Genomic DNA, 72,089 nt, shown 5'->3' on the forward strand with positions numbered 1-72,089 from the left:
CACAATGCCGTGTTGTAGCAACATTATCAAAGTTTAAGCAGGCTAGCTTGACTTTAAAATGCTAACGTTATTAAGTTAACTGAGTGCAGGAGGTATTGAAGTGTGGGCTTCGACAGGTAAATTAGCCCGCCATAATTAAAAATGTCCGGTGGATAACCTTGCTACGTTACGTACATTCTGCATCCGGCTTCTCTGCCGACATCTTGATCCGGACCAGTTGAGTGACAATGAAAAAAGGACTTCTGTCCGACTTTTGTGGGGCTTTTGGGTGTTAGGGGAGATAAATAGTAAAACTAAGTAACACGGAATAACGTTCCACAGAGAAAAATATGTAAATATGTATTTCTTTATATTAGGGGTTACTTTATCAATCTTATATCATCTTTTTGATTTCCTGTACTTTGATGGTCATTATGTTTATTATTTTATAAATATTTTATTTATATGACTGTGTTTTATGTGGTAGGGGCCTACTTTTTTCTTAGCAAGGAATGTGGAGCCATTTCCTGGTTAAATAAAGGTATATGATTATAAAATTTAACACAATTTATTCTTTACTCAGAAAATTATTCATACTTTGGATAATGCTATTTTCTCTCATGGACACTACTATGCTTAAGTGTTTTTCTAGACACAGATGTTTGTGCCATACTGTCCTCAGATATTGGGTTAACAATTGTCTGAAAACAGATAACGTAGATGTCTAACGCTGCATATGTTTAGTAGCTTTTGATTCCGTTGTACTGTACATACTATAACTTGTGTCAGAGTAGCTCCTGAGGCTGTTTTACACCCCCGATGTTAGTCATGCTGGTAGAGGTGCAAATTGACCTTGCATATCACTGTACAGGGTGTCGGGTTAGACTGCACACTGTCACTTGAGCGTGTGCAGTACAAACAGACATGCATGGAATATGTGAAGGGAAACATAGGAAGGAAAACTACATGATGAAATCTCAAAAAAGCACAGTGTTGAGAACACAATCTTTTCATCTGTCTATGTAAACATAGTCCATATGTTTGTGCATTATACATTGTATTTTCACGATATATGAGGACATGCTTTGTTTTCTCCCACCAGCTGCTAAAGAGATATCCAAACGACCATGAGTATACATGCATGTTATCATGCCACTGCATGAATATGTGTGCAAGAGTGTGTCTAAGTGTGGACAAGTGCTGTAACTGTAGTAGGGAGTTGATGCAAATTCACAGTTTTTTACCCTCCTATGACCTTTGACTTTTCCATCTGCCCTACAAACTCCAACATGTGTGTTTTGTATGACTTCCATGGCTGTGATCTTCCTGCGTCACAACCATTCCTTTTAGGTTGACATTTGTAGCCTTGTAGCAGTACTGAGTAAAAGAAGATTTGTAGTCTCTACTAAACACCAGAAGTATTGTTACTAGTGTTTAAATTAAAACTTTAAAGTTTCATACAAGCAGCAAGAGAATGAACTACATTAAATACTTTAATATATTATATACTATTTAAAGATTGACGTATAAAGATTGATCGTTAAGGAACCCAAAGCCCCATAAGTAAGCATTGTTGTGATAATAGGTTCTAAATAAACCCAATGCATAGGCAGCTTTTGGTCAATCATACCTTAGAGCTAGAACCATTAGCCATTTGATCAACCGAAAATTTATCAGCAACCTGTTTGATAATCGATTGATCATTTACATCGATTTTTAAGCAAAACCGGCTAGAATTCGCCAGCTTTTAAATGTAAGTATTTTCTGTTTTCTTTGAGTTTGGGTCTATGGCTTGATGGTTGACAATATATTTAAAGACATCACCATGGGAGTTCACTATTTGCTGACGTTTTATACAACAAATGATCACTTAATTTTGTGATTATCATAACTGATTATAATGAAGGGCTTCCTGCCCCTGCCCATTTGTTTTAATTCAAATTCAAGTATACTTTTCTGTATCCTTTTATTTCTCTTAATGTAACTGCTGAGTTAAACCGCACCTGCATTGGTTTATTTGGACACACACACACACACACACACACACACACACACACACACACACACACACAGACACACACAGTGAACAGTTGTCCCAGATAGCAATGTACAACTCATCACAGTTGCACTCCTGTCTGCCAAATTGGTAGCTGCCCCCCCCCCCCCACCACCATCACCTTCTGGTGCAGAGGGTACGTGTGAGGGTTAATACAGCGGCAAGGCAGACCTGCAGTGCCAGCCAACACACACACAGACACAGTCAGTACACTGCGGCTTGTTTCTCTGCCTCAGTCAGCCCACAATGCCAGCTGCAGCCCGCTGCCCACCAACACGTGCTGGCTTGATGTCCCATGAGGGCCATGTTTGGTTTGTAACTTTGTGTGTGTGTGTGTGTGTGTTGTGTGAGGACAGAGGGCTTAGCCTAAAATCCTGTCACCCAGCTGCTTCCACTGTCAGATGGTCCCAAAGACCCACATCAACAGATGTACAGAGCAATGACAGAGAGCAGGAGCACACTCAAAATACCATCTCACAGTCAGTCAGTGTACTGCTGTCTGCAGTGTGTAGGTGCTTGTGTGTATAAAAGAGACTGCAACCTTCAGCCATTTTGAGCTCAGTGTAATAGTACTATGTGTTTACAACTGCAGCGTACCAAGATGTCCTTGGCTTGTTTTAAGGAGCCACTTTTGGAATCTGGTATCGGTTTACTGATGCAGTCTGGGATCAGTGTAGTAGATGGGGGTACTGATGCTGACAGGCACAAAGACGACTTGGCATCACACATCTACCTTGTACCAAGCAGTGGCAATAAATAAAGGGTTTTATGCTTAATTATAAGACATAAAAGAGGGAAAAATATTACAATGTTGATGGGTTAAAATCATATGCTGTACAGATTGAGAAGCCCAATGAGGCTAATAATTAATATCAGAATAATGTTAAAATCTCTTTACAGGGGAAAATGATGCTTGGACTACAGGATCAAACCCTTCTTAAAGGGAATTTACAGTCATCTGCATTTTAGTTTTTCCATAAAAATCATCATCTCTCTTCCTCTCTAACACTGCAACGCCATCACTTCCACAAAGCTGTGTAAGTCGATCCGGCCTTTCCGACAAGGGAAGGTCCTATTAGCGCCAGCCAGGGGCACCCATGGGAGCAGGGAGGAAAAGTGTCCCATCCCACCAACACTCCACACGGCATTATACCATTACTCATGAAACATTCACATCTTTATATGACCAGGATGATCACGCCAGCCTCCCATTGGCGGAGACCGGATCGGCCCAGAACAGGAGATGAGGTTCTATTGGTGTGATGGAAGAGAGAGTGGAGAGTGATGGCAGGATGGCGCGGAGGTTGGTGAGGTTATTGGATTGATCGATCCAGGCCGCCCTCAGCCCTCACAGCTGAGGGCAAGGGCAAGGACTGTAGGGTTTCAGAAGATTGTTATTCTTGTGTGAGTGGCAACAGATGGAGGGTGAGAGATAATCTTGATGTGATTTGATGTGTAAATACACAGACTATTAAGTTAAAAATCAACATTAACAAATCTGCGATTGAGCTATTAAACTGAGCAGAACTGAATTGATGTCTAATTTGTCTCTAACATCTCTTCCTCACTCTATACCAGTACTATGGAGATGATTGCAATTTTATTTTTGTTTATAAATACTGAAAGATGTTTTTTGAAAATCTTACTGGAAGCATCACATCTGGTCTGAATGATCCAAAAACATTACTGTGAACTGCTTCCACTGGAAATACTTTCTACTGAAGAAATATTCATATGAAGTGAGAAAACAGTTTTTTGTGATTGGGGTATGGTGACCTTTTAAAGCATTGGAGAACATTTGCCAAACATACTTATTGTTATTACGTTTTTTTGTGTGTTTTTTTAAATTATTTTACCATTTGAACAGTTATGAAAACTAGGTGAAATGTAGTTGATTGAACTGAGGCATTAAACATGTATATACTGTTAATAAATTGTACTCAGAACAAGCAGAGAGTAGGTAGAATATAATAAAATCTCAGTAGCAGCAGTGATACATGTTAGCAAGAAGTTTCCTATACACACAAGCTGGCAAAGAACTATATTGGCATTCATTTGTAGATTTGTTTCTGTCCCTCTGATTGTTGTTATGTCCAATATCCAGTTGGTTTTTAGCTCTGTTTTTGGTCTCCACCAACTCCTGAGGGAAAAATCTGGCTCTTTAGCTTGCTACATTCTAGGTGCAAATTAAGTTAGCATTAAAGTTGACATACTGACTGCTGTTTTGTTATTGACAGGTAGTGTACAGTGGGTTTATAGAGGCTTACTGTGAAAACATTAACCTGGTGCAACTGCTCAATTATTTGTATAACAATAAGGATAACTGCAGCTTAAATGCATGGTGACATTGTACTTAACTGTCTAACTGTAATCTGATGATAGCATGTTTTCTGTATGTCTCATGGTAGCAGTTACCACTTCAGATTGGTTTAGGAAGCAAAACTAAAATGTTCTTTTTTTATGGTCTGATACCATTTCTTGCTTCCCGATACCAATCCTGATACATGAACATGCGTATCTGCCAATACCAAGTACTGATCTGATACAAGTGTGTCATACATTTTATTATGTTTTAACAATGTGTACTAGTATCACTGTATGTATGTGGTTTGATTTCTATCTTGGCTGTCGGTCTATCTCAGGTTAAACTCTTTGTGAAACATGAACAAACACAAACAATAAATGCCACAGAACCTTCTTTCATTATCCTGTTTGACAGTCAGTCATAACAAAAAAAGAACATAAACTACTTTAAAGTAGATTTTTTTTTGGTATCTGATCTGTGTATAAATTTTCAGTACTTTCAAATACCGATCTTTGCAAATACAATTGATCACTTTCATTCCTGACTAAACTAATCGGTACGTTACTCTGATCTTACCTATTATTCAAAATAATTCATAATTTCTTCTTTTTTGACCTACATATTAGGCATAATTCTATGTAAATGAGGGATATTTACCATGAATTCCAAAAGTACTGTAAAACTAGTGATAGTAAGGTGGTGTTATTGAAAAAAAAAAAAAAAAAGTCTGAAAAAGGGACAAAAATGTCAAGAATTTGTCCGTCGAGGACAACACAAGGGTTAACAGACTGTTTATACCTTTTATGTATATTTATTACATTCCCCTTAAGGTTTTTTGCAATACTGTCTACTGAAATTTGTTACGTTATTCATATTGTAGCCCCATATATCTTTTACTATTTTGTCTTAGATTCAGGTTTTGCTTTTACTTGTGTACTATGTTTTGCTATGCGATATTTCCTTGTTTGTAGTTTTTTAATGAACATTGTTGAAGGGTGCCCAAAGCCTACGATTTTCATTGCTAACGGCGACTTCTCCGTTATTGTTGCAGACATGATAAGAATCAAGAACTTGAACAAAATGGCTTTAATAAATAACTGGGATGATTAATTAGAACAGTGAAACATCCACTAAAAGAATGGAAAACTTTGTATAAAACGAACTGTCACTTGTAGAATAAAATGTATACAATATGCATATTCATCTTTTAACACCAGCAGTGATGCATCTTTAATTCTATATTTTGCTGTGTCCCATTTACAGAAAATACGATGCAGTTTTGAGACAATGACATGATATGAAAAAGGGGTACTTTTGAACTGAGTTGGTAACAAAAAAAAACACATCTGCATGGTAGCAAAACATTTGCAACTGCAAATATTGTTCCCTTCATTAAAGCCTTTAAACCAAACATGAAGCCAATGCATGTCCACATTTGACCGACTGACATCCACATTCATGACACTCAAAAGAGTTGTAGTGGACTTTTTTCTATCTCAAATCCTCCATTAAGTGTTTTATTCCAGAAATCTCCATGACAGCAAAGCAAGACAAGGAGAGCACTTTACTCAGGCGAATAAAACACGCCACTATACAACACACAATGTTTTAAAGTTACTTTCCTTAATAGTGAAAACAAACCAACAACATAAAAAGATGATACAAATATAATGAATTACTCATTACATTAAGGCACCTGAAAGAAAAGGGTTTGTGATGGGTTTAGAAATGTTTTGAGAACTTCTTAAGGCTATAATGTTGGCAGCTTTGCAGCACTGCCTGCAAAAAGCTACTGGTGAATTTTCTTGTTAACCAAATCCTGAATAAACAACCGAAATCAGTGATACCTCTAATAGAGTAACTAAAAACTGACTAAAGTGTAAAGAGCAAATAATGACTGGGTCAAACATTTCCAATTGGCAGATGATTTGTTGGTGCAAATTTGGCCACGCTCATACTTACATTTTCATAACAGGCGTTCTCCATTCGCCATCAAGCAAAACACCTAGTGGTACATCAAGGATTGAGGAGTGGCCATAACGGCAACTGTCAGTCTCTAAATAGCAGTGTGACAGAACCTTTCTGCCCCATTTGATGCATTTTTGACTTCCCCTGTATGACCATATTAAAAACATGTTTTGCGATGCAATTATGAAATAATAAAAAAAACGGATTTATCACTTTAGCTAATACAGGTGTTCCTCAGTTTTCTTTAATAGAGAAAATTAAGTGCTAAAGAATTTGGATTTAATTGCATCCAAAAACTATCCATAATGCTTGCCGTCAAACAACTTTTGACGTAGACTAACTGGTTAATATTGCCATGCTGGTAGAAGAGTTACATTGCAAAGGTAGCTGAAGCCTGAGACCAAATTTAGTAATATTGTACCATATATATAGGCAGAAAAAAAGTTTTTATTATTATATTTTAAATGAAAGTAGCCTTCTATCCTTTAGCCAGTTATTTTATGGTAATTAAAGGCATCACTGATTTGCCACAAGACATAGCCACAACTGCTGATGTGACAGTTAGTCACAAAAAAAAAGAAATGCGTCCTCATTACTAACAATTTATAAACCCATCAGAAATTCCTTCATAGATGGTACCTCATTGTAAAAGTTCCTAACTGTGGGACTTTGGATATGAAGAGTCATAAAACATGCCTAATTCAACTGGCATAAATAAAATGAATGGCGTTGTAAAAAAAAAAATAATAATAATAAAATTAATCATAATAATAATAATAATAATAATAAAATTGTGTGACTTGTCTTTAAGTTACTTATTTCAAATATACACAGCGACTCCTTTAGTATTTACACATATATACAGAGTATTCATTTCTGTTTTGATCAAATACCTTGAATGGTGTTGCTGTGAAATTGAACTCTAGATGTACACTTATATCCCTTTGAGATTTGAGAACACGGAGGTCAAACTGGGCAGCGCGACTTGGAGCCTCGACACGGCTCTTAGAAAGGCACTTGCTACCAACTCAAATACTGCAAAAAATCCTCAAACAGAGCTTTCAGCCAAGACAACTGAGAGACAGGAGAAAAAAAATGGAAGGCCACATAGTAGGCACTGGGGTTTCTGTCCCCTCTCCCCTCCAGGCCAAGTGTTTTGGTAAGGCTGGCACATGACGGCCACAGGTGGATCAGTGGGCAAAACTGGAAAGAGACAGAGCAACTGTGGCTGCAACAGGCCATTTCCCTCAAAATCCTTCCTTTACTGTCCCTTTAATGTGTATCTGCTCCCCTACAGACACTGAACGGGACTCCGTTGACAATTCAACAAAATCATAATCATCTGTAAACAAGTAAATCTTTATACAGTTTTTGTTTTTTCTCCTTTCGATGATTCATTGTTTTTTTAAATGGTACAATTCCATCAACAAAAATTGCAAAGAGCTTCTTTTGCCCCCTGAAAAATTGTTACATTTCAGCTCTTCTGTACATAATTAAAGAAAAAAGTGAACAGAAGCAAAAAAAAAAAAAATAAGGATGTTCACTGTACTTTAGCCTCGGGAATAAAAAATTATTTCAGGTGACAGTGACAAAAAACATGAAAACAAAGAACGGCTTAATAAAACGCAAAGCCTCTTTTTCTTTTCAAAAGTAATCAAAAAATAAGAATAGTCTACTGCCTTGCAGTTTCTATCATTCCACATTGCGAGTACTTTGTTTAAATTTCCTACACACAATGGTCTCTGAGGTCTTTTTGACTAGTCAAGACAGCACTGACATTTTTCCAGCGGTTGTCTTTGGGGCTGTAGCTGGTCCGGTGGGGCGCTTTAAGGGGTGAACTGGAGCTGTGCATGGTACAGATCACTCCCCCACTGGACTGCATTGCAGTTTTAGAGTACTTATAAACCGGCTGCTTTCCTGCCTCTGCTCCACCGCACTCCTCTTCGAGCTCAAGCTCGCCTTCCGTCTCCTCCTCCTCCTCCTCCTCCTCCTCCTCCCCTTCATCACACGTCCGATAGGAGGGCCCCATGAGCTTTTTGCGCTCCTGCTCGGCGTCCCTGTTGCTTTCTTTCAGCTGCTGCTGCTGCTGACGTCCCACGACTGGCCGAAGTGGCTGCCACTGGTTGTTCACGTTGTCGTCGGCGGCTGATCGTGCGTTCCTCTCACGCTCTTTTCTCCGTTTGCGTGTCCACCAAACACATACGATGGTGCAGAAGAGGCAGAGCAAGCAGAAGACCACACAAAGTAGAGGCACCAGGTAATCTGTTTACATCAAGATTTACAAGGGATTAAGAGGAGGACAAGGAATAGTAATCAGTAGAAGTAGTGAGAAGTCACCAATGAGGAACTGAATGGGGTCCACAACAAACCCTTGCAGTACACCTTTGTAAATTATTATTACTCACCCACTGACTGGGGCACGACCTGTGTTTCCACTTTGACCTCAATGACAGCCAGCATTATGGAGCTGTTATGTGGCTTGGACAAGCTGCCCACTATGGCGCTGGCTGCCTCCTGGATTAGACTGTGGTCTGGTAGATCCTCTGGCTGGAAAGACTGAGAACCAAACCAGAGAACGTGGAAGAAACGAGACAAACCAGATGGAATCAAGCATTAAAGTTCATGCACCCAAAACAAAAACAAAAAGGAGGCAAACAAGAGTGTGCAAGTGATAAGTGCAATCAAAAATGTCTAAGCTATTCCTTTGATTTAATTTAGGATTCTGCAGCCTTTAATGAAAACATATGTCCCTCGACTCTTATTTTAGGTGAGAATTTTTTTAATTGAAAACAGGTTGTGAAGCAAGGTTGTGACCAATCACAGGGTTGACTGTCTTGTTGGCCAAGTTGCCAAAGAGCAGAACTAGTTAGTTGAGAATTTGGGTCCCAACCAACTTAAACTGTGCAGGCCAAACTGGGTATAAGACCTAATAGCCTCCAACACTGTGCTACTGAGCCTATAAACTATATATACAAACTATAGTGCAGAGTACAGAGTATAGTGGACAGTGTGCTAAACCAAGAATAGGACAACGTACTAACTTGGAACATTCACTTACTATAGCCACCTCTACAGCATCTTGATTCGAATGAGAGAGGTCACACAGCAGGAGAAGGGCATGTTCTTTTGCCAAGCTTCGGGTGTCAGGAAGATACCTCAGTTCATAGCAGATGTTTTCCACTGTTGTTCCCTGTATATACGGACACACACGCACACTGGATCAGGAACAAAACAAAAACCACTGCTTGAAAATGTGGAAGTGCGACAGCAACGGGAGAGGGTTTCTGTGAAGAGATGACTCACAGGCGGTACTTTGTCTTTGTTGAAAACGAGTGTTATGCGGCCACAGCTGTTGTCCAAATGCCCAGTGTTTGGCTGGCATTTGGTGGTTGCTTTTGGAGGTGAGGGTCTAACCATGGAACAAACCCCCCACTGATGGCAAGGGGGGTTGAAGCAGGTCAGGTAACTGTGCTCAAGACACTCTTGTCCAGTCGGGCAGGACTGCTGTCTCTGGTCATGGCCGTAAGACTGGAGCCGGCAGGGACGACGACCACACAGCACCTGGTGTCACAGAGTTAACAAAATATTTGATAACACGTTACTTTACGTTTTTCACATAGGAGTGACATGACACAGGAACCTTAACCAAAATAACATTTTCATTACTGATTAATCACTTAAGACTCAGCAGCAAGACCATCAAATGTTAGATTAATCCATTATCAAAATAGTCCATACCATTTTCTGCCAATTGTAAGTTATTGTTTCAGCTTTGATCTCATTTACGATCACAGCATAATTGAAAATGTTTCTATTAGAATGATTGTGATGTTGAGTTGTTAGTTGATACTTAAAATATTGCACAATTATTATTTTTAAATGTACACGTAGTAAAATAATACAAAATTAGTACAACAAAGGAATTGAACATATTACAACAACTAACCGAAGCAACATTTCAGACTGTTTTTCACAATCTCAGCCAGTTTGTTTATTTGTTTGAACAGGAAGCTCCTCTGTCTTGGTCAGCTCGGTTACTGGTTGTCTTTTTCCTTGCTGTTTGTAAGTTAGGAGTAATAGATATTTGCTGGCACTGTTTATTAGAAGGGCCATGTTACCTTTGTACAATCCACTTTGCCATTGATGCAATGGCAGCTGTTGCACTCTTCCTCCCAGCGGCTGCCATGGGGAAACGGCAGCCCAGCATAGTGGCAAATCCGTCCAATACCTATAACTACATACAGACAGAGACATGTTAAACTTCTATAACAGGAAGTCCAGAGAAGTGAGTGTATTCTGTACATGGAGTACAAACTTTGTCTACATTAACTACATGTTGGAGTGGATAAATGAGTCAATGACTTAAATGAGCATTAGAGATGTATTTACACTCTTGGCATCGGGCTCCTGATCTTCCAAGTGGACAGATGCAGCGGAAACCATTGATCTCATCAACACAGGTGGCGCCATAGGCACATGGTGAAGACTGGCACTCGTTTATGTCTGTGAAGGGCAGAGGAGCATCACATTTAAAAAGGCCTTGGATCTAAACATTTTTAGCTGATGATCCTTTATAGCCACGTATAGGCTCGGTCTCACTGGTCAGTCAAGGTGGCACAGCAAAAACACTATGGTTAATTGCTCCTCAGATCTGTGCAGGGTAAATCCAGACAGATAGCTACTCTCTCCAATCTGAGTTTCTGTTGCATGACTAAAACAACTTTTTGAACGTACACATTTTCCACCAAAACAAGTTCCTTCATGAGTTCTTGATTTTGGTGCTTAACGCCACCCATGACGATTGTAATTAGTTTAAAGAAATGCCAATAAACAAGGGAACATTTTTTCCCTCCTATCCCGGAATGCTGAGTGGACTAGCCAGACCTTCCTTCACAGCACCGTGGAGGAAGGTCTGGCAATGGGAGACTAGCAAGCTGCTAACATGTTAGCCAGCTGGAACATGCTAGCAATTGTCAGTCAGTAGCTTTCTGGGCCTCTTTCTGTATTTTCTGTTCCGGGCCGTTTACCTCTACAAGCTTGCTAGCTTAAAGTTAGCTTGTTTGCTAACAGGATAATGTGTTACAAAGTTTATGAAAACAACATTCTATACCATTTACTTCGGCCTCAGAAATAACTTTAAACCATTCCTCTTTTGTGAAGCAGTTTACATTTTGACAGATTAGCTTAAACCTTGGAAACTCCCTTAAAAGTTCAGCACTGTCAAGACAGGTTGTTGTTACCAAAATTTAATTTGACATGAAAAATGTTTTTAATCACTAAACCATATTTCATTTAAATACGTAAGTAAATTGTGCACACGTTTGACTAACAATTTCAGCAACTATTTGAGGGACACATATGAATTGTGTCTTCCCACCAAAATCACTAGGAACGCTGGCCATTGTCACCCAAGTTTCACATTCACAGTCTGGATGAGAATTCTCAAATTCAAGCCTGACAGAAAAGGTGAACGCTATCCGGCCGAAACAAAAGAGCAGAAAACAAGAATTTAAGGGTCACTGGGTAATTTGTCTTGTGTGTGTGTTTGTGTGACTGTGTGAGTATGGAGGAGGGATGACCTCTGGCCCCTGTGGCATAAAAGGATAGAGAAAAAGGGAGAGGGCGGCGTCCTGGTCTTGCATTTAGGTGTCAAAGTGTCCATCTCTTTCTTGTCCCCCCTTTTCCTTTTAGTCTTTCCTCACTCCACCTATCCTTCCTTTTAAATCATTATTGGTGTGTTATGGTCTTGTATATCAAGAATCAAGATTTTGATTTTAAATCTTTTAGTTAGGGGTTTTGCATGTTTGCACTGCCTCAAAAAGCATGTAAAGTAACATTGTCATTACTCACTGATTCTGCAGTCGGGTCCGGCGAAACCGGGAGCGCACTCACAGCGAAACCAGTTGACTCCATCGACACAGATACCGCCATTGTAACTGAAGAGAGGGAAGAAATGTAAAACGATAAGATGAGGCTGTACAAGATCCACATCTGTTCCAGCTGCAACAAAGCACATCAATTTTGTGTGTGGGTGTGTGTATATGTGGTGGTGGTTGTGGTGGTCACAAGGCTCAATTCAACTCATCAATACAAGTCTCCACCTTTCAGATGCTAATTGGCATGTCCAGTCCCTCCTCTCCCCTACACTGATCATGCCTCTCCTTCCATTCCTCCTCAAAGCCCAGCTCCCCCCAGGTCGAACGGAAAGAATGGACACGTATGCCCCCCCCACCTGCATTCACAATGGGGTAGGTGGGATTCTTGTCTCCCCCACCTCCAAAAAAACCTCTCTCCCCACCTCTCTCTATCCTATTCAATATCCAATCCCCCTCCTCTAAAAGATGCCCCTTGGAGGCTTGATTTAACGACAACTTCCACTGCTTTTAGCGGCCCATCACCCCTTCAGCCTGCAAGGTCTGTGAGAAGTGTGGAGATGAGGGATAGGGGGGGGATTTGGCTATGCCACAATAATGTGTGAGGCAGGACACTATACATACCATGGATGAGGGTTGCAGTCATTTACATCTGTTGAAGAGAATGACAAAAAGGAGACATTTAGTGCTAAGTTGTTACAGTTCCATATGTGTGTCATTTTTCATTGCCTTCATAAAATGTACAGATATTCAAGATAAAATATTTACTATTCAACTTAGTAAGTTCACGTTTTGTCACTTTGTTTGCTGCTGTTCTAACATCCCACCATGTACTAAATGTATAAGGAGTTATAGGCAGCTATGGTCTGAAACACATATCCTGTGACTCTTTTTACATTGAAGTTATCTTCTAATAAACACACATTCCTATTTTATTATTACTTATTATTATTACTATCTCATAAAATGGTACATTAATGTTGGAATATCACATCCCATGTGAGCTGGTCAGTTTTGGCTATATTAGAGTGTCAGGAGATCATGGCAATTGTCAGTTTAGAACTGATATACTCATGGTTACATTACAAAGAAGTCCTCCCCAACTGTGGGCCTGATACCATTAGCAGCTTTCCGACCGGAGGGATTGTTGCAGTTCCTAGAACATAACATTCCTATAGGCTAAGCCTTTTTTTCTTGTGTTCCGACTGGACCAATTTGGGGAATTTTAATTTCCTTTATGTTAGTTAAATGCAAAGCTACATATAGGAACTAACTTTGGCCACATGTGGGGCCCTCCCAGCCCTCTTTGCAGATACAGGTAAAGGTGTCTCCTCCTCCCACACAGGTTCCACCGTTGGAACAAGGACTGGAGGCGCATGTGCTGTTCTTGGCTGTGGGAACAGAGAAAGCATTAGTCAAAGAGCCAAAAAACAGAAATAGTATAAGCAGCATACTAGCACCATGCATCCAATGTGACAGTACTTTAGCAATACAACATGCAACTACATTATTGCTATTTTCTAACCTGAAAATGTTGCACCAAAACTCTAATTAAAAGTCATTTCAATTGTTGCTTGAGGACCTTGAAATCTGTTTGAATCAATAATATTGTGATATCCAGTCAGTAATATTAGGCTTATAAGGAGTTGCTGGTATTCTCTGAATTTGTTCTTAGGGGTAGTCACCTACTTATGACTAAGATGGATTGTTTGACATATACTTACTCTATACTGTAGAGTGAATGCCGGTAAAAAAACCTTAATCTGATTACATTTAATAGCCAAACTTTAACAGTACAGTATCCTAATTACTGTAACCATTTGTATTAATCTGGCTTTGAACGCAGTTTGAGCATGTACAGCATTAGCTGATATTAGCCTGGTCCCAGACCTCTGAAACACAGCTCAGATCTCTAATAGGTTCAGTGATACACCTCATCCTGAGGCCTCACCTATGTTGCATGTGTTCCCTCCCCAACCGGGGGGACACGCACAGCGGAAGGCATCCCCGTGGTCGGCGCAAGTGCCTCCGTTACTGCAGGTGGTAGCATCACACTGCCTCTCGCCTGGCCAGGATTACAGAGAAACAATGAGGTCACACACTTGCACACGGTCTTCATAAGATTATGCAAAGCATCAGTAAGAAAGGATGATTCTTATGATATGATCTGATATATGATAATATAACAGATAGAGCGAAGAAGTGTAAGCATGGGGACACAACATGAACACAAACGCGCACATTAAACACAGAGGCAACATGTAACTCACGTGAATGGCAGGTCTTGCCCTTCCAGTTGTTGGCGCACTTGCAGTAGAAGTCGTTCACCAGGTCGACGCAGCGTCCGCCATTCTTACACGGATTGTGTGTGCACTCATTGACATCTGGAGGAAGGAAGAAGACTTGCATGATTGGATCTTTACCAAACTTGCTTCCATTTAGTGCAAAGATATCTACAACTGAGTAAGTTATACCGCCGTTATTTATTTAAAAGGCTGCATAGATTGGCTGAAAAAAAATGAATAACTGCAGTAAATAATGTTGGAGGAGAGGGACTCACTGAGGTCACAGAGTCGACCCTCCCAGCCGTCAGCACAGAAGCACTGAAAGGAGTTCACTCCGTCAATGCAGGTCCCTCCGTTTCCACAGGGGTTGTTGATGCAGTCGTTAATATCTGATCAAGTGAGGGGGGAAAAAAGGTAAGAGAGGCAAAACACTTTCAGAAGAACTAAACAAAGTAACACTACTTTTTTTTTTTTAAGATTACTTTTGGGGCATTTTCGGCCATTATTTTTGAGGGAAAGATTAAGACACAAAAGGGAAGAGAGGAGGCATGACAGGCAGCAAAGGGCTGCAGGTCGGAGTCAAACCTGGGCCCGCTGCGTCGAGGAGTAAACCTCTACATAGGGGCGCCCGTTCTACCAACTGAGCGATCTGGGCGCCCAGTAACACTTTATTTTAACCCTAATGGTTATAAACCATTTATTAGTATTGCTTAATTGTGAAGGGAGTTAAAAAGATGGAATAAAATATTACCAGATTGGTAATAAATGTGTTTTCAAGTTATTTGTGTTGTTTTATGGAATACAATATAAACTTAAAGTACTTAAAGTAGACATTTCCATTTAAAAACTAATTTTGCAGGCAAAAGACCACCCTTTCCCCCCCACACTTAAAAAAAAAAAAATTCAGTTGTGGGTATGAAAAAAATCTCAAGGCAACAGTCTCTACGTACTTTCATGACAGTAGATGCCGCTGAAACCTGGATCACACATGCAGGTGAAGTTGCCCGCTGGCTGACTGATGCAGCGTCCTCGTGGACCACAGACGTTGGAAGAGATGTGACGCACTCCTACTGAGTCGTTGGTCGCTACAGCAACAGTGCAGCTGTCAATCGCTGCAAAATAAAGACGAAAATAAAATGTAATCATTTTCTCTGACATAGTTTGTTCAATACGGTTTCACCATTGCCGATGATTTTGGTCACCTTGACAGAGGGTGGTTTGGCAGTTCTCCTTGAGCCGTTCACATGTCTTTCCCTCGTAGCCTTCGGCACACGCGCAGTAAAAGTCCTGATCCATGCTGTGGCACTTGGCCTCATTCTCACAAGGGTTTGGATCACAAGCATCTGAGGGGGACCAGCCAGAGATCTGACGAAGTCCAGAGGAGAGAATGATATTGCATTTGCAATCAGTCAATTTATACACACAGACACAGATCAAACTGGAAAACTAGAATTTTAAAATGCCACTTAAAACTGCACATATCTAGATTTTGGGTACCAAACTCTGTACATTTTTTAGTACCGACCAAATTAGGCCGCTACATTCATAGACAGATTCACACTAACTCAAAGGGTGCCAAATTTCAGTCAAATTTCAGAGATCTTCACCGTTTTAATTCAGTCTTACCACTCAGAGCATCGCTGTCGTCTCCTGCCCAGCACCAAACGGCAGACAAAGTTAGAAAGTAACTGCTGAGCGTAGCCAGATAGCTAAAGAGCCAGATATTCCCTTTAAGAGTTGGTGGAGACCAAAACAGAGCTGCATACAGAATATTGAGACTTTGATTTCCCAAAACCATGACTCCAAATTAAAGGCTAATGTCACTCCATGTCTAATACATGTGAAAATGAGCAGTTTTCTGCTAAAGTAACAGCCATTACAACTTTATAAAAAGCTGGCAATGTCAATGTTGCATTAAAAAAGGTGGGCAGAAATGTTCTGATGTAGGTTTGATTCAGTATTTTTAACAAAGTAAGTCATTTCTTTTTACATTTATTTCCCCAGGGAAATTAGTTCTCACTAATTTGACATTCAAAATGTTTCACAAATTTACATCCTGTATTAGAGAGGACCAGCACAAACATACTCCTCTACAAATGTTTACTCAAAACTACATCCCTCTGTCTCTACTGAACAGCTCCAAGGGATTAGACAGGGGTCCGGTGCCTCGCCAAAGGCCACTTGGACAGTAGTTGTGTTAGGTGAGAGGCTGCTGATGCCACACTAACTCAATTTACCCAACACCTCTCTAAAATGATTCGTTGGTGATGACTGTAACAAGTGAAGATGCAGGTGAACCAAAAAAGCGACAGAAAAAGCCGATCTTAGGTCGGTGCAGCTGAGCAGCTTAGCTTGACTCAGGCCATTGCTGCCGTTCAGAACAAATCGAAGGTAAGTGGAAGGGCAAATTAAGCCTCAGAAACTTTCCCCAAGCCCATCAAGGGAATCCACGCTTTTGGTTTTACATCTGTGCGCTACTTAATCTTGCAAGATTATTCTGAGACAGAAGCCTGGCAGAAGAGAGATGGAGAGAGAGTGAAAAACTGAGCAGGCAAGAGAAAGATATCCCATGATGAGGGAAAAAATTGACTCTGGTCCAACATCATGCAGAGTGAATATAATAAAGATAAATCACTTGTCATACCACCGTGACACAGAAAGAACCCAACTGGAGGCCACTGTGACATATTTAGCCATTTCTGCATGCAGCAATACAGAGGTTGGAGTGAAAATCTCTCAGTTTATGTAAACAGAAGCCTACCATGCTCCCATTTGCCATTTAAGGTGCTGAACATCAGCGTTATACTAGGGCAACAGGGTAGGTGAAGTATGTGGTTACACCGTTTATTTTACCTTAAGTGCCAGGGCCAGATACTGTGTTTTTTTTTTACTATTTGCATGTGTGTGGTCAGGGGAGCGTGTCTGAGGGCAAAAGTGCCTATAAATCTTCAGCACATTAAGTGAACTGTTTGAAAAGTTCACAGCACAAGAAACATTTTTCATTGGAGCAGACGGTTGAGAATGTATTTGTAGCAGAAATCCATGAGGCAACGTCTTACCACTTACTTGTGGTCAACCATGAATACACAGTGCAATAAAACTGACTTTTGATGACTGCTTGCACCATTCAAAAGGGTGTTAATCGTCTTTTACAAAACAAATATTTCACCATTACACAATCATACTTCTGTGGACTTGAGGAGAAATATGATGCAGGACGCGTCGTAGTTTTTGGCAGTGCCCTGCCAAAGCAGGCATCGGAGCTCTGTAGTATGCGGGCAGAAATCCAGCATCACCTCATTCAGAGAGGCTCATATTTATAGTGGAAATGCTAAAACAGGATTGGCTCCTGACCAGCAATGTCCTCCATTCAGGACCCGAGAGATGCAGCAGAGTGTCGGTTTCCTCCCTGCTAACCTACATTAGCTTCTAACACACACTTCAAATAGAAAAGGCTGCAGCAAGGACACTGATATGTAGTGTCTCTAGGAAACAAAACGATCATTTGAAATGAAACCTGGGCTTGGCTTATTGGACTGGGAACATATTACACAACTTTTAAGCAGATCGTAACTTGGCTTAGATCACTGTCCAGTAATGACTACTGCAGTTTGCACAGCATTACAAGTCACTTTGTGTAGATTTTCAAAATCAAATTGGCTGTCAAGTAACCCTTTGGCTAACGACCAAATCCCACCAATGCACTCCTAGTCATGAACCGGTAGAAATAAGTCATTTATGACAAGTTTGTCTAATTAAGAGTTTGGTGAATCTGACATGGAAAAAAGTAGGTTAAGGATAAACATGTGAACATGTTTTTGCATAAGGCTTATGTTTTTGCATAAGGCTCATTGTGTGTCTAACAGGTCTTGCACAGAAAGCAGAAAACCCACACACTATTGGTGACTCTAGATTGTTTTGTAGACCTTTATAAAAAAAGATGTTTCTTCTCTGACATGTAACGTGTCACTGAAGTCTAGAGACTATAAAAAACAAATAGTAACACCATCTTATAACCTGTCACTGTATCCAAAACAATCCTATCCAATGTGATCTGTGGAACACAAGACTCACCTCACACAGCTGTCCAGCAAACTGCGCTGGGCACTGACACACAAAGCCGTCCAACACGGCGTGGCACCGGCCGCCGTTCTGGCATGGTCTGCTGTCACACTTATTCCTCTGGATTTCACAGTGAGTGCCGACAAAACCTGGAGGGCACTGGCAGTGGTAACCCCTCGGGCCCTCCTGCAGAAGAAACAAAGAAACATGAAGAGTCCAGTGGCAAAAACAAACACAAGGTGCACGCACTGTGTGGTACCTCTAAAAAGCTAATTTGGCTCATGTTTGTGCCAAAGCAAAAAAAACGAACATAGATTCAAATATAAACATCCATACCTTGCATGTTGCACCATTCCGGCACTGACCATTGCAGCCGTTGATGTCTGAAGAGGAAGAAAATTACATATGTTATTAAACATTATGAACAACAATAAATATGTATCGCCTTATCTAATCTACAATGTGGAATGTGCATAGATAAGGTCAAAGTTTGAAAAAATAAATAACTAGTGAAGCAGACAGCATGTCAGATAGACCTTGTATAGACTGTTACTGGGCATGCACTGGATCCAGAGGAGAGGAACTGGGCATGCAAGTTCAGTCAAGATAATTCAGTTTGCCAATGAGAGAAAGAAACGGGTTACCTCATGTGGGAAAGCAAGTGATGCTAAACTATACCTATGTTGTGAGCCCAGAAAGTGAGAGGAGGCGTTTGAAAGTAGCCAGAGGAAGAGGACGCCAGTGGAAGGGCAGATATTTAGAAGTGACTTTTAATAGGAAAGAAATACTGACTGATGTCACACTTTTGTCCGGACCATCCCCGAAAACAGTCACAGTGATATCCGCCAATCAAATTTTTGCAAGAATAAGCGTTCACACAGGGCATTCCAGCACACTCATTTGCATCTGTAAAGGCAGGAAGTAGAAGGAGCCCGAGTCCATCAATTCAAACAAACCAAGGAAAGGACAAAGAAAGAAGAGAGACTAGAAAACCCAACCTTTGAAACCCTGATGATGTCAATTGGTTAGTTATCACGGCTTGCGCTTGGAGACATTTTAAACAGAAAGCCTGTTTTGGAGAAAATATGCTATTGGTTGCATACTGGAAAATGTAGGATGCAGTGTTTTTGAAGCCAAGACTAGAGATTAAAAGTCAGGACACCTCGGCCTCTGTTGCTTACATTTGTCGTGAGTCCCGAAGACGTTATGTCAGCGCAATACTAAAATCATTGGACTACTCCTCTAACTTTCAAAGGTTTGTTAATAGAGAATTATTCAATTTACCAATAATGCATAACTTTTAGGGTCGCAAACAATAATTAGTTCCACTTAAAACAAATCGATCAATTGGTTTGTGATTATTTTAGATTAGTGGTATTCCCTGCTGTGTATATCATCAGACTTGAACTGAATTACATAGTAACCCAACATTAACACATTTTTCATTGTGGTTTCACAAACAGAGCAGATGAGTTTGGTCGTTTCACAGAACTCATCACAAAAAGCCTCAGAGAAAACGGCGAACAGTACAGTTTCACTCCCAAACCTTCTCCACCTCCAAAGACATCAAAAGTGTTACAACAAAGAAAAGAACCGCTGCTCAAATATTCAAAGGGAAAGGGGGGGGGGGGGCAGTCTGCAGGGAGTCCTGCTGTGCTCACTCAAACACCTGTCTTTTCTCTGAAACCCTAAACTCCACACACACGCAAACACACACGCAAACACACACACACACACACACACACACACACACGCACAAACACACACACACACGCCAGGTAAGACAGGAGGCCGATGGCTGCCTGTAAGCTGAGATCTGTGCTGGTAAGATGACACTGAACTCTTGGGATCTCTTTCCTACCCCCCCTACCCAACACACAAACACACTCACAACCCAACTTTGTTTACCAGGCGTAATCCATTTCTTGGCTTAAAGCCGGTCACGTCCGCTTGTGGGGACCGGAGTGGTATAAAAATAAACAAACCCGAATGCCACCCTTCAGCGAGAACAACAAACAGCCGGATATACCCACACTAGTAGCTCATAAAGTCATTGAGGAAAAACAGGAGTGAAACCGCTGCGAAAACACGTCTCTCTAAAGAAAGAAATTGCTTGCCAAAATGATTATTTTTTAACAGCCTCTGGTAAAAGATTCAAATAAAGAGTAAGACATGGCGTGTGTACATTGAACATCTAATGCTCACCTATCTGGCATGTCTTTCCCTCCCACTGTGGAGGGCACACACACTTGAAGCCATCCTCCAGATCGATGCATGTTCCACCCTGAGCACATGGACTGGAGGCACACTCGTCCAAATCTGAGAACAACACACTGCAGCTCACTCTCTGGTCATTTTTAACAACATACCACATTTAAAAGTAAGTACTTGACTTGAGTTAGACTTTGAGCCATTAATAGGATGTTGGTAAAAGAAGACAAGTAGGAGAGCGATGAGAGCTTTAGATCTGGAGGGAGGTTGGTGGATGCAGAACATGAGATTGATTGAAAGAAAAGGAAGAAAAGTGGTTAAGAGTAAGGCTGGTGAAACCAATAACTTTACTTCGACACCGGTTCCTTAATGATTTTTTTTTTCCTCACAATTTCATAAAACAAATTTGCAAAAGTACACATTACGGCACTTATTTTTTTTTCAGCTTATACAATGTGACCCCGTCTCTATGCGTAACAGAGTTTTCCTGCTTTCCTCTTCAACGAGTTACATTAGACAGCCAATCAGAGACATTAGATCTTGGATAGAAGCATGCTGCGTGCTGATTGGCTCACTTATCCTGATGAGGTATCCATAGGTATTAAAAGTGGGTATTGAATGACAAGGCACTTTTTTGACACTCAATACTTTGGAGGTACTTAAATACTATAGTGATACTTTAGTGGTGCCTAAAAGTTTTTTTTTTTAGTTTAAGCAAAAGCATTGGTCCAGATGACAATGTACACACAACAAAGAAGGGACAGTGCACCTCCTCCACAATCCCTCCCTGCAACCAAATGTTTCGACACCAAAACAAAGAGAGGAAATACAGGAAGGAGGGAGACACAATAGCAACAAGACACAGACAAACACACAAACAAACAAGAGGCATTGACAGGGAGACCGGCCAAAGATAAAAAGGCCCAAACACACGCACAGATAGAAGCAAGAAGGCTACAGCACAAGTCTACAGTAAGGATTTCAAAGATACAGCAATGCTGAGCCAAGTGTCCATGTCTTTCCTTGCGTGAAATTTATGCGAGCCATGGAGAGTTACATGTATATGACATCCAAAAAGTAAAGGGTACATGTACGAATAGACAAGTCATGAGGTAGTTTCTGTAAGTCCAGCAAAAACACGTTTGAGTTTTAGAGAGCTGGAGGGCTGACAGATCATTCAGAATCAAACAGTAACAGTTACATTATCATTATTCTGGGCAGATATTTTGGATGCAATATTGTTCCAGTACTGACCAACAGGAGATCAACCCCAGTTTAAGGGAAGATATGTAACTTGAGCTTTTAGTGGGCAGAAAGTGCATAAAGGGCTGTTAATTATGTTCATTGGATGCACTTTCCCAGGGGTGAGATATGTTCTATGAATGAAATTGTAGAGAATCTGTGGTCTGGATTGCATGAGAAAAACGTGGTTTGAGGTAGCTTTTCTGTTTATCCAGTAACACCTCTGCAATGGTATCGGTATTGCTGTGTTGGGTTTTGTTCTTGTTCGCCATTCTGTTTAAAACTACTATCGAGCACAAAGTGATAAAATATTGAATTTTGAACCATATACCAACTATTTCGTGTTATATGGCTATTTTAGCTATACCTTAAGCCGCCATCTCTGTCGAGCCGATCACGTGACTTCCGTGCCTAAAAAGTATTGAATTTGATACCAGCCCTAGCTGAGAGTAAAAGATGTAACTAAGTATCAGCATGGAAGGAGTGGAGATGATTAAAAGTAGTGCAGCGACTCACTGTTGGCACAGGTCAGACCCTCCCAGCCTGGCGGACACAGGCACTCAAAACCTGAGGGAACCTCGTGGCATGTACCACCGTTGGCGCAAGGATTGGAAACACAGGCGTGCTCAGCTGATGGAGAGAGAGAGGGAGGGAGGGAGGGAGGTGTTCAAAGAAGAAGAAAAAAGTAAGAGGTAACTCTTTGTACTTCAGATTAATGATTTGGCATTCTGTAGGAAAGCCCTCATGTCTGGTACATTAAATATTGGCATACGTTCGTTATATTTTTCAAATGCTACATACATTGTAAAGCTGGTATGAATACTAGTATAGCTTTTTCACACCTATAAATCTGTACTTGCAACTATTATACTGTATAATGTACTATTATTTTCATTCTAAATTATTCGTTAAATGCACAAAATCTAAAATAAAAATGTAAAAAACTAAACTAAAAAACATAACAATTTCTCGTCTTCAGACGACATCTTCAAATTGTTTCTTTTATTTAGAAATGCAGCAAATGTTCACACTGAACTTGGTAAAATGAAGAAAATCAAGCGGAAAAAATAAATATTACACATGCGAGGAGGCCCATCTTGATAGAACATAAACCACACAGTAGCCACAAAGGCTACATTTACATTGCTACGTTTTGGTTTACAAATAAATACCTCTTGCTATATTTACACCTCGCATTCATACTGCTGGTTTAGGTGCTTGGATGTTTCCGAGCACCTAAACCACAGACATTTAAAAACCCTTCTGACCCCGTTTTGGTTCAGAATCTGCAGATTTAATACTAATAATAAAAATGATAAATACTGAATTTGTATAGCACTTTTTATGGACCCAAAGTTGGTTGTGTTGTAGTCACAATGGCCGAAATAAAGAGACCTTTGGCAACACCGACACTGGTGCTAACGTCTCGCCACCTGATTGGGTCTTATTGGTCATGACCTTTTGTTATCTGAGACTAAGCTACTAACGTTAACATGGCAACTACCAGCAACGGCCGGAGTATACGTGCTGCCTCCTGTTTACCCCGGCACGCGCACGAGACTGTTGACGAGATGGGCGTGATAGTTTAAACTGACATTAGATCTTCCACTGGAGCTAAAAACACTCATGTGCACAGAGTTACAGTGAATGTTTTACTTTCAAAGACAATGGTGCAAGTTCTGGCGTGGGCTCTCTCTCTCACCTATCTGACAGGTCTTGCCGGAGTATCCCTGTGGACAGGCACAGTAGTACTCATCTGGTTCGGTGTTCATGCAGGTTCCTCCGTTGACACAGGGCTGGTGACGACCGCAGTAATTGAGATCTGGAGGAAGAGACAAACATTTAGAGACACTAGGACACTCATTCAGTGATTAGTGTTTCACCCATTTTAGACCAAATTAGATTAGAGATCAAATTTTATTTTTGAAGATTATTTTTGGGGGTTTTCTGCCTTTAATGGACAGGGCAGCTTGGTGAGAGAGGGGGAAGTCATGCAGGAAATGGTCACAGGTCGGACTTGAACCCTGGACCTCTGCGTGTAAATGTACGCCCGCTCTACCAACTGAGCCAACCCGGCCACATTATAATGAGTATATAATAGAGATATATTAGAGAGATCTGTAATACTGAAATGGGGTGACGCCTGTGAGCTAGTTCAGGCATTCAACTTGAGCTGCAACACTACACACACACACACACACACACACACACACACACACACACACACACACACACACACACACAATGCTGCTGCCCTCCCCCGCACCTGTATTGCTACCTCCCCCCCCCTTGTCTGACTGAATTAGCGTTGAGGCTGGTAAGTTTGTAGACACTAGTCAGGTGTAGTGCAGAATTTGACAAAATTTCCAGAAAATCAGCAGAAAAAAATAAAATGCAGATGGATGTGTTTCCATCCTCTACCCTTGTGCGACTATTAAGAGTTGGGAGCCTCAAGATAAATAGCTGGTCATGCCAATTCTCCAGTTGGGAGCCATTACTTTATTTAATGTTATCTAATATTGCAGATAAAGATGGGGCATCGTGACACAAATGTGTTGTAGAAAAGTGATGTAGAAATGTGATGAAAATTTGGCATTCATGTTCATTTTCATTTCAGTCTCATCGCTCCGCACCTTTAGACTTTGTTAAATTGTATCGACCCCCCCTAATAACTCTTTGCTTGTTCCACCATTTTATCCTGTTGGTGCTGGGAGTTCCCAGAAAGCTTGTTGGGATCTCTACTCAGTATAGAGTACCAGCTGTCAGCTTTGACAGCAAGCACAGAGTGTTTTCACAAGCGCTCTGCTGCACTTCATTATGATTTGTTAAGTTGCCGTTATCACTTAGTTAGACTCTTATCCCTTTTCTTCTTCAATTCCTGATGTTTTTTATTTTCCCATGGACAGAAAGAACAAAACGAAACCCTATTTGATCCCTGCGCACCATCCTTAGGCCAAAGGCCAGGTCACCCTAAAGGCTCAGGTCACCTTAAAGGCTGGTAAATAAAAGAGAAGGGATCTGTCTCCACTGGAGATCTTCGGACCCATTCTCATCCCCCGAAGAGCCCTCGGTGACGGAGGGATGTGGGGGGATCGAGTGTCACTGCTGCCCGGATCACACAGGCAGTAAAACTATCCATCTGCTGTTCTCCCGTCAGAGAGAACGAGGAGAGAATTTAGACGTCATTTGAAGGTACATTAAGGTACCTTATAAATACTTAACATTTTTTATACTTTACTCTATAGGTTAACATGCAAAACAACCTATTGTCTAAGTTTTTTTCTAAAAAAATTTATTTATCATTATCTAATATTCTGATGATTGAGTCACTGACACCTGGAAGACAGAACGTAAGTTTTTAATCAAACAAAGATATACTACATTTACCTTTACCATTTCTGCCCGAATGAATAACAGAGCTTGAAACCAGTTTTAATCAATCTGCCTGACTACAAACAGGCTTTTTATATGAACCTCCCGACTCTGCCTAAAGGCCCTGATCAGACAGATCCATTTTTGCAGGTTGGAAATTGCAAGACGCAACCGCACAGCCTTTCTATTGAAGCCTAGAATTAAAGTTTTATTTTGTTGTTGTTGTTGTTGCTGCTGCTAGACAAACGGCTCTCAAATCATCCAATTAAACTATGGGGGGAAAAACTCAAGTGGCGTTGGCCGCTTTTCTACTCTGAGTTTAAGATTTTGTTTTTAATTTCAAGGTATTCAGGTCACTCCTGCAAAAACGTGAGCCGTGCGCCTAGAGCAGAACGCGTTATGTGCTCATCAAAACAAAAGCAGCGAGCAAAGAGCTTCACTCTGATTGAAAGCAATTACAGAAAGCTGCTTCAGGCTGCTAAAAACACTGTCTGATCAGGGCCTAAGAGTGCCTGAAGAACAGATTGTTTGATCTCTTGTGTCAGATTTAACAAAAATTAAGAACATTTCTTAAAAGCCTAAGGTGACTTTTTTAAATCGCTTGATTTTTGTCCAACCAACATCCCAAACCCCAAAGATATTCTGTTTACTGTCACTTAAAAACTAAAAAAAGCCGCAAATCTTCACCATTGTGAAGCTGCAATTGCTGAAAACGGACTCAAAGAATTAAATCGGATATAAAAATAATTCTGTCGATTGAAAATTTGATTAATGAACTCCTCATCTCTGAGAAGGATCTTTGGGTGAAAGGACGTGATCACATTAGAAACTTTTAAACCCAACTGTACTTTAAAGTGTCAAAAGTGTTTTTGAGTTTAAACATACCCCAATTTCAACTGCTAATGACCAGGGTTGGGAACCGGAGAACTGGTGCAAATTCGGCACCGGGGCATTAATGATGGCATCTACCGGACCAAATAGCAACATGAATCTCAGCGCATCATTTTGGTGCCACTTAAATGCCTGCGCTGCCCTCTGATGCTTTGAAATGGAGGATAAAGGCTACAGGTAGCACGTTACGTCAGCCTACCGTTGGCTAGCAGCTTATAAACTTCATTCAGGCACCAGCACCTGTTTAAGAGGTATTGTTTTAGTACCGGTATCGGATAAACGAATCCAAACAATACCCAACCCTGCTAATGGCAGAGTAATGTTGCAGTGTTCTACGTGGTGATATGTTTCTTCTTCAAAAGCCTTTTTCTGTTGCATCTCTGCTCTAAATGAGCTTGCTCTCTTGTTACTCATCCAACCCAGGTGACTTGAGGTAGCTTGAGGGAACGTGCAGGATCATGCTCGGCCAGCATCTTGTGTGGGAGGCGATGAAACAAAACAAAACTAAAACTTTTCCATACCTTTATCACACAGCAGTCCGCCCCAGTTCCTCTCGCAGTTGCACTGCCACTGGATGTTGCAGGTCCCATGGACGCATCCAGGGTAAAGCACACATTCGTCACAGAATTGTCCCTGCCAGCCATAGCTACACCTGTCAAACACAGACGCATGTATCATTTTGTCACTGTGTGAGTCCATTGAGAAGCTTCCACAATACACTTCTTAAAACCAAACCTGTCACTGAAGTTGCTTTATGCAATTATCATATCATACAGTCTGTGGAACAGGCACTAATTCAGGATACAAACTAGGGTGCAACCTGCCCAACAGTGGAAACACACCTAATACTTTATCTGCTCGTGTCAACCTATGCCCTGAGCTCCTGCCAACTAATCTTAGTGGAGGGTGACATTCCAGGGCAGGAGGGGTTAAGATTACTTCCAGCGGCTCCCACGTCCGGGTTAGAGTCTGTGGCTGAGGGGCTACGAGGGTGGCGTGGTGGTTCTGAGAGCGAGTGGCTGGAGACAACTGTGTGTATACAGTGTATACATGCACGCGCCCGCAGCTTCATGGCAGCGCTCGGCTATTCCAAGGCTGTGGTGTCGTCGCGCCAGCTGTCTTGTCAATTGACTGCTATTTTGAGTCTCCTGCAGACGGCACCGCTGTCTCCATGAGACGAGGCCTTAAGATATCTCTGCCATTCTCAGGCTGGGGGGGCGGGGGGGGAGGCATTGGTGAATATTTGGCATGTTTCTTCCACTGTAGATGATAAGCTTCAGAGGGTCTGACAGCAGTGTAGCAATCACACAGAACTTTGGCAAGGAGACTTGCTTACTGCCTTTAAAAAAGAAAAAGGAGGTTTTCTGTGGTTCAATTCTTGGGCATAATGATATTGTGATACTCATCAGCCCCTTACTTGTATGGGCGTGAGGTTTCTTCCGAGTTGGATTCCAACATCTTGGCACGTTGACATCTTATTTGGTAAAAAATGTGTTACATTGCTTACACAAGTGATTTGTCAGAGGCTTGGGACACGGCAAGCCTCTGACAGATAAGTCAGAACAGGCCTAATGTGTGCTAATGAAAAGCCTCAATGCAGTAGCAGAACAACAGGCACGTACCAGCTTTTGTGTTTCTTAAAAGCCTGTGGCAAACGAGGCAAAGCCCATAAAACTGTGATGAAATAAAAGCAATGAAAGGAGACAGCAATGGATTAAATACCAGCTTTCTGTGACCTGAGGCTTTATTAAATTCGTGCCACTGCAGGAAGATTCTTTACTGCTGTTCTGCTATTCATGTCACTTTTCCTGTTGACTAGGACTTGACATTTTGGAAAGAATAAGCTACTTCCCTCCGTTGTCTGTCTGCTAACTTAACTAAAGACAATGATTGAAGCAGACACGAAAAAATGTGAAGCGGTTTCCTAAAACTGGTCATCCCCTTGTTATTCCTCGGCTCCGAGCCAAACCCCGTTTCCTAATAATGGAAGAGGAGTCTGTTTCCATCTGGCAGGTGGGAGGAGGGGGTTTACAAATGACGACGGGATGTACCACATCCTGAAAACACGGACCTATGGGGCCATTCTACGTCACTTTATCTGACTGTCATTTCCACTTTGGGAAATGTACATAACACAGTGGGATATTAATTTCTTTTCCTGCCCCCTGCCCTTCAAGGAGGACTGCAATGCGGATGGGGAGGGGAGGGGATATGACAATTCCCAGCACGTTTACCAGTGGTCAAATTCACACACCAACGGCTCCCTTTCTTCGGTCCGAGCAGCAGAGAGCTGATGAGGTGCTTGGTATTCTGTAGAGGATTTTAGGTGGCTAAAAATACAAGAAGGCATGCGCGACATTGCCCTTTTCTTCTAAACCGAGATGGAGATGCCCACAAGGTATGGAAAAAGGCTGACAAAAAAAACAGGCTACAACAAGTGAAGATGCCTCCGTTTGGCATCTGATATTCATCGTTCGTTGTTCACACATTCAGCGTTACAGAAATCTCTATTACAAACAGACCAAAGCAAAAAAAAAAAAAATCTAACTGCATGTATAATATGACTAAGCACAATGTAATAGCAACAAAAAAAAAAGCTTCTTACTTGCATTCCCCTGGGACAGAGCAGCTGCCATGTAACAGGTTGCATCCTTGCTTGCAGATCGCTGAGAAAAAGTAAGACAGAGAAACAATTTAAAATGTGATATTTAAATTACATCGAGCAGACATGTATGACTAAATTACTTTCCCTTATAAACACACATTTCTTTTAACATAAAGAGGGCCAGCAAAAAGTGGGGGAAAAGAAGGGAGGCAACGATATGGAAAGGTGGGAGGAGGAGAAGCTTGTTTGTTTGCCATCTTTCTAACAAGTGCAACAAGACGTGAGAATTCATGGCACCCTGACCAGGGCTGGGGGGGGGGCATGTAGAATTACCCCCTCCTTAAAACAACCCAGGCCTTCTCCCCTCCCCTCCTCATTACACCCTTCGTCTTCTAAGGTCACTTGGGTGATTTATTGAGGCCCCCCACCATCTAACACCACCCACAAGCACAACGCTGCTCTGTTTTAACATAAGCAGGCAGCGCACGTTGCATTTCCGCCGTGTTTGTTTTAAGAATGGGACTTGAACCATAACTTTTGCGGATTGTGCATTCTCAATTTTTGTATGCAGTGTGTCATTGCTAATTGAGTGGGTGTGACAATCAAATAAGTGCACATCAGATTACAAGATATGTTTAATTTTCATTCTTTCTTAACAGCAAAGAATCTGAGCACTTTTCACAAACAAGGCTGAAACGTTTTTTTGTATTTTATTGATAATGGTCATTAGATAACCCGATTTTCAAAGTCTGCCACTTTTTTGATAGAAAGAAGCATGGCTGCGACTAACAATTCTTTTCAGTATTGATTAATCCACCAATTATTTTTCTTCAATAATTTATTGAGAATTTTGTCTATAAAATTAGTAAATGGTGAAACATGATTGATGAAATTTCCAACAGCAAAAGCGGATTGGTTTTGATTTTCTTTTGACAGTCCACAACCCAAAGACATTCAGTTTACTAATCATAAACGACAAAGAAGAGCATTGAAACCTCCCATTTGAGAAGCTCAAAAGTTTGGCATCTCTGTTCAATGACTAACACGATTAATCAGAAAGACAGAAAAGAATTTCCGTTGATTAACTAAGTCGATTAATCGTTACATCATTAGAAAGAAGATCACAGTATTTTTGTGATGCTTTGAGGCTGCTCTGTGCATTGTGGGATTGGCTTGACGGACTTAATACGAAGAAAACAACATCAACGTCTTTCTGAACTTTTAGAATTACTGTGTGGGACAAAAACAGCTCACCTGTCCTACAGTCTGAGCCCATCCAGCCATCCAGGCACACCTGGGCCCCTGAAGGCTCGCAGCGATAATGGCCAAAGTAGTCGTCACGTGGTACACACAACTTATTGCACTTGTTGCCATAGTAGTTGTCATCGCAGCGCACTCTGATACGATAAACCATGCGAGCCACCGGCCCGTCGTACGGGATGGTCTGCCAGGGGTCGCCGGGATTGATCATTCCAGTGTGAATGCTGCGTTCGATTAGCAGCTCCTCATCAACTGAAACAAAAAAACAGATGAAGACAAATCAGTCATAGGTCACTTTCAAAGCTGGTTTGCCGTTACTCACATTATTTCCTTTTTAGGAAATGGGCTTGACCATTAGCAAAAGGCTATTTTTAGTTAACGGAGCCCTGCACAGTGCTTTCTCCACATGAAACACTTATTTACATCACTTAAAGCTAACAGCATCCCCTGATCTGTTTTTACTGCATATTCTCTGATCCAACCGAGCCAGCCTTGGCATTATATTTTGTGTTTAAAGGATTTTTCTGTCCTGGTTTGCCAGAAACATGACTCTGAATGAAAGGTAACGTTGCGCTGGAACTGCTGGATGTGTATATGAGCAACTTTTTGCTGAACGTTCGCCAGAAAAAAGTCGTTGCAGAATGCACAAAGTTTTGCTTGGGCTGTTGTCAACTTAATGGATAAAACAGAGAGGACATTAATCATGATCTGGATGGGATAGCATTTTAAGACTTTCAAAGAAAATCCCAATTGGTCACAGAACATGACACAAGTTAACATTTAGCTAAATGCAACGATTCCTCACAACTGCGTTTTTGTCCATCTTGCCGAAAGGATGAAAACAAAAAACTCAAAAGAACTCTGAAGACCCCAGAACAAAAGATGTGGAATCTCCTTTATGCTTATGTAAAGGCACTCCCAGTGCAGTGCATTCTTATTCAGCAGACAGACACTTTGATTTCACATTATGTGTGTGTGCATGTGTGAAAAGTACCCACTGAATTTTAAGTGTGCAATTGAAATTCATTGTCTGAAAATTGATCTATTTTCTGGTGAAGGCCCACATCAGTGGCGCCTCTGAGCTGTCGGTATGTGCACCATCATGTCGAGAGGTTGCAACCATTTAGCCTCTAGCACGCTTGCATTGAACATTGTTTGCCTCGGTGGGGCTCGCTGCAGCACCGGCTTCCAGAAAGAATTCAATCTTTATCACAGTGGGATCGAAGCTGGCAAACAATCCCTGTTGGAATAGGGGGTCCACACACACACACACACACACACACACACCCACACACACACACACACTCACACACACACTCACACACACACTCACACACACTCACACACCTCTGCTGGGGGACTGACACAATGTCAGACAGAATTAGGCAACAATAACAGAAATAACCCCCGGCAGTTGTCAGATAGAGAACAATGGGCTCCGGGCCCAAGCCGGGCTCCACTACCTCTGTGTCTAAACACCGAGCCCGGCCTCCCAGTCCACTCCACTTCCTGTTCGATAAACACAAGGAAAACAGCCGGCTGCCTTTCCTGAGAACACAAGGGGGAAGGGAAGAGAGGTACACCGGAGGACATGACGCCAGAGGAGAGAAATCTCACTGGCAGACCAACGCACTGGTAGGCTCCTATGCAGGACAAGACATGAGGCTGGTGCTGACTCGACATGAGGCTGGTGCTGACTCAGACCAAAGAACAAGTTCCAGAGCATTCTTCCAGGGTCATTTATTTCAACATTTTCATGTCTTGTTTCATCCACAACAAATCCCCTCAAGGGTTTATTGTCAATTCACATAGCAAGTGTTTTACTTGGGATGAGATGGGGGAAAAGACAACAGGGACAGGATCAAATTGAACAAAGAAATGCATTTTCAAAACTGCATTTTCAAACCTGGCCATTCCAGCCAACAATTGGTCGCAGGGACGTCCTTGTCCATACATACATCGTCTATATCTCACACATGTCTTTGATCACAAATGGTAAAAACCAAGCCCTGACAAATCTAAAATAACAATATGAGTACCACCTGCCAGATCCACCTGCCAAGCAAAGGCTACAATCATTACTGCAACTCACTGGCCCAATCCCAAAGTGAGCCCTGAGGACTAAGGACTAAAGACTCACAGACTTAATTGATCTCAGGTGCTTAGTGAGTGAGTGTGTGAAGCCACATGGGCTCAGATAGGTATAAATGGGATTGGGACAGCACTCCATGAGATCACATGCTACCTTGGTGACATTTAATAATAAAGATGTGGCTGACTCTTGCCGGTTTGGGTACTTTCATTTTAAGTTTGTTGCTTTCCACACGCTCCGTGGTCGTGTGCCGTGCTGTTGTTTACCTTTGTAATAACCAGATTTCCCTATGGTCTCTGTGGTAAACGTCACAATGCTTTGAACTGTGGGTAATTCCCTTTGGTGAAGTGAACGATGCAGACTCACGGAAAGGACTTAGTTAGTGTGTACTCACACCCTCATGCCCTTTGAAATTCAACATTGGGACAACCCTCAGCCTTAACGAATTTCGCGAGAAAGTGCACCAAAGTCAGTGAGTCCGGACTTTGGGATTGGACCAGTGTGACCTTACAGAAGCAAGCAGACTCCCTTGTGATGTCCCAGGAAGGTTGAAAGAAGCATTTGTTCAAGACATTTGCGTTTCTTGAACGGATTACTTTAAGGTTGAAGTCAGCTGATGTCTGCGACCTAACAGCGGGCTGAGTGCTGCTGCTTTCAAAACGCATCCAACACAGAATGACTCAAACCTGCGTGAACTTTGAAGTCTTTCACATTTCTACAATACTTTGAGATAAAAGCAAGAAAGGTGTACCCTTTCTCATTTTATGCCAGTAAAATAAATCAAATTGAAAGTGCGGAAAATGTTTTTCTCATGTTTTGTATCCTTACATTTGAAACGCATCTATTTTGCATCTTTAGAGCAATTTGGCTGAGACTTTAGTGCGAGTAGCTGGCAGAAAATCAATTGGACGGTTTCTTAAGCAACATTGAGGCCTTACATTCATCAGAAACATCAAAACTAATTACTGTTAATGTACACAATTAAGGGGGGCCCACATGGAGAAACGGCGACTACACAAGGCAAGTCTAATCAAAGCACTCTGATGTCAAAATCTATTTCTTCTCCATTGTCTGCATTTGCGAGTGGAAGTGCGTTTGATGTTATGGACAAAACAGGATGCAATGACCTCATATAAATAAGAAGGAGCAAGTTTAGACTCGAGAGGACAGTATGATCCTAAATATAAATTCCTGTACATGCTTAAATTCATAGGAAAGGTATTAGAGACTTGTGAAATATGCCAACCTGTCCACAGATTAAAGCTACATCAACACATACACTACAGTCCTCAATGGGTCCTCTACCTCCCAGACGGGAAAAAGGGGGTTATACAGGAGTCCACCCAGCGGACATAACCAAAGGAAAACAGGATACAGCTGGTCAGACCTGACCGCCACAGCAGACATAGCTGAGAAGAACCAAGACAAGTCTTCTATATGAAGCGTGTTTTGGGTCTTTTCATCCTGCTAACCTATGGTGTTAAAGCAGAACGTTTTCATTTACAACCTTAATGCACAAAACACAATGAAATTGATTTAGAGATTTGAACAGGACTTCAACTTGTTGTAGCCAGCAATTATGTCTATTGTCATAGAAACGGCAGGTTATTTTACTGGATTGATGCCCTTTGTCTGGGAATTGTCACAGAATAACGAATTCACCAGAGCCCAAACTAACATATTTATAATAGTTTTTTTGTCCAACCAACAGTTTTTTGCAACGATGATTTCATTTTTCCAACGGACACTGCGTTTTATTTTATTGTATAAAGCTTTGGTGGAGACAGGCTTGGACATACACGCGGCGGGCCGCTGTGGACTTATGTTGGTCCCGCAAGCGGTTTCAGTAAAGTGGCAGCATGTGTCTGACAATGCACGAAACAACAACACCGCTACAAGCCTACAGCTGTTCAGACAGGGTGAACTGAGACTCCGTTTCCTGCTTGTCGGTCAACGGTTAATAATCAGTAAACCTGAGGGTGGCGCAGTGGGTACGACGCATGCCTAGGGTGTGGGACACCTGGGTTGGATTTCCATTGCAATACACCAGCCAATGTGTCCCTGAGCAAGACACTTAACCCCCTAGTGGCTCGAGGCGTACGCCCAGCGTACGTCTGCTGTGTGTCTGTGTGCAGGACGGCCAATTTAACCCACCAGTCCTCCTCGACCTAGTGTCCATGAACCCCTCCGCTGTGAGCACCTTCCAGCAGTGGGGCATGAACTTAACAGAAAAAAGAAGCTTAAAATACCAGTCAGTTAGCAGTCAGGAACTCGACTGAATAGCCTTTTTTTCTTTTACCAAACAGCAAACTTTTTAAAAGGACTAAAAACTAACGGTTAAGCTGATTTAAAAAAAAAAAACTCAGAAAAATATCCCATTCACATGTCAGAAGCCGCTATGAGAGTTTGTTGGCAACCATGTCCACTCTTATTGCCATCTAAATCAGTTATTAGCAGACAAGGCACTAAGATGTGTGAAAAGTTTAGACTTACTGTTTCGTGTGCCGTTGTCCCAGTCCCAGGCCTCTAAAATCAAGGTGAATGTCCGCTGGAGGGAAGAAAAAACAAGAAAAAATGAGTCGGGTAAAATTGGGACAAAATAGCATCTCTCTGTCTCTCTCTCTCTGTCTCTCTCTTTAGATCAAATGCAATGTGTAAGAGTTTGCTCATTTCAGTGCCAGCAAGCCTTATTGAGCAATTAGAATGCTGTCCATTAGAGTAACAATGTCTCCTGCTACCTATAGAGTGAATGCATGGTAGGAATTATAACATTAAGCACAAAAAAACACAACATTTGCAACTATTAAGCATGCACCACACTACAACAATTAACTGTACCACCAGCTGCCTTTACTTTGAATGGACGGTGGAAATAGTCCCAGCTCACTTACAGTCCAACATTTCCATTTTACTGGACTAAATATGATATGGCAAGTAATTATTTTATAATATCTTCCATCTAAATACTTCATTGCTAATGAATGCAAAATGCCTTGTTTACTCTCCGCTACAAAAAAGGAACATTTAACAACAGGCCCTTTGTTATTTTGTTCCTCCATTTCTGAAGAAGTAAGGGTTGTGTTGATAATGATATGAAGAATGAATAATGTGGATATTCGTTAAAGCCAGTCATGCAACTCTTCTACAAGCATCAGCGCACGCATACACATACGGACGCACGCGGATGATGCAAAAATCGATGTCATTGCTACTACAGAGTATGCAACTTGGCCCCGTTACTCGGAGGTGCGATTGAGTTACGCTGCCAATGAAACCCAATGATTCAAAGATAAGAGAGCAGGATACGGTAAGTACAACTGTGGGAAGAAGCCAAAAGAAGCTGCATGACTGAGATGTGGAGAGAGAGAGAGAGAGAGAGAGAGAGAGAAGGACACAAGGGAACAGCCTAGGCTCTACAAACTTTCCTTTGGCTCAGTATGCAATGTGGTAGTTTGAACCTGCACATAGTCTGATGACTCTACAGTGAAGCTTTGAAACAAAAATCCAGGCAACTGAGGAAAAGGCCACAGATACACAAAGATAATCATGGTGAAGGTGCAAGTTGAACTAACTCAATATTTACAATGCAGAACTTGTACACATCTTGCAAAAGCAGATAAAGAGAAATCTAAATTTACAGCACCTCAAAAGCTCACTTATAGACATGTTACATTACATTAGTTTAACCAGCAAAGCATATTTCAAAGATGAACTACTGAACTATTCCTTTGACATCTTCTAACCATTCAATGTCAGCAACTGGGTAAATCGGATTACTACTGCCTGCTTCTCCATACTGGGGGCGTGCTGACCGCCATCTACTACACTGACTATGGATATACCTCATACGACCCCACTTCAAAAAAAATTCAAACTATTCCTTTAACAACGCATCAGTATAATTGAATCCCAGATGTGATGGTTGACGTTCTCTCCACTGACTAGACAGTGTGTTTTCTGACAACCCACCATTGGAACCTGCTTGGCCCGGTTTTCGTATGTCTCTTTCCTCTTTCACAATCAATATGTGAAACAAATCAATAACTGTTAAAGGCACCACGTTTTCAGGAGGAAAAAAAATAAAGCCTCAGCAGGTATAATGTCCATTAAGAAGGTCACTTTGCCAATATTAGCTGTGAGAGATGAACTCTGCCTGGCTTTGTCCTTTGTTCTCAGACAGTGAGGTAAATCAGCAGCTAAGGGGATTATTAGTATAACAGTTGACCAGTATAACAGTAGTGTTGCATTGACAAATTAGTTTTATCCTGTGCTGAAAATTAGTTTATTAATTATCAATTAGTGGATAAACAGAAAAGGAATTAAGAAGGTTAGACAAAACATTGTTTCCAGTTTCTCAAATGTAAGGATTTGCTGCTTTTTTCTATTTTATATGATCTTTAATTGGATATATCTGGTTTTGGACTGTTTGACAACAAATCCTTGAGCTCTGGGAAAATGAGATAGCAATTATTGGCTTAAATCTGACTTAATGTGGAATAATTGATTAATATATAAAACTGATTTTTTATTTTGCAATACAACAACAACAACCAATTTTTATATATTTAAAAACAATTACGTTTTGTCAATTTAAGGGGGTTGCTCTTAAAAACATGAATCACAACCTAAGCAAGCTAACCATCAACACAGTAAGTAATCTAGCTGGTGTGCTGCAAGGCACACTGCTAGGCAACCAGCTGACCTAAATAACACTCATTACGTCACCACCAGTGACAGTTGTAGTAGCCACAGTGTGACTGCTGTGACCTCTACTGTAATGTCATTGATAGGATGTTGTCCTGGGAGGGGTAGTACAAAAAAAAGCATGTATTTGAGGGACTTCAATGAAGCGGGAAAGACAAATCACAGGAAGGGGGATTGGAAAATGTGTGTGTGTCAGTTTGTGTTGTTGATCTGGGGGACCAACAAGCTGGTAGGCTGGTTGCTGCTGGGCTATGGGATTAAGTAGGCTTGTCTGGCTGCGGGTGGTGGCGGGAGGAAGGGGAGGGGAGTGTTATTGTGGAAGACCACATGTGACAAGAGAAGGGGCTAGGAGATGACAGGATAGGGGAGAGCTAAAGGGTTTCAGTCAGGGTTTGGACACGGGCGGGTGGGGGTACAGCTGCATGAGACTGTAGCAACCAGTAAGACATGAGAGGCCAAAACTAGACTGGAATAGGAGAGGTGGGTAACAAGTACAGCTGTAGTTAAGAGGTAAGGGGTATGGAAGAGAGGAGTGAGTCTCGGGGTTTTGGCGAAAGGTCGACACTCGTGCTGCCGTTTCCAGAAACTCTGCCAACCCATACGACCACAGACGCGTAACAGATGCGGCCTCAAAGATGGATTATTTGACATAAACGTGGATCATCCCACGAAATGTAGCTCGGCTTCTGACCTTTCCAACCATTCCCCCTTCCCCCACCACAAAAGGGGGTGGGGGCTAGCTGCCCCAGTCTGAGCATGTGGGTGTGTGTATGCATACGCCAATGCACACAAGAGGAACTGTGAGTAGCAATGAATGAATTACTGGCAAGAGATCTTGGGCTAACGCCTGCCTGTATTGTGAGACTATGAAATGTGACAGACAAACCTTTTCATGAGGCAGAATCAAAAGATCAAAACAAAGAACAGGTGGCCATATTGTCACCTCCACCTTTTGGGTTTACCTAAAATCCAAGCTTGCTTGCATGCCGACATGTTGTAATTGTCTGGATAAATAGTTTCCCGACTCAGTAAATGTTGGGGTTGAGCAAAGCTGTGGACTAGTCTGGTTTCCCACAGACCGTCCCACTCTGTGATTAGCTGGATTAAGTGACAGCTGCCCAAATGGTTGGAACAAGATAGATGGATGGGGAGGGGGATAAAGGGGAGGCGTGGGGGAGGGAACGGGCAAAGGCTACTGAACAAAGACCCTTGTCCCAACATCATAACTCACCCCCATCCCAATCAAAACCATTGTCCATGAAGAGACACAGTCAGCATGAGGACAATTAGTGTCAGCATGTGTGCTGCTGAGCCTGGGCAGGACAGTTGCATGGGTAAAGTAAAAAAACTACCAGTGGTTCTTTTATGTCTTATGTCCAATTCAGGAAATATCCTAATTTCATTATCCAGCCCGTTTTCTTAACTACAAAAAAAAAATACCAGCTACATTTGACAATGTGAAATACTTCATCCGAGACCAAGAAGAATCGTCCTGCCAGTCAAATCTCCAAAACCCAACCCTTCCCCTAATGGATTAGAGGATTTACTCAGAGAAATCCTAGTTTTCAAGTCAAGAAGGGGGGCACGGTGACATTTTTTTTTAATGTTTATGTGCCATGTACTCAGTGAATCTGTGTTTGCTTTAAATAATAACACAAGTACCATCTTTGCATCGCACCAAGTTGACTAAACCTCATCATTTCATTGAATTCAGGTATTCAAGTCAACACAAAAATGCCATTTTTAGTGAATGCAGAGTATGTGGTGGTGATGCATGGGGAGAGCCACAGGTGTAGGTTCCCACGCCAGATGAAGGGTGGCTGGGTCAGTGGAAGGTGGCCATTGAAATAAAAGAAAGAGACGGGGAATAGGGAGAGGTGGCAGTGGGAAGTGGAAGCTGGGGCAGCTTGGGGTCACTAAGCTTGGGATCTCCACGCTTCTATTACAAAAGAGGGGTCAGCCCTCTGCATGTGGGGCGATGTGCGTGTTTGCATTCGAAGAATACTAAGAATGTGATATCCAGGCCTGATGTGTAATCCCATGGGAGATCTAAGTCTGACAAGAACTATGCATCAATGGAGGGGTGCATCCACATTGTGGATCTGAGGTTGGATTGACTCATTACTGCATCTTGGGTAAAGTCTACACCACAAATGTTGATTGAGCTCTTTGAATTATTCCTAGCAAGAGCCGTTTTTTTATGCCTTTCATGCAATGACTAGAAAATTCACAGATGTGTACCGCCTATAAAAGCCCTTTCTGTAACCTTGAGCTGTTTATGTTCCCATATCGGGATTAGGTGACCTGAACGTCCACCTCACAGTTCTTGACTCCTCCACGGAGCGTTCCCCTGACATCTCCTGATTTATTGCCTTCTGATGGGACATGAGGTCATCGTGATTCATCCCGTGGCCAGTAATCGCTGCATGTAATCTTCATTAATCTATGATGTCAATCCCAGCTTTTGGTTTTACTCTGGCAGAGTCTACAACGCTAGTTCAACAGGGCAATCAAACTATGCCTTCTCTGCTGAATAGGTAGAACAGTGAATGGGCGCAATGCACCTTCTAGCTTCTTTGGACACTGATCTTTGGTGTTAGTGGTAAAATGATGAATGAATAACAACGGCACTCCATCACTCTTAATGGGTAGTAATTGATAACAGTCCCATGAGTAGGATGAAGGAGATCCCATACAAATATATAAAATCAACTCTGCAACGTCCAGTTGTTTCTTTTCTTCTAATTACCCGACTAATGGGGTGGTGATGTTGGCAGGCAGAGAAGTACACGTTGGAAGGTTTTTGACCCTTTTTGATATCCGTACTAAACAATTCTTTACTCTGCTTGTCCCAGGATTTCAGGTAGACGGAATTAGAGCTCAACAATCTTGCATATGTAGATTCAAAATAACACTCATAAATATGATAATTAACCACCACTTCTTACATAATTTTGTATCCTTGAGCTTGTTCCACCATTGAAACACAGACAAGACTATCTACACTACACCACAGTACATTTTAACAATATGAAACAGGAAAGAAACCAATCCTCACATTGAAAAAGCTTTACCTACCAAACATTTAGCAGCTTTTGCTTGATTGAATGAGATCAATTAACCTCTTGTTGGGTGACTAATTGGCTAGGGACCGATCGTTTTAGCTCTAGGACTACAACCAGTGCGCTTATCCCAAACAAACACCAAGGACAGTCTGCAATTATTGGACAGTATGTGCAACTTACCCAACCCTATTGTTTTCACCACGTGCCAGAGCATCAAAACTCAAACAAAACACAATGCAAGCGGAGAGAGAAAGTGGACAAACCAGTATTTATATTGATTTCTGTGGTGTTAAGTTTGAATGGAACACTACAGACAAGGCAAGCACCACTGACCAATGGCCTCAAGACAATATTCATTTCTATATCAACATCAATATATCACTTTTCTACAGCTACAATGTGTCGTTGAGAAAGCAGTCATATTTCTGCTGTGTGAAGATGTGGAAGGTTGCGAGTCCCGCACACAAGTTGCTTGCCAGAGTCGTGTGCCAAGAGATGTCGAACTGAAAGCAAGGCATTTGGCTTGCTGGTGTACACCGGCTATACACACACGGCTCATTGAGCATGCTGCTACTATGCCAACAGAGTCATTACCCATGCACTTCCAATACAACAAACCCCCCCTCCTGGTGCTAATTAACCAGCATGATCCAAGAGTATGCAACACGCAAGACAAACACTGACACATGCGCATTTGCATTAAAAAAGCTAAATGATTTCACATGCCAACAATAGACATGTCGAAACTGACATCAAGTAATTTACTGTTACACACTTATTCGAAAACAAAAAGAATTAACTCGTGAATTGCAAATGATGCCCCAAACTGAGCAAACAAAGTTTTTCATTCCTTAAAAATCAAAAGCAGGTTGCTCTTGTATCAAAACATGGAACTATTCATTCTCATCTAAAAATACTACACTGACAAGACTGGCAATCACAACACAACACAATCAAGCCACAACACCTTTTACGCTCAGGCCCTCTCATCACATGTGCTAGGAAACTAGGTCTGCAACTAAGGATTATTTTTATTGTTGATTAATCTGTTAATTCTTTTCTTGATTAACCGATCAATTGTTTGGTCTGTAAAAGGTCAGACAATGCTAAAAAAAGTCAACTGTCTTTTTTTTACCCATAATTCAAAAAGATATTCAGTTCACAAAACAAGAAAATATTTACAATGAAGTGGCTGGAATCATAACTATCACTTTTTTCATTAAAAATGACTCATTAAAAATGACTCAAACCAATTATTATTATCTTTGTTGGCGATTAAATTAATAGTTCACAACTTATCAATTCATGTTTGAAGCTCTATAAAAAATAAACAACTAAAGGTTTCAAACAATAGCGGATATCTGTCACTTACTTCCTCAAGTGTTAATCTGCTTTAAGAAGTCGAATAGCTACTAAAGCAATAGACATGCTTCAGGAACATTTACAGGCTAACTGCTGATCCAGCCTGACTGGAGAGCAATACAGCACCGTCTCCAGCCAAGCCCCATTATCATTTCAAACAGGTCCAACCGTAAAGTGACAACGTAACTTGCTATGTAATGACATGCTTTAATTACCCCCACAAGGAGCTTCTAGCACCTGCATCCCATTCATTTAACAAGAGGCGGGGGACGCAGCGGTCCACAGCGACATGGAAGGAGCGTTGTTTTCCAACACACAAGTCAACGCAGAGATATAATATGCACAACTCACAGCTACACTTTTACTTTTGAACATGAATGCACCCGTAGGAATACCTGCACCATCGTAAAAAAGAAGGTCACGATTCAAGTTAAAAGATCTGTACAACATCCTCCACATCGTAGGGCTTGATGTCAGCAAAGGATGAGATGCTATAGTAAAATAATTAGAACATACTGTACAGGACATAGGGGTGGGCGATATGGCAAAAATATATCGTGATTTTAACGGAGCAGGGTTATGAGATCATCACAATTCTTTTTTATGGCTGTTTTTTAGGCTACTTTGGAATTTAATCAACAGCATTGAAAAGGCTATTTCTTTTTTATGGGTTACCCCACATGACTTCCAGTAAACTTCAGGGAGAAAAGTGAGAGCAAAACAGCATCACTGATCTTTTTTTAATCGAATATATTCTCTAGTACAGCTCAACTAAAATAAATAAATAATTAAAAAAAACTAAATCCATCATTCTCATTACTTAATAATACTTAATGTTATGATTTACTTATCTGCTGGCTATACAAACCATCCTTTCCGCTGGACCGGTAAATCTATGGATTTATTACAAGACCAAAACAGATGCATGTGGCTACTTAATATGCATGTGAATGATGCAATCGTTATGTAGGCGTTCTCCACTCTTGATGATGATGCCACTGGTTGTATTATTTTTGCAACAGCCTTGTTTCATTGCAAAGGAGGCATACAACACAAATGCACAGCCTGCTTATCAGTGCATTCATCATTAAAGTTGGGCTTTTCCACGTCAACATTTCACTTCTTCTTTGACAGGGACATTTTTACCTGACAACAGACGTTTCTTTCTGCAAGCATTTTCCACCAATCAAGAAGCTGCATACTACAGCCATGTTTCAGTAATCACAGAATTTAACCATCACTCCTCACTGAACTGCCTCCTAGTATCTGCTTAGAAAAATTCAGGCGCCTGGAAAAATGACCCTTGCACTATAGTGATGAATGATCAGCATCAGGCTGCCTACCAGGCTCAAAACAACATGTTTTGTGGCGTTACTAATTTTTGTCTAGCACTAGCAAGACGTAGGACAATGTATATAGGACACTTGCTAAATTTATACATCTAATTAGCTCATATGGACTAGTTAGGTGTGTAGAAGCTAGCTGCTAGTCTGGGCTGTGAACTTTAGTCAATTATATCAGCAGTGTGAATGGTAAAGGGAGCACAGTTATTTTTTTTATTTTTTTTAAAGGATTGTGGCATGAAATGCCATTTGTGACATGTGTTACGTTGTTATTCCATGTGTATGGATGCTCATACATTTGTATAGTTTTTTCTTTAATTAAAAACAAAATAGTTTTGGATTTATGACCCCTTGATCCATTTTCACTACATGGGAGAGATTTCCCCCGCCCAGTTTTACAGTTGCTTAAAAAAAAAAGTAACTTTTACTTGAAGTGCTTTTTAAATTAACTACTTATTACTTTTACTTGTGTAATTTTTCTGATAGGTATTTTTACTTGTAATATTTCATCAAAGTATTGGTACTTTTACTTGAGTACAATATTTAAGTATTTTTCCACCTATGCCAATAAAAGACTGCTAATCGTGCTCTGGTTTATTGGAATGTCTTCAAACCAATCACAATTGGCATGAGCGGCACACAGAGCCCTGGTGCCTCCGCTAAATTGCCTTGGAAAAGAAAGTTGTTTACTTGTGTACGCTCAAAAGTTGTTTTAGTCGTGCAAGAGAAAACTCAGATTCTTGATTTACCGAGCAGATATCTGAGGAGCAGTTAACCATAGCCCCTGAAAATTGACCGGAGTTGAAAACTCCAACACAAAGAAAGCAGAAGGTAACTGCCAAGGCGAAATGTTCAGTGCCAATAGAGAAATCCCAGAAGCGGAAGGTTGTGGATATAGACCAGGGCTGGGGTCCTCGAGTCCGGTCTTGGATATAGACCAGGGCTGTAGTACTCGAGTCCGATCTTTGACTCAAGTCCAGAGTTGAGACCATTTATCTAAAATGTCGGACTTGTCTCCGACTCTAGTATTTGGACTTGTCTCAGTCTCTGGTCTTGCTAAAAATGGCTTTTGGTCTTGACCGAGTCCAAGTGTCTTATTATATAATAATATTAATTCTAATCATAAAAATGATTTTGCTCCAGCATCTTCAGTGCTGTGTGCCCCAACCTGCCCCTCCGCTGAACAACTTCCAGATAGATTTTTTAAATTCTCTCAAATACAAAAGAACATATACTAAATTACACTCTGTTCATTGTTAAACAAACTTGAATATTTTCTGAAAATGCATGTCTTTCCTATTAACCCAAGTTAATACACACACTTCACCTGGAGTGAAGCTACATTGTCTTTTAGTTGCTCAAATGCTCAGTACTACTACCAGTTCTAACATTGCTATTATGAGGTATCACTGCATGTCATTCTGTTTTCTTTAGATTATAGGATATCAAGGGGAATGGTTATACTTAAATATCCTGGGTGCTGTGACACTGTTTTTGCTTTTATAATAACATATAACCCAAAATGATCGTCTTGATACTGTCCTGCATAAGACATATGTAACTCAGTCTCGGCTAGTCCTTGTCTTGGACCAAGGTGGTCTTGACCACAGCCCTGAAAAAAAAGACTAGCTGAAAAATTACGAGATGGTTGGTTTACACAAACCTCTGTATGTAGTTTGGACTAGCAGCTTTGCAAATGAACTAGGTAAGTAGGACAGCACCAGAGGGAAACTGCTGCATTTTAGCACAGGCGGAATGTGTCCAAAATTAGCAGAAAAACAGCTAACTGCATTACAGGAAGTCCAAATCATGAAAATAAAGTTAAAAAGATTTAATTTAGGTTGAACTTTCATGATGGTTGACACTAAAAAAGGTTCAGACAAGTAATGTGAAACTACTTCCACAAATTTGTTCAAACTTGGGTGTATACAATATTATCGGCGCACAAGTTAAAACATTATATCCGAGGCACTGAGTGGGAAAAAATGAGGCTTTAATTAATGGACCGCAAAAGCAGTTATTTCCCACTCATACACGCTGTAACTTATGTAAAATCACATCAACAAAACAAAGTGTTCTCAACTGAAATCCCCGCCTTCATCTCCTTTGCGACACCATAACATTAAACACCATTTTAGATCAAAGATGTAGTCAGAGTCAGATGCCAATGACAATAGTTCAGTCCACGCAGGTTTCACACTTCATTACTACACTGCATCTTTGTTGATGAGTGAAGCAAAAACACAGATGTCTGTCAGCCTTGTAACTGTTGACGACAGGCAACAGTACATCAGATTTCTGAGATACAAAACGTGCCATGTCTGAGGGGGAAGGCTTTGTTGGGAAGAAACTTTGGCATGGGGTTACAGTGATAGTGGTTTTCTTCTCACTCCTTCACTGACTATACACTATGGCTAACATGAGAAGTACTTGATGTAACAGCTCAAAGTTTCAAGTTACTTTTAATGATTGATTGTGGTAAGGAAAAGCATTACATTTTGAATGAATGATCTGCTCTTTGTAGAAATCTGACTGTCATTGAAGCTTAGGACTGGGTGATATGAAATCTTCTATCCTGATATAGGTGATTTCATTTCTCGATAACAATCTAGCATGTTTCTGGTAAGTCAAAGAACACATATAGTATATGGAATAACCTCAAGGTAAAACTTATTTATGTCTGTGTGGATTAAATACTTGACCTATTCAGTGAGTATTTTCTCAATTTAATAAGTAACCATAGTGCAAAAATAAAGCCCTCTCAATGTGCAAGGATCAAAATATAAAGTGTCAAACCGCTGTTTTTTCATCATTGAGATGTAACTTTTTAATATTGTTTTGACGATATACATGGTCATATTGTCTAGCCCTGAGCGAATTGTCTGACCAAGTCTCACACAATGCAACCGTCGGTCAGGATGAAGTGCTATACAATCACGAGGATGTGAGTAATACAGAGCACATGTGTAGAAAGCCCAAGTGGGTATCTTAACGGGCCAAAATGTCATCAAGGACACAACAATTAAAACACTACATTTCGGGCTAGACGTTTTAATAATCCAGTTAGTTATAAGGCAGGAATATAAATTCCAGCACTAAACACTTGGAAAAGGGACCATTAGTTTATTTGTTAGTTGAGTCTAAGGTTGGGGTGAGCATGTCTTTTAGAGACTGAAAGCCGAAGAAAGACCCGAGCTGTTACTATAAAGCAGCTCCACGATCATATACCTAACACATGAATGCATAGCTGAAACATATGTTTCAACCAATGTTTAACATTTTCCAGAGCTGTTATAGACATCATTTAATGCACATGTATGTTGCCAATTGTTATACTCTTGTCTGCTAAACAAGTTAAAAATTAGCTAAAGAAAACAGTTCTTAGAAAATGTTGTTGTTGTTGTTGTTTCACCTCGGGAGCTCAGCCAGACAGGTTAATTGCCTAATCAATGCGGAGCTGAGTGGAATCACAGGTGAGACCCGACATGCGAGTGGTTTTCAAAGCTGCAGCCCTGGGACCAGAGAAGGAAGGATGGGGGAGGGAGCCAAAGAAAGGGAAGATAATTGTTTACAAGAGGCCTATGAAGCCATCTCCTAGCAACAGCTCTGACAAGCTCCGCATCAGGTGTGGCTAACCATGGCAGCCTGTGTTAGCTTCAGGTTCAGCAAGTGTTAGAACATCCAAACTACAACTAGCCTCAGGCAGAGAGACCTACAGTACATGTGCAGAGTCTTTGAATGAGCTACTGTTAAAGCCTCTGTCCTACTTCTTAAAACCAAGTATGGTGCTGGTGGAAAGATTTACACTTTCTACAGTATTTTGCAGTAAGAGCAGAGCAGCAAGCCAAAATAATTTAAATAGTTTGGGATTGTTCCAAGGTCTTCGGCAGGTCTGTGCAGATCATCTAGTCGTTTAATTGTGAATGAGATTGTCCACACCCCACGCTGAGATGATCAGCGTCATGAGACTGACAGCACGCCACACAAGCGAGTGCATGAGCAACAAACAAACACACTTCATCCCTTGATCCCTCTTTACAGGAATATAACGATTTTAATTGCCACAACTGTCTATTAAAATATCCCTACAACTAATTCCAATTCATAATCTCTAACTGCTCAAGCTTCTTGAGGAAGTTGGTGGCTGTTGCAGATCAGCTCGCCTACATGCATCTATTTACTAGCTCAGGGAGGTCTTAGACATATCCAAGTTCAGAGTAGATCCAGTTACAGGCAGGCTCACATCAAACGGATGTCCGGTTAATGTAGCTGGGGACCGGGGAGAGAGGCAAAGAAATTCCACCGGCAATTTCATTAGTGATCAAATGGAGGTTCTCTCTCTCTCTCTCTCTCGTTGGCCCAAGTGCTTACACAGCATAGGCCAACAAAATGGAAACTCAATCAGCTAGGCCACAATGGTACAGTTTAATCCACATACTAAAGTAGGACACTGAAAAATAACCTAAATCTAAACACTTTTCTCAAAAAAGTAGTTCAAACATTTTTTTTAAATACAAATACACTTCTTATAATAAATGCTAAATGCTCTTCTTAGGTAAATTATGCGGCTCTGGTAGATGTTTGTGATTGGTCATGCTGTGCAAACACCGCCTCTTTATTCTGAGTATTTTTTTTTAAATAGACTTTCAACCATGTTAGGAGAGTTGGTGTTGGATAGTTTGTCCACCAGAGGGCGCTCTACAACGTCCCTGTTGGCAACACAGATTTTTGTTGTTGTTAATGTATTTTTGTTCAAAAGGACTTTAAATTATATATCTTAAGTTTGTGTGTATATATATAAAAAATCTGCCAATATATTGGCATATCGGATTTTGAAATAACCAAATATTCATATCGGTCTTAAAAATCCTTTATTGGTTGGGCTCTAATCAATAGTCAGTCTCTTTCCTGCAAAGACAAGCCAGAGATAGAGAATCACTGGATAACTTCCAAAGAATGGATAAGCATCATGCAATCTGAGTAAAATCAGCCATTAGCGACTGCATCACACTGTGGTGATAACTGGGCCAAGAAGATAGGAGGCTATGATGTCTGTGTCTTCACAGAAGAAGCAGCCTTTCCCAGAAACGCAGGATGATTTTCACTGTTGCAGCACGACTGCACAACACTCGAGGGGAAGATGAGAAATGCTCTTTGAGAATTTAAGAAGTGTCTATTCAGGCAATTAAGGCATCAAAAGGGTATTATCACAATGTAAGATTTCAAGGTCCATTTGAAAATCACAGTTTTGTAGGAAAGATATTCCACCCATGCAGCTTTAATGTGTTCACACTGACATTTAATGAGTTATAAAAAATGTAATATTTCCAAATTTGGTACGTAAAGTAAAATTGTCTCAGATGCTGGGTCTTAGGATGACAGAAGAGTCCAGCCCTCACACTAAAAATGGGCAGTTGTCCAGATTACACAGCCAATAGTACACTGCATCTTTGTTTCTTCAGTGAGGAAAGTGACAACGCCACAGCAAGTGACCCTGCAGGCTTGTTGTGACATCTGGCACTGGAATAGTGCACCGTTATCAGCCCGACCACTTAACAGAAAGACAACACACCAGAATAGCCCTCTTCACCTCTGCCTTGAGGTGTCAAGTCAATGAGTCCAATAAGAGACTACCACTGGTTAATTTTCTATGTGATGCATGTGTGGCGTTTTATATACATGTAGCTGTGGCACCTTGGTTAGAGGAGGTGGTAACCGTTACCCCTAACCCACCCAATGGTCTCAACAACAGCCTCCCTCATTTAATACATGGCTTTTACTCTGTGAAATCACACCTTCGCCATTTCCCACTGAAGCTTAAAAACGCTAGCAAGGGTGGCTGTGAATTCACTAAAGGCGGACCGCCTTCAACAGCTGTGGGCAACCCTGAAATCATCAAATACACAAAGACAAAACCTGAATCACACATGATGCCTTTAATACAAAAGGCTGCAAAGACAGTATACAGAGCTCCTCATTATTAGGACCTACCTATCATCGAAATCATGTTTAATCTGCTTTTGTTCAAAATACGACTGTATGCCACTTGATATATTTGTTTCTTCGATAAAATCAATTGCTCATTTGGTTATTTGCAGTATACTTGTTTTGTCTGACCTATCATTAAATACCCAGAGATACCTAGGGCTGCACCCAACAATTCTTCCTAAAAAAAATATCCTAAAAGTCCAAAGTGATGTCTTTAGCAGTCTCGTTTTGTCCAACCAACAATCCAATGTGGGGGGTTGGATTGTAAAAAACGGCAACATCTTAAACGCTGGAACTACAAAATGGCCGTTTTTACAAAGAAAACTAAAGATAATAAAACAACACAATCAATTAGCAAAATAGATGACTTTTTCTGTCCATCAACTAATCACCTATACTTCCGAATACAAAGTGCATATTTGGTCTGCACAACAGCCTACCATTCTCATTGCAGTCCCTTTGACCCCAACATTACAAATCTTAAAAAAAAACAAAAAAAAAAAAACAAGCAACAACATGACAATAGCTTAATGCCAAAAAAAATTCTATTTTACATCATTGCATTGTCCAAAATAATTTTATAGATTCACTCAAACTTAATGGCAACAGGAGGTAGAGGTAATAAAAAAGGCACATTCAGTGCTACAGGACTGGTGCTTAGCGCACCTTTTTTTCCGTATGCCTAATCCATTAGCTATCAGTCATCTGCAGTCAGAGGAGCTTAATAGCCCTGGAGGGGCCACCAGGGGCCACCTGGCACCCACAGCAGGAGAGGAAGCTGTGAGGTGCAGAGAGGTGTTAAAACCAGCCAGTAGTACACACTGAACTACTGCCCAAAGGCATCAAACACATTTCACTCATATCAGATAATTAATTGGAGCATCCTTCCAACACCTCCAACCAAGCTGCACCTCCATAAGGTACATGCCGTTCTCATACATCACACCGGACTCTTTAATAATTTGGCTGCTTAACATCACCTTGCATAAACGTTAAGGTATCTCATCACCATATCATCATCCAGCAAAACTGACAGTAGCGAGCAATGTGGACCAATCCTAAAGTCTTAATAAACCAAATTCCACTTGATGGATTGCATTATGATGAAAATGCCCTTAAAACCCTTATGAAACAGCAAATGTTCTCCAGAAAGTAAAAGCCTTGCCATAACCGCTTCTCTATACGAGAAGTAACCAGAGTTCCCACTCCAGGGTCTACATATCAAAGCATTTCCCCCAGTCTAATTACCCTATCATGGCCTTGGCAGGTGCAAGCTGGTGGATTGGAACAATGCCAACCCTCATATATCAGGGCAACTTTAAAAAATGACCCAGATGACACTGAACCACTGTAACTGCAATCTGATCCTTGTGAAGCACGCAATCGTTTAGCTGTAATGCGTGTTATTCTAACAAGGACAGGATGCTGCTAAGAACCCTCATGTAGTGAGGTCTGTCTACACTTCCCCCAAAAGCAAAACCAAATCAAAAGGATTTGTAGTTAATTTGGCATCAATGTATCCATTAAAGTGCAGTTTCTTTGGATTAAATTTCTACTTTTTAAAAGCAGGTTCTTTCTGGCAAGCCTTTCACTGCAGAGCTGTAGATTTGTCTTCTGCAGCAGAAGATGGTTGCAATTACAGTTGCAAGGATTAGTCAATGAATCCATAAGTCACTTTTCAAGCACAAATGCTTAAAATGTAATGGTTCCAGTTTCTTAAATGTTAAGAGTTTGCTAGATTCCTTGGTCTTACGTGTTAGTAAAGGAAATTAATTTGTGGGTTTTGGACTGTTGGTCTGACAAAGGAAGACATTTGATGATTAGTATATTGTGATGCGTGCACTGTATTGTCCACTGTTTTCTGATGTTATACTGACCAAATGTTTAATGGAAAGAAACATTAATAGGGGAAACCGTTCCCTGCAGAACTGGTTTGCATTGACAGAAAATAACTGAAAGTGTGAACTTTTATCCAGATCTGTGTCACATACTGGGTGTATGCAGAATGGGAGAGTGGCTCCAAACCATTCATATATGATTATAAATAATGTGTGCCTGAACAAAGCATAAACATTACATTGAACAAATGAAAAAAAAAAAAAAAGGGTTTGGTTTTATGCTCTCTCCAGTGAAGAGCGTGGCAAGAAAACATCTTTGTTGGCTTAATTGGGGCAAGAAATCACAACTCACCGGCCAGGCGAACTGGAAGGGGATCAAAATCTTATTTGGGTTCATCTTTGCGTTTGGAACAGAAAACATATTTCCACCCAGAACTTCAGTAGATCCAGCGCCGAAAGTGCAGGGGCCGTTGGTGGTGACCTCCATCTGGTACTCCTTCAGGCAGATTTTAAAGTAAGTGTCACACTCGTCTTGAGTGCAGCGGAGGTCCTGGGAGTTCCTGGTGCCGTCGCAGCACTCCCCGTCCGCCAACTCGCCATTTAGATTCTCCACGGAGATCAGCTGCAGCTCGAAATAGCCGGTTGACTGGGACACCTAGGAACAACATTTTTTTTTAAAAAAGGCCAAATTTAAATATGGGCCTATATTTACAACCTTGGCATTGTTTGGGTTGCCTAAATTGGTGTGTAAAAATGGACAAGTGGTCAAACAGAGCCTGAACTCCAATTAAAAAGTCACTATAAAACCTTAATGCAGATTTGGTGGTAATTCCAAAATAATTTGGTGCATCATGAATGGGTGAACAGCCTAGTTTGAAGTCTGGGGTCTTAGCCAATCAGATTACTCTCTGACGGCAAATTAACCACTGCAGCAGCCAATTGATGAAATGCAATTTAAACACACATACATACACACACGTATGTATATATACACACATACACACACACACACACACACACAAATATATTTATATATAAATAAACAAATGCAACTTAACCTACAACTTCTTGGTTCAGGCCCAATTTTCTCTCTCTCTCAAAAAAAAAAGAAACGTACAGGGATCTCAGAAATGTAACCAAAATGGAGAGAAGCATGTATCAATTCCTTAGACTTCAATCTTGTCATGGTAACATGATCACATGCTCCACAACTGACGGCTACGTAATTCAATTATCGATTAATGTGATGCGAATATGCAGCGCCGGAGAGCAAATAGGCTACATCTGCCCACGCCCACCAACTTTTGACATATGTAATTTCAAACATTTATTTTATTTACGTAGAGCAGAATGAAATGTTTTGGAATAAAACAACAGCAGTCTTACCTCTGTCCATAACGCTAACAGGAGGCACAATATTGGGAAGCAATTCCTAACGTTAATCCTGGAGCGATTCCACATGCCTCCGGTTAATTAGAGTGACATCGGAGGGGAGACGCGATACGAAAAGACAAACAGCCGCGGACCCGGCGACTAGTTCCTCCTCTCCTGACATGCAAAAACTAAATATTCACATGGGTGTTTTCTCCACCGTGAACGTCCGGTTTTCCCGTTGAGCAGGCGGCGGATTGCAGAACAGTGATGGTCCATGCACAGGAGTGCCCCTCCGTCAAATCTCTCCACGCAGCAACTGAGATGTTCGTGGCCACAGCCTGAGGAGAGGATGTCTGCTTTGATTGGCAGCTCCGCAAACCACTTACAAATTGGCCTGCGGGCAGTCTCTGAGCCAACCGGATTAAGGGGCGGACAATAGTACAACACCCCCCCCCCCTCCCCAGTCCCCCTCACTAACCCTCCTCCTTCTCCCCCCCCGCTCTTCCTCCTCCCAAAACTTGAATTAGCCTATGCTGGGTTTGTATTGAGCTTCTTTTAGACAAACCGCATTACAGCATGCGAACAAAGCATGGGCCGACTTTAATTAAACGGGCCCCCAAAGGTATGTTGATAAATAGGGCTATTATTTCAAATTAATATACTCAAAAATTGCGGTCTTGAATTGAATTACAGTCTTTATGTAGAAAACAATTGGATGTTTATTTGTTTTTATATCAGCCGTCATTGTATTCAGATCATTCAAATCTAACAAAACTTGAAAGAAAATAGTTCCACAAGCAGACTGAATTTCTGAGGTCAAGGTGGACTAATTGCTGGTGACTGACGTTGGATTTGATTATGATAATATGGTTATGTATTAGATGAAATCAACAGTTTACACGGAACATTGGTTCTGAATGCCTCCTAGTATGTTGTATCTTCCATTTGCCTGCCCTTCTCAATGGGGTTGCTTTTAATAATAATGATGTAATGATGAATTATAATCATGCTGCAAAAACTACATTTACTTGACTCGAGATTGATATCAATACATTCAAGCCTCTTGTCACAAACATGGTTTCATTCATCTGTTCCTGCAGTATTCATGGCTGCTGAAAGTAAAACTGGATCTAAAACACACCACCTTTTCAGTAACGAGACTAGACTTCTCAATAAGCTTTCCTCAATTCAACCCCACAAATTGCAGCAGTTTAGAGCGCCCTCTACTGCCCGCGCATCAGTCACAATTTAACCTGATTCTCAATATGATTCTGCTATATGAAGGAAATTAGGTACATAAAATTAGATATGCAGTCATGTCACACATTTCTGTTGTTAATATTCTGCTTTTCCCATCATTTGTGAGATATTTAATGTAACTTGTTGGCTCGTTTTTTCTCTATTCTTTGTGCAAAATAATCATCCCTTAATACATTTTTTAAAACATAGTTCAATTTGACCAGTTCCAAGTTTTGTGTTGTCTTATTCACATTCAAACATTTATCTCTGAAGTAGGCTGTTGCTGCGACATCAACCGAATATCTCCTCGGCCCACAGTGTCAACGATGCAGAACTACAGCATGTTTACATTGTATGGACTCACCGCTCATGCCACTGGCAATTGCAGCTGGTTTCAGCTGATCTCCGTGTTACACAGGTTGAAAATATCATTGTTTGTATTGGTGACCCCAGCAACCAGTGCCTTTCTGCCTTATAGCTTACCTCCCAACTGTACATCCTCCATCCATCCATCCATATATCCATATATCCATCCATCCATCCATACATACATACATACAGTACATACATATATCCATATATCCATCCATCCATCCATACATACATACAGTACATACATATATCCATATATCCATCCATCCATCCATACATACTTACAGTACATACATATATCCATATATCCATCCATACATACATCCATACACACAGTACATACATATATCCATATATCCATCCATCCATACATCCATACATACAGTACATACATATATCCATATATCCATCCATACATACATCCATACATACAGTACATACATATATCCATATATCCATATATCCATCCATCCATCCATACATACATACAGTACATACATATATCCATATATCCATCCATCCATCCATACATACATACAGTACATACATATATCCATATATCCATCCATACATACATCCATACATACTGTATGAGCCACGTATTTAATGTTGTTTATGGTCTCATTTATATTATTTATTGATTATTATATTGTGCACTTCTGTTGTAAGTGGTGGGTGTTTTCATTGCTGTTTGAGCGGAAGTGATAACACATTTGTTTGCTTAACCTGTTCACTTGGGTTTTGGGCTTTGACAGAGAGGGGGCGAGCTTGGGAGCGAATACTTTCTCTTGACCGCCGCACTAACGCACTTATGTTGACACAAAGTCATTATACATTTGGTAACTGCAGTACTAGTTGTATTTGCCTGCTTACAGCTGCAACACATACATAGATGCATAGATACATAGATACATGGATACATAGATACATACATACATACATACATACATACATACATACATACATACATACATACACAAAGACAGATGTGAACATTTGCACAAGCCTCAGTTTAAGTCATTTGCATCACCTGGCATCGTTGTCAGGCTGATTCTTGCTGACAGATGGCCAATGTTTACTGTGGCCGTACCCAGTCGAAAGGAACATACCAGTGTTTTTGCATGTTGTAGTTCCAATAGTGCCCATTATACTGTGAGTGATAAACATTTCCCAAAGCATGCTGTAGTGCGTTCTATCTTTCTTTTGTTTCAAACATGAAAACTGTGTATTGTTCTACCGCCTATACCTGTTACTCTCACTCAGTCTTTATATCTGACGCCTTCAAAGGCATGCAAGTGTCAAAAGAGTAACAGGTGACATAGCTTATTTGATAGGTGGATCAGCACTCGGACTAGACAGTGCCTTATCCTAGTATCTAATGTTAATTTACAGACATTTTTACTGCTTCCTCAGCAAAGGCATGACTTTTCCACAGTGCCAAAATATGTTGTCCTTAATGGGCTAAAGTTTTCTGGACTGTGCCCCCATTCCTATATTAACATTCTCCACATCCTAATGAAAAAAAAGGAAACAACATCAAAAACTCCTGTGACCTGTGTCCATCTATTTAACCCTTAGACAAAACCCTATGCTTGTTGAAGTTTATCCATTTTGTCTCTGTGAATAAAAGATGCTGTATCATGCAATCAAACAAATACAATAATGAATGGATGAATGAGATGCATATATAGTGTGGTTGGTAAAAAGAAGACCAAGTTATTTCTAATATCGCTGCTCAGGCGTAAGTGACATGCAACATGATCCCACTTTCTGCTACTGTTTCTGACAAGAAACAAGAGAGAGAAGCTGCCAATCAAAGTGTATGTGACAGCCCTCCCCCCCCCCTACTTCAACCCTCCATGTCTCTGTCTCCTTCTCATCAGGCAACTGCCAGCCCGTCAGATAGGCCTTAAAGGAGGCCGCTGATAGCCTAAGCCACTGCAGACGCTTTGACTGGAACATTTCACACGCTTGCACAAGGACACGTGAAGGCCTTAAGTTGGATCACACCAGTAAAGGGCCTCAGGTGGTGAAAGAACAGTGTATATATGTGTGTTTGCATCTTAGTGTTTGACCACTATGTTTTTTTTAGCCACGCTAATGGTGTAGCTTTTAAGGATGGCAATGTCGGATTGTCGCTTAAATGTTTCAACAACTACTGGATAGTTTGCGATGGCACTTTGTACACGTATTTGTGTTCCCCAGAGGATGAATCCTTACTACCTTTCCTCTAGCCTCCCCATGAAGTTCACATTTTTGTTTTTTTAGTGAAATGACTCTAAGTATTTGTTGGATTGACACAACATTTTATTACAGGTATTCATGTTCCCCTCGGGATGGAGTGCCATATCTTTGGTGATCCTGTAACGATTTATCCATGTGTTGTGCGAATTAGCTAATGTTAGCATGCAAACACACTAAGATGGTTAACATTACCTTCACTTTAGCATGTTTTATTGTCATTCCGAGCGTGTTAGCCTTTAGCCCTAAGTAAAGCCTCACAGAGATGCTAGCATGGCTGTAGACTCTGCTCTGCCTTGAATATGAGCTGGTATATAACCAATATCTTGTGTTCAACCTATTTATACGTTTTTCTTTCATTTTCATGCCCATCAAATTAAAAGCATTCTGTGCTTACCCTAAAAAAAAATGTATGTCAAGGTGGAAATGCAGCAGTGAATGCATTTAGACCTCATCAATTCACTAATACGAGCCTCACCATTGAAACCATGACTAATGAAATTTGTTGAGTCTCTTTAAGCCTGAGTGATTCACCAGAATAAAACCTGGATACATTTTGGCTTTACGTTAGAAATGGATCTCCAAAAAAAACTGAAAATCAAAAGGAAATCTGCAAAATACCTTAAGTTGATGATTTTAGATTTTAGATTTAAGAGACTAACATCAGTCCGACACAGCACCGAACTATAGTGTCTCCTGAATACTAACAAAGGGCCTAGGGTGGTGTGTGACTACCTTGTCCTCCGGTTTGCATACGTGTGTGTGTGAGGCACAGAGAGAGGAGTGTGTGTGTGTGTGTGCAGGAGGAGAAGGGATTATGAGTGGGAGCGCTGTGGGGGGTTTGTGAGCCTCCAGGGGGGAGGTGAAGTGGATTTCTTCTCTCATCCATTTTTCATGGCTTTTCTCCTTTCAGATCTCAGGTCTCTGTACATACGGCTGCCGGGTCGATTCTCTTTTATCTTTAAGCATCTTTTGGGGACTCAGTATGTGTGTCTGGTGGCCTTCGGAGGGGTCTGGGGGAGGGGGGGGGGGGGGGGGGGGGGGGGGGGGGGGGGGGATGATGTGAATCTCTACGTCTTATGCCTTCACACATATGCCTTTTAAAAGGGGCTTTGAATAATTAATTACTTCTTTTTGTGACCTCTATGGTTCACCATGATTGACTGAACTTCTTTCCAGGCCTCCACCCTTCCCCTGGAAACACATCATGCTCACCATGCAAAATACTATTCTTCTAATTCCTGTTTAGATTGGTGGACAACATATTTCAACATTAAAGTCTTCATCTGTATGGACTGGAGTTGGACAGGTGTGACACTTATTTTGTGGTTCATCTATTTTACTGTAATATACATGACGAAAGTTTTCATACCAAAATGCCATGCAGAGTGAGTCCTGTTTCACACTGTTTCACCCTTGGCACATTATTTTACAGGAACATGTCCTGTTAGATGAACTCATTAGTCAACCTAACCAAAACTAACCTCATCTGTTATCATAAAAGAGCATTTATAGGCCACATAGTATATGTCTTTGTGTGTGACATGCTGGAAAAGGTCACTTTAAAGCTCAATGAGGTTCACCTCAGAAATCCTATTTTGTTTATAATTTGTCACAAACAGGCTCAACATGTGACAAAAAGGGGAGACCAGACAGGTTAAAATGCCAATTAATTAGTTATTGTAAAGTAAACTAGAGAACTATTAACAAAAGAATCAAAACATGTGTGGAATCAACGGTATCAGTAGTATGTGGATGAATGACAAGTGCAACAGAAGACATGAACAAAATCCAAACCACAAACCAAAAGTCAGAGAGAGGACAATCAGACATGACTTGTATAAAAAGTCTTGGTTGAGGCCTAGTGGGTGTCCACCAATCATCTAACGAGCCCGCCCAGACTGCCAACTCAGTCAGTAAAGCCAGAGAAGCCAATAGCAGGCAGAAAAGGGAGGGTTCACAACAAATTAGTCACTGGACCATTCAAACCTGGTAAGTTAACATGTTTATTCTATCCGTAATATTGCATGAAAGGGACCATGGGGCGGGAATAGACAAATCGATCACCAGAAATGACGGACGTTACAATTAGTTGTCTTCTGCACTTTCAACAAATCTAGGTATTGCAGATAAAAGCACATCTTCCCTTACACACTGTTCAGGTGAGAAAAATGTGTTGTAGCTACAGATTCGGTTGTGTGTGATCTGCTGCTTTATGTTATCCAAAGTAAAAGTAATCAAGTTTTTTTATTAACGAGGTCCTGGTGTTTCAGCGACTTTAGTTAACCCAGTTTTTTCCTACAGTTCCCATGGTGGACTGAGCTATCAAATGTGTAGAAAGGGCATTTCCGCTGCGATAAGATGAGACATGTTAATCACCACTGACACCGAAGTGTGCCTCTATCATACCCTCATGTTCTGCTCTGCTGATAGTACTGTATGCATTGTGTTTTCTCGTGGGGATGGCTCATATTTCATACACGCCAGTCTGTTACTGTTCAGGGAAGAGGAAAAGTGACAGACATATCTAAAATATCCGGAAATACTCTCTTGGGTTTCAATAACAGTGGGCGAACACTGAAATGCTCAACCCACACACACGCACACACACACACATGTTTTTGAGAATGAAAAACTACAGTTACAATGTTAACCAGTTGGGCAGGTTTAATGGTACTTCATACTTTATGTCTTGTTGTTCCTGTTCGTGCTTTGGAACTGATTTCAGTAGTGGCAGTCCCCATTCAACTTTTTAGATATTTGACACGGTTGCTTATTCAAGGCACCCTTTCCTCCTGTGTATTTTCTGTGATGGCATGGCAACACTTAATACTCAAATGTTCATATTCTATTGTTAAAACCTAACCGATCATTTGGACCTAAATTATTACTTCTTTTTGCTTCCTCCCCTCCACTATCACCAAACTGTAAGAGAGGATATATGATGCTCAGATTACCTAAACGCTGCCTGCCGTCTTTATTACTATGAATCACGGATTAAAGACGATTTGCAGGACATTGTTCAGATTTATGTTCTTGTCAGTGTTAACATGGCAGATAAGACTATTTCCACATATGGAGATACCTAAAGGGAGACTTGCTTTAAACCTTCCAATCCACCCCAGCATGCACAGCCCAGGACCTCGTAAATATACGCCACTGATAAGTGCTTACAAGGTTCAAAACAGACACAGGTTGTGGGTATTAACCTGGTTCCTGTCAAGGACTGTTTATCAGTCTGAACCAGTCCCCTCCTGCTCTTCTTCAGAGCACAATGCCATGTTAATCCAAGTTTATGACCTAACTGCTCGGGATATGGGGGGAGAAGAGAAGCACATCTTGTAGTCATTTAAAGTGATGGTTTGCTGAAAAGGTAGAAACAAAACGATTGATTACTTCATCCAATCAGGAGCTTCAATTGTATATGCTATTGTTTAAGGAGCAGCAAGATATATATGAAGGGTTGTAAGTTTCCTAGCACCATTAGGAATAACAAAACAAACCCACTGTGTCACATTTTGTAATCTTTGATTATATATTATGACTGAACGTCCCTCTTTGGTTAGTCTTGCTTTGCCAGGCCCTCCTCCAAAGCGTGCTGAAGGAGGGTCTGGCTACGCCACATAGCATTCGGGGATGGGAACAAGAAGGTGCTTTGGTTTAATGGCATTTCTTAAAAAATGAGCATCGTAATGGGCGGTGCTAAACTCTGCACAGAGCTGCTGCAAAATAGTTCCAACACAAAGAAAGCGAAAGAAAATGGAAAATACATGCATCCAGCAGAACTTCCTGCAGCACCAAAGCAATCCCAACATCAAGTGGAATTCAAAGGCTATAGACTACTCTTTGGTTAACCATGGTTGGGTTGGTTTTTCATAATTTGTGGACATACTGTATGACCAAGGGGTTGCAAGTAGACATAGCTACACTTTAAAGAAGACTGTCCCAGAAAAAGGAGTTTATCAGTTGTTTCAGCAAATCCCCCAAAACTCTTGTCCATCACGAGCAGAGGACGAAGCTGTATGACGTTATCATAGTGCCACAGAGTCTGAATACGAAGAAGGTCGATGTGGATGGATTGATCAAAAAAATCTGTGGTTATTATTCAAACCATGATGAAGATCTCCTAATGTTAGCAAAGTAGCCTTTTTAACACAAACCATAACGCTTCCCTAACTCTTACCAAGTTGTATTTGTGACTCAACTTAACCAAACCTTAACCATAGAGGCGTCAGATCAGAAACACGGACATGTGTTATATATGTAGAGCATGGACTCATGATGTATTTAGTCATTTGTTTTTGAGGACTTGTTACTTTTGAGGGTTGTAATCCAAAAAAGTTGGTATCCAGTTAACTTGTTTCAACTTCAACTATGCCACAGTAAAAGTATGAACTCTTTCTAACAGTCAAAATAATTGTGAGATGCCCTTAACTTTAGTGAAGCAGGCTTAAGAGTGCAACCAGCAAAGGTGGAAGAGGTTTGCAGATATTTACTTAAGGAAAAGTAGCAATATTACAGTGTAAAAATACTCTCTTACAAGTAAATGTCCTGCATTTAAAATCTTACTTAAGCAAAAGTACAGAAGTATTAGCATCGAAATATATTTAAAATACTACTTAAAAGTACTCATTGTGCGGAATGGCTTAGTTCAAAAGAATCTCAAAATCACACAATCAGTGATGCATTAATGTGTTCATCACTTTACTGTTTCAGCTGGTAAAGCTAGTGCGAATTTAAACTACTTATATATATATATATATATATACATACATGCAGCCTGAAAAGCTTAATCCATAATAATAAACCATCATTTATTGGTTGATTTATAATTTGTATCAATAATCTGAAGCTGCAGAGTAACTGTTGTCAGATACTGTAAACGTAAAGTAGCAGAAAATGTAAATACTCAAGTACAATACAAGTACCTTAAAAATGGACTTAAGTACAGCAAACCACTACATATACTCAGTAACTTATCACCAGTTTACCTTGTCAGCTGGCAATACCGCTACGTATATTAAAAATAGAAAACATAGAAAACTAGTACATGAACACTATGTCTGCAGATGACATACAGTAGATTTGTTAAGATTCAAAGGTTGACAAAGGTTAAAAAGCACACCTTCCCATATGTGAAAGACGTCATTTGCATACAGATGGAGAGTGTGACTGAGTGTGCTGGAATCACTCTGGCATTGTGCACAGCAGTGTCTCCTCTCACTGCAGTGCTGGATCTTGTCTTTCATTCAAATGGCAGGTTTTAGCTCCCACCTGTGAATGGACTGCATTCAGACAGAGGGGTGGTAATCCATCTGCTGTGGTAACACACACACACACACACACACACAGACATCCAGATGGTCTCTGGAGAAGAGAGACGTCCCATGTGTCCAGTTTCAAAGCAACAGGGACACAATTTAAGCCCCCATCCATCCATCCTTTTTAAAGATGGATGATGAAGGGAAGAGGTAATTACAGAATTGTTTTGCCATACACAAAATTCTTTTTTAGATAGTGATAGTAGCAAAGGGCAACAGGTCGGATTCAAACCCCGTCCTCTTCCAAGGTCTCAGGTGAGCTACAGGTTGCCGGCCCCACAGTCTCTAGGAACATTGTTTGTTATGCATCGTGGTACAAGATGGCGCAGATTGTTTTTAATGGCGATTGTGGAGCCCGGGTTGTCTAGAGACTGCAGTGTGTTCTGGGGACAGGCGACTAGCAGATAGTGAGGAGATGTTTGCTGGATGTGACAACAAATGTTCTAGCCTAAAAATGCATGACATCGCTTAGAGCCCCTACATCAAACACAAGCAGTATCACTCATTACAAATGGCTCCTAAAAGCATGTAGGAGTATGTCCCAAAATGTCAAAAGTGAAAAAAAACATTACTCTAGAATCAGATCCCTCTACATTCATTGTAAGAAGTAATTGTCAAACCCCAAATCTAGGACCTTAAAGTGACCCCTAATATTCATGTAAATGTACAACTGAAGACGTTTTAAGCCGATACCCTGCATTCAACTTCACAATATCAACACAACTAACTCGCGTTTCAGAACTACTCAGCAGAGAAGCAGAGAGCTAAACGATTCTCTTCTTCTCTTTGTTAATGTCATCAAGGTCAAAAGCTATACATGAAAATGAAATAAAAACCTGTCAAGTATCTAATCTGGTTGGTCCATAATGTGCTTCTTTGCAAGAGTGACATTACCAGAGAAGAGTGGTCTGATACTAAAGTAAGAGGGCGAATATAAGCGTGACCTGTTGTCATTTTGTTACCAAGCAACATGCTTTTAAGATCGCAACAGATGTGTGGTGTTGGCATTTAAAAAAAGAAAGAAAAGCACACATAGTGAAAGTGATATAGAAATGGTCATGCTTGGCAGACAAGTTTTACCGATAAAGTTGAAGCAAATATTAGACTGTTGATTATTGATAAGTAAAATAAAATGACAAAGACTTCTCTTCTCAATGTGCAGTTTGACGAGTCATTTTTGTCTTTGTAACATTAACTGTGAGATAAAGAAAATGTAGTTAGGGTGTCCTTCCACTGGCGCTCATACACACCTCTGCTAGATAAAATCATCTCTACAGTCCAGCAGCTTTTATTTTCTCTCCAGCTAAATGTGAGAACCCCTGCTTTCATTTCATTTCTAGGAAACCATAAATCAACATGCCCATCTAGATGGTCTGTAGAATTTACATTTGCTCAGGGTTATCTCTAATCAGGATGTTTGCTTAAGAGAGATGATGTGAATCAGCGGGCCGCTGACAGATTCATGTAAGCAGCAGGTAGAGTGCTGTGGATAGTTAGTCAATCACAGAGTAATTGGTGATTTCTGTTCTTTCAGTTTCCTATGGAAGTGAAGTCAACTGTTTCACCACTTAATGCAAACACTAGTTTAAGTCCCCCAGCAGTGTGCAACCATTAAACAGTTAATAATACCCTATAATGTTGTTGTAAGCAGATATAATGACAAAGATCTGTCTATTATTGGACCATATTTGTCAACTTATGAAGACTTGAAGATTCAAAGAGATTGGAGAGCTTCTTGGAATTAGTGATAAAAAGGCAGTGCTCTTTGGAAGGGGGCACGAACAAATCCAGTAGACATCAAGGAAGAAGCCGAGACTTGTCTTTTACAAAACATATGCATAAAATGCCTTTAATACATCTGCCACATTCTGAATAGTATAATATAAAAATCAGCTTCAATGTGTTCAGCCTTTTTCAGGAAGTTATGGTAAGAATGTGCCAGATGCATTAAAGGCATTCTATATATATTTGGCTTCTTCTGTGATGTCTTATGAAGACATATTTTGTGTTATAACAACTGTGCTTTACTACATTATCATTTATTTTCTGTTCTTACAAGAGCCTCCACTTGTTGTTTGCAGTGGTTATAGCTGTTGACACATTGATAAACCTAAATCGGTTTACAGCTACATTATAGTGTGTTATACAGCGATTATTGAAGTTTAATATACTGTTTATAAATACTAAATAGGGGAGTTAATGTCAAGTGTGGTCCAATCGGAATATTCTTTTATTAATGAGGGGACCTGTGCCAGACTCAAGAGCCAAATGTAATACTTTACTCCCCTTCTATTACAACCTGCAAATACATTTTAGCGACCAAAAAAGAGTGGGCTGTTTCTACCTCAACTCAATGATACTTCTGCAACTCACTTTTATACCACCAACCTTATTCTGTAGTAACTGTAGCCTTCTGCTTAACTCCTATAAAGGGAAGTGATACAATAATTACAGAACAAAAGAATTAAGTTTTGGGCATCAAACCCATTTTATTTAAACTTAATGCAGTTTAATCCAACACAGTTAGTGCACATGCAAAGTATCATATTTAAATATGTACCGTATGTTTGTACCAAGTGTCATGTTTTAAACGTTTTTAATATTTAACGTGTAATAAATTAACAAAATTGAAACTTTACAGAAAACACTGCCCACGATGAGTATACAATTTTAATAAAGAATAAATACATGATAAATTCGTAAAACTGCAATGTTCATGTTTGTACTTTTTTTTTTCTCCAGAAAATATTTTTCTTAAAACACAAATTCAGTGAAAGACACCAGAAATAAATTTAAAAAAAAAATCACAATTGGACAAATTTCTTCGGGTTTTTACTATGAAAACATCATAATACTTCTTTCAGTTAAAGGTATTATGTGTAGAATTTTCACTGAATATTACATTACCTAACAGAACATGTGCTACACTTTCACAAGTCACCATGAACAGCATGACAGCAGCAGATCTGATTATCTTCCCCGTGTTGCTTCTGAATATTCAGCTACCAGTCTGCCAACTAAGAAGCAAACGCGACCGACTCTATCCAAAATCAAAAGTGCCTTCGCCAACAAAGCAAGATTGAGTAGATCATGTTTAAACTGCCACATCAATGGCTCAAGTTACAATTTAAAAGTAATTAGAGAATACTACACATAGCACCTTTAAAAAACATGTTCATGATTAACGGTTTCTCAGCTCATGATTATTGAAAATACAGTAAGAAATTGTCAAACAGTGCACAAACCATTAACAGAACAAAAAGGATCACAGTTGAAGAAGCAACTACAGCATAGCCATGGGGGTACATCTATAAAAGTCTGGTACCTATGAATGAAGTATTCAGTCACAGAGATCAACTGAGTGCTGACATTTCTGACATGTTGCTGAGAATTTGATATGTCAGCGCCTTAGAACCAAGCAAACGGACACAACATATTGTCGCTGTGTGCCTGAGTGATGGAGGTAGAAACGTCCAATGCTGGGCTAATGGTTGATATCCAGCATAGGAAATAATGAATTATACAACCAATAAAAACCTCATATATTAGTGATTTATTTAATAGAAGTAGCATATGGCTTACCAGTGGCACAGTCTGCAACCTCACTCTGGACTGTCAAAAGTGCTTCTATTTTTGTCGTAGAGGGGCTTGTTGCGCGGTGGGAGACTTAAAGGTTTAATTCAACATTTTTGGGAAATACACTTATTTGCTTTCTTGTCGAGAGTTTGATAAGAAGACTGATACCGTTGTCATGGCTGTACAGTAAATATGATACTACAGCCAGCAACCGTTTAGCATAGGTTAGCACAAAGACTAGAAACAACTAGCCAAAAGCTAACAGCTAAAGCTAATTAATTAATTGTAGGCCTATCTTGTTTAATCCTTACAAAAACCAAAGTTTAAAAGAGATGCTTCTTTGCTTCACAAGGCGTTATTTGTTAATTCTTTTCTTTGCCAGGATCTGTTGCCAGGCAACCAAAGCATTTACTGGTCCCAGCCAAGTCTGGTATTGATCCCTGACGGAAAAAAAGAGGTAATTTTTACACTTTTTTGTGGTAATTACTGAGCTTTAGAGGTGCGGGTAGGCAGATTTTGTAACCTTTTCTCAGAGCCAGGCTAAGTTTGTATGCTAAGCTACATTAGCCAGCTACTGGCTGTAGTTTTATATTCACCGTACGGAGAGTGTTATGAATATTGTCGTAATACTCTCAGCAAAAAAACTAAAAAATAAGATTTTCTAAAAGGTTGAACTTTTATCTTTAAGTTCTCCAAGAACACTGCCAATCACCAGTGTTACCGACCTTTACATGGCTTCCATTAGAATAAAGTCGACCATATCAGAGTTCAGTGTTTGGCCTCAAACACATAGGTTTAGAACTAAATTAGATTATAAAAACATAGCCAGTCACATCTGAATAGCTTATAAAAACTAATAAAAAATAGTATAAAATAGACTGGAGGTCTAAAACAGATCAACTCGTGAGTTTCGACTCCACAGGCGGAATAAAAGTAAATTGATCTTTCCATCATATCTTTTACTGCCTATAAAGAGAAGCTGGCTGAACCAGCTGAACCTGAAGTGCTGCCACGCTGGTTATGTCTTTTGGCAACTGAATTTTCTGCAACAAGCAAGATGAAATCACAACATCTTCAGACGTTAGAATTGATCCCTCCCACTTGCAGCTGCCATCTATTGTTTTGCCACTTTTGTTTTGTCAATGATTAAGGCTGCTGGATGTCTTCTGTGATGTTCCCTAAATGCACTCGACTTCCAGTTAACAGCTGGAGGGAAAGTGTGGAGAAATATGTACCGGGGTTGGTTTGTTGGCTGATGCCGCCCACAGTGACAAGCCAACGGAAAAGGCAAAGAAAAGCCTTTGTGTTTTTGCTCTAACTTTCCTCAAATAGAAAAACTATTTCAGCCAAGAGAATTCACGTGGCAGTTCTCCACATTTGACAGGCACATGAAGTTACAGACTGGCCTTATAAGTTAAGATGGCTTTGTCACATTTTAAATCAAGCCAAATCAGAAGCAGTTGGCCTCATTTCAGCAAACAGATTTCTTTATAAATACACAAGAGATTTAAAAAAAAATGATTATGGCTAACCTATTTTAAATGTGGGCAACAAATACGTTTCTAATGAGTTATTTCAAGACAAAAAGTGACCATGTTCATTGTTTTCCACGATGGGTTCATCTCATACTAGATAGGATGGAAAACTGAGCACCATTGGGAATCCTTTAATAAGGTTCTCCATTAAACTTCACCTAGACCTTATTCAATTTAAGACTAAAGAAAAGATCACATGGAAGAAGATGGAGGAAATAAGGAGGGTAGAGGACCTAATGAGGATCATGTGCCAACAATATAACTTGAAGAAAGCTTTAACAAAAAAAAAGACGAAAAGAAATTTAAGTTGTTAAGAGAATATTGTTTAAAACTCCATTTAGTGTTACAATGTGTATTCTTTTTTAATTTACTCTACACATAAGTTGTCCATTGGTCATTTCATGGGTTTCCAAAACGTGCTTCCAATTTCTTTCCAAACTGATAAATAAAGGAACATAAAGTAGATACATCCTGTAGTTTTGTATATGTTTGAAATATTGCATCCAAATTTATAAACGATATCAACAACACAGAGAGTGTGATTTAGTGTTGGACATCTGGTTTCGGTGATAATTTGTAAGAATGTAAATCAATTACGTAAATGAGTCGTCTTTCCTTTTGCAAAGAAATTAAACCAAATTTAAATGATTCAAGCAGTTTGAGCAAACATATAAAATCCTACATCAAGGAATGATCTTTGATGAGCGGAAGGACAAAGAAGCTCAATGAGAGCAATGTAGGGGGAGATAACTATGGCCTGCTGGTTCTGCATATATTCCTACACGACCTGGGAGAGAATAGTTGACTCAGTGTGTAACACATATTTAGTTTGGTTGATTCAAATTCATCACTTTGTTATGTGCAGATAAAAATGTTTGAAATGTTAAAAATAAGACACCAAGCAGCACCAGATAACTGCGTTGATGTGCCTGAAACTGTGAGAACCTCTGTGAGATTTAGGATGGAAAGGTACATACACACCTAACAAACCAATGGAAATGACCAAAAAAAACACAAGGTTTTATGGGTAAAAGAAGTCAAATGTTCATATTTGATTGTCAGTTTAGACAAATGCATCAACAGTAGGTTGTTTTATTGGGGACTAGCTTTTGTTTTTGTTAAATAAAACAGGTTTAAGATTTCACCTCCAATATGTTCAAAGAACTCTAACATACAGCACTTTCTCATTTAATCTTGAAATCAACAAAGTTATTCTGGTCGGTCCTTTTTTCTTGTTAAATAACCATTATATTTGTACTCACTATATTTTTTACTCACATACTTCAAAACTTTGCAGGTGCACCCAGAAGAGTACTTTTCTAATGATCTACCTGTAATCATGTATAAATAATGAGATGTGTTTTAAGTGAGCAGTCATTTTCTAAAAATAGTATAATTTTGCTTCAAAACTTGCATATTTTTAGGAAAACTACAAGGTGGGGGAATTTCTTCTTTTTTACATGTTGATTATTAAATGAAGTAGCAGCCCTTTTGGAATGAAGAAAAATACTAACATATAGTAAGAACGTTGCTGCCTACCGCAAGTGATTTTGAAATATAATAATATAATAAAATGCTGGTCATCATCACATCCAGAGATCCACCCTGAATATGACCAAAACTTTGACTATATGGACCTGAGATTTTGGCAAACTGCTGCTGAGATTCACTTTGTGAGATTAGGTTTGCGTGTTAATGACAATCCGAGATTTACGACACAGAACCGCCGAAATGAATTATGACCAAGGGTGTTAATGTGTTCAAAATGTAACCGTTTAAAATGAACTCTAGAAATGAGAGTAACAAAAATGATGACACAAATGTAGGATTTAGCCTTTATACAGTGTCTCCTCTAATGTATTTCAAAGTTTGCAAAAGAGAGAAAACAATTCATCAGTACTGTTCACTGACATGTTGCAGGCCAAATAGCGGTGACTCATTGCAGGGTTGTGCTTGAGAAAAATGACAAATTGATAACCAAGATTAGGCCCTTGGTGCAGGGATGGATAGCTGAATGCTTTTTAGGTGATGTGTGAGACTACCTAACTTCACCTGTAGAAGAAAAAGCCTGCTAATATGTCCACTGGCTTGACTTTGTAAAGATTTTCTACCATTGACACTGAGTGATAGTTTAGCACGGGTTACTATGATAAGTATTGCTTAAAGGCTGTGGATTAGAGAAATAAACTGAGGCATGCTTGAACAAGTGGTGGGTAAAACACACCGAACACCTCAAATGTTGCAAGACCCCACCATTGACTAGCATAGTTTTTGCATTACTGGATCACGGATTAAAGGAATACTCCACCATTTTGCTTTTTTTTTACCTTATCTATATCTTTAATGGTTCAAGTAATGACCAGTGCAAAAAGATAGCTATAGTTCATATGATGTGTATTGTCATTTTAAATGCAGATGTCCACTGACACACTTTGTTAGGCAACTGTTTGCATCAACTCCAATGCAAATATTAACTTGCTAAAATGTTAGCAAACCGAGGCTAACCCGCGCATCACACTGCTGGTCAGCATCACAGAGTTTGTAATGAATGCTGGGTGTTGTAGGAATGCTTGAAACAGGTTGGAATTCGCTTGAAAGCAGATTGATAAATGGCTTTTTCTTAGCCAGTATCAGGTGTATTTAAAATACTATCCTATTTTTATAAATACAAGTAACATTCAAGAGCCTACACTGAAGCAGTGGAGTATTCCTTTAATCAAGGGCAGGCGAAGGAAATCAGTGATATGCAGCCATTTAGAACAGATGGCAAAGTAAATGAAATGATTAACAGACTTTAAAAAAAATCATCAAGAAGAGATAAATGTGCCAGTGACAACTAGCTATGGCAAATTTGTTTTATGACAAAATATTAAGACCACATGAAAACATGTTACCTCAAAAAGGTAAACGGGACAAAACCTAAAGATACCTGTTGGCAAAGAGACAAGGGGCCCACCTTTCATCATGTACCAATAAGCAAAAAGGCAATACAGGATGAAGAGCCATGTGGGGAAGTGTGGATGTGCTGGGCCTGTGTTTGATCTAATTTGGAATAAACAGTATAAAGAGGGTTGGTTAATACTAGTTACACATTGGTGGAGATCTTGTACTTGGGAGACATGTTATTATGGAACCAGATGAAACTAAATATGACGCCCATGGTTTTGGGTATACGCTCGTCGTAGGCAAACGTCATGGCCTCATGCAGCGGGACTTTGACCACCTCGATAAGCTCTCCCTCCTTTGGCTCACCTCCACCTGCGCTCACACAGTTGTCGTCAGACACCTCGGCGTAAAACATGGTCTGCTTGGCACCTGTTACACCTACGCCCGACCTGTAAAGGGGGGGAAATAAGGTAACAAAATAGTAAATTGGTATCTAGGTGTAGTATGTTTGCAATTATTTATCACATTTTTACACTTTGCTGGATATCAGGAAACAACTTTAACACTGGGAAAGATAACCGGAACTACCGGTGCCAAAAGAAAGCCTTACTTTTAGGGATATCTTTTTTCTCCAAATGAATCAGTGTTTTAAGATGCCAATTCCATTAAATAGGAGACTTGCAAGAGACTTTGCTTATTAAAATTACATTACAAAATTTGTGTGGCAGAGACAGCAATACCCTGAGTTTTAGTCTCTATTATGGCTCAAGATCCTAAAACCATGGACCCTACAGTTCCCATAATCCAACTTGATAGTGTCTTTCTTAACCCTTTTGTTGTCTTCCCGTCAACCATGAAAAATATCACTTGATCAGTTTTTCTGACATTTTTGTCCCTTTTTTTAATGTTGTGAGTGCTTTGAGTTTTTTAATATTTTTTAACTGAAAACGGGTCAAATTTGACCCGAGGACAATATGAGGGTTAAGACCTTACCTGCCTTGTTAAATCCCACGTTTTATTTGTATTTTTATTTTTATTCCTAGCCCCCAGTTGCTTAGAATTCGATCTCTGAATGCTAAACAACACACATGTACACCAGGATTTTCCAGGAGCTTCTTTGCCATCTAAACTAAACTGACCTCAGGCTGCCTACTATTAGCACAGAACTTCACCACACCATGCGCTGCAGTCAAAACCACCCTCATAGGGGTCCTGAGGGTTAAGGTGATACCCATCTATTTAATGGAAGCAGCCCACACATAACAACCGCCATAGACAACACCAACAAAGTCGGAGGAGGTGTTCAAGTCAAATCAAAAGCACAGTTATAAGAGCTGTCAGTCAAAGGTGTCCAGCTGCTGCTGTTTAATGTGGGACTGTTCATCTCCTGGAACTTGAAACTTCTGTGTCTATGTCAAGATAGAGTAAGCTAATAATATGTTGACAAAGATGAATGCTGCTTTCCAGCTCACTTACATAAACTCAGCAGTTGTAGTTGTTCTTCCTTTCTTACTTCTCTGGATTTATATCAAGTGAATGCTTTACATTTGGGTGCATCGTGTTTAGTGGACATTGAGAAAGCTACATTTAAAGCAATACTCCACCCAAAAACAACACCAAACCCAGCTGAATTGCTCAAAAAATCCTGGCGATTGAGTGGGTAGCGATTCAAAGGAGGAGGAGGTCTGGAACCAGTCTACATCCTGAGTACAGTTGTTGACAGTGGACTGTAAAAATATATTATACTCATCCATGAAGAGCTGTTCTACTCTGCTGGGGTGAGTGTTTGATGGATAAAACCTTTGGAATGGACTATCACTTTAAAAAAAAGGAATTTAATTGCTGGAATTGAATTGAAAAAAATGGAAACAAATCTGCAAATGTGGGTTACTGCTGAGTGAACTCAATGAGGTTCAGAAATTTTTAATGAAAAGGATATCAAAAAAGATCTCAGGATATTAATTGTTAAACGACGAGAAATCCAGTGGGTGTGACTAAAGCAGATATTCCAAAGACAATAAAAATCCTTGTCCTAAAACATTTTTGTGTTGGGAATGTGCCGTTTGTAAGTAAAAGGCCTCGGTCAACTTTATTTACAAATAGTATTTCTTAACTTTAACTTCATCTAAGATATTTCCTACTGCAATCAGCTAACCTGTAGGAAGTAATCCTCTTCAGTTTAGAAGCAGGCACATCGTAGCCGCACTCCTCCAGCACCTCCTGCCGGGCGATCTCCTCCAGAGATAGGTCGGGTTTGTCCACCAGACCGGCACAGAGCTCATAGGTGACGCCCGCTGAAGCCGGGGGCCACTGAGAAGAGCTCTCCCCCTCTGAGGCCGACTGGCCCTCCGGAGACTCGGGGGCTGTAGCGGCGGATTCGGAGGCCCCCTCCTCAGTTTTTTCAGCAGACTTAGGCGGCTGCGTCTTGATCCTTTCCCACTCACACATGTATACAGCTGGTGGTGGAAAAGACAGAAAATATTATTATCCCTGAAATGATTCTCATCACATTTTTGATTATCTAATCAATTTACACCGTTCAAAAACATTTTTTTAACAAAGACTTAAAATTAAGGATGAGAAAATATATACTGTACATGTTAAAGAAATTTCCTTTTGGGCAATTTTCATTGAATTACTACCACCTCTTCAACTGGATTTGCAGTTTTTGGGGCTTTGGACTGTTGGTCAGATAAAAGAAAAGTATTTTAAGATGTTGAACCTTGGGCTGCTGAAAATTGTTCTATTTTCTTTTCTTACATTTTATAGACTATGATTAAATAATTAAAGGGCACCTATTATGCTCATCTATCTCATCTATTTCCAAAAGAACAGGATTACTTGCTTTGATGTTAAAACAACATTATTCTGTCTCTGTCTCTTTAAGCCCCCCCTCCTGAAAAAGCCCAGTCTGCTTTGATTGGTAAGCATTTCCAGGTCTTCTGCATCAGCGCTGTCGGAGTCTTTCCACAGTCATTTTAGCCGTGGAATGACTGTAGCAACACCGTAGCGGCACTTTCTACCTATATTTAGTATAGTTGTGA

At 40.4% G+C, this 72,089-nt stretch overlaps 2 protein-coding genes across 3 annotated transcripts in view; both read right to left on the bottom strand.

Annotated features, from left to right (window-relative positions):
* Positions 1 to 5,411: 5,411 nt before the first annotated feature.
* On the bottom strand, positions 5,412 to 52,303 carry jag2b (jagged canonical Notch ligand 2b). Of its 2 annotated transcripts, XM_034900302.1 has the most exons (26): positions 51,888 to 52,303; positions 50,854 to 51,156; positions 34,695 to 34,749; positions 30,104 to 30,361; positions 28,850 to 28,910; positions 26,766 to 26,896; positions 23,684 to 23,803; positions 22,498 to 22,611; positions 20,734 to 20,847; positions 19,321 to 19,434; positions 18,865 to 18,911; positions 18,541 to 18,714; positions 15,669 to 15,831; positions 15,417 to 15,578; positions 14,742 to 14,855; positions 14,452 to 14,565; positions 14,133 to 14,246; positions 13,456 to 13,572; positions 12,806 to 12,833; positions 12,159 to 12,244; positions 10,698 to 10,811; positions 10,427 to 10,542; positions 9,612 to 9,869; positions 9,367 to 9,498; positions 8,714 to 8,864; positions 5,412 to 8,570 (listed from the first exon to the last, which is right to left on the bottom strand). In XM_034900302.1, the coding sequence occupies exons 1-26, from the start codon at positions 51,960 to 51,962 to the stop codon at positions 8,035 to 8,037; spliced, it is 3,771 nt and encodes a 1,256-aa protein (XP_034756193.1). In that variant the 5' UTR covers positions 51,963 to 52,303; the 3' UTR covers positions 5,412 to 8,034. The 2 variants fall into 2 exon arrangements, with proteins under 2 accessions (XP_034756193.1, XP_034756194.1); XM_034900303.1 differs by lacking the exon at positions 19,321 to 19,434 and having other exon boundaries at positions 51,888 to 52,302.
* Positions 52,304 to 63,516: 11,213 nt separating this feature from the next.
* nudt14 (nudix (nucleoside diphosphate linked moiety X)-type motif 14) overlaps positions 63,517 to 72,089 on the bottom strand; it is a 23,882-nt gene continuing 15,309 nt past the window's right edge. Inside the window, exons 4-5 of the mRNA XM_034900342.1 lie at positions 71,201 to 71,501; positions 63,517 to 69,494 (exon numbers count right to left, since the gene is read on the bottom strand). Coding sequence (XP_034756233.1) covers positions 69,245 to 69,494; positions 71,201 to 71,501 — 551 coding nt within the window. The 3' untranslated portion in view covers positions 63,517 to 69,244. The remainder of the gene's footprint in view (positions 69,495 to 71,200; positions 71,502 to 72,089) is intronic.

Source organism: Etheostoma cragini, chromosome 18 (assembly GCF_013103735.1).
Source record: "Etheostoma cragini isolate CJK2018 chromosome 18, CSU_Ecrag_1.0, whole genome shotgun sequence".
In the NCBI taxonomy this organism is placed as follows: Eukaryota; Metazoa; Chordata; class Actinopteri; order Perciformes; family Percidae; genus Etheostoma; species Etheostoma cragini.

Coding starts and splice junctions, on each gene's coding strand:
- jag2b (XM_034900302.1), bottom strand. CDS start 51,962: ATGTGGAATCGCTCCAGGATTAACGTTAGGAATTGCTTCCCAATATTG. Junction 51,157..51,887: donor TGTTAGCGTTATGGACAGAG/GTAAGACTGCTG, acceptor TGTTGTTCCTAG/GTGTCCCAGTCAACCGGCTA. Junction 12,834..13,455: donor GGGCCCCACATGTGGCCAAA/GTTAGTTCCTAT, acceptor TCTCTTCAACAG/ATGTAAATGACTGCAACCCT.